Genomic DNA, 71028 nt, shown 5'->3' on the forward strand with positions numbered 1-71028 from the left:
AGACATACACAACAAAGAACATTAAGTTTCTAAAATAATACATAGAAAGTAGCAAAAGCAAATGAGAAACTCGGACTCCACTAAAAACTTAGAGCATGGATCAGATGCACCGGTAGGGTAAGCGTCCTTTGCTTTCCTAGAAACACCCGCCGAGTTGCTCAAAAAAGTCAAGACCGTTGTAAACGGAAGAGGAAAGGAAAACTGTGACACGATGAACAAATCAGTTTTCATGGCGCAGATGGATACACCATAACGATCCACGAGTTCATGATGATGACCATAAAACTTCTGTATTGATGACTTCAATCTTGTTGCATAACCCTGTTCCAAAAGCCTAACTGCTAGTCCTAGCGCGATGCAAAAAGGCTGCGTAGTTACGGCAAACTCTGGTATAACATATGAAATCTGCAGAGTAATAAGAGATGTTGCCACAGATGAAAGGAAAGTTGTCGTAAAGTTTGGTCAGTAGTTTCCCTTTATCATCGATCTGTAAGTGTAGGTCAAGATATGAGGCTGACTTCGTAGTGTCTGTAGTATCCTTTATCTCAAGTTCTTTGGGGTCGATGCGATGTATCAAATCCCCGAGTCTGGGGTTGTTTAAAGATAGTACGTCATATATATAGCGGAAAATAAGATTAAGGGATCTAGCCAAACGATGTTCTTTCTGTCGGATCGTAACAGTTATAAAGTCAGCCTCATAAGAGTGTAGGCATAGATCAGAAAGAAGAAGAGCACATTTTGTTCCCATTGGAATACCGACCATTTGTTGAAAATGCGTCCACCATAGTGAACAAATATGTTGTCGATCGAAAATTCCAGCATTTTGAAAACATCTTCTGTATATTTGGAAGATGATTTGGATTTTTTTTACAAAGTATGAGGAATCACAACTTTAAGAACTATATAATTATATTTAGGTCTACCATCCTTTTCAGACAAACAACGATATATTATGTTTTTAAGTCGGGATTTCAACTGAGTAAGAGGAAAAGAAGTATACTGTGATGAAAAATCATAGGTTTTAATGCTATTATATTCTGATAATAATCTGGAATGAAGGGTCTCCAAAAGATCTTTCGAATTTTTCAGGATCCACATTGAATTAATACCACTACGGGAGTAACAAGTGCTGTGGTAAGACTGCAGACCCTCTTTGACAGCTGTGAGTATAGAAGTTAAACGATTTGAAAGAGGTTTGGTGGTACATTTTACAGATCCAGCCATGTAACGTGGTTTGTATGGATTTTTGTGGAGTTCAGGAATCCAATACATAGACGGTCAATCACAATCATCATCTTTGGCAGAGAGATCAAAAGAGGATAGCACAGATTTATGTCATGTTTATCCACTATCTCCTCTTTATGACCTGCGTATGGAGTTTTCAAATCACAACTCCTAACTTAAGCCAGCGCTTACCGTTACTACGCAAACCTTTTTTACTTGCAAGACTTCTTACAATTAGGCCTCTGAAACAGGGTTATGTTCCTACAAGATTTAAATCAACACTTTAGAAGTTTTATGTTCGTCATCACAAACTCATTGATCGTTACGGTGTATTCATTTGCACCATGAAAACTGATTTTTTCATCGTGTCATAGTTTTCCTTTCCTCTTTCGTCTACCCCGGACTTCACCTTTCATGAGCAACTAAGTAAGGTGGTTTTTAACATCCTTGCCTACCTTATTGGGTCTCGCACGGACGGTATATGTGCAACTCGGCGGGTGTTTCTAGAAAAGCAGAGGATGCTTACCCTGCCGGTGCACCCGGTCCATCCTCCCAGTTTATAGTGGAGTCCGAGTTTCTCATTTACTTTTGTTACTTTGTATTTATTATTTTAGTTACTGTATGTTCTTTGTTGTGTATGTCTGTTTTCCATGAGGCTGACTTTTTTTTATTCATGTATTGTTTTAGTTTGCACTTTATTTGATTCAATTCGTTTCGCGGAATGCTTGAAACATTTTCCGTTTAGAGAGAAAGAGTTACCACGTTTTATATTTCTTAAACTCGTACAACTAAGAGTCGGGAATCAACAGGATGACTGATTTGACTAGATGTCCATCCTCCATGTCACTGAAACTTCGAAATCATAAATTTTTGCGTTAATTTATTTTCACCCATTATTCCGAAATCAAAATTAAATATTTGTTCTTGACTTTGTCAACGATTGTCTCCTATGTTAACCACGTCAAATGTAAAATAATATATTCAATATTCATTTCTATCTCTTAATTTATGCTGCCTAGGTACATGGAGTTTCTGGGCATTCTTTTGAATTAGAAACTTTTTACAGTCCCTTTAAATCAATTTAAATAAATTTATACATTAATACATTTTTTTTAAATCGAACACTTGTCTACACTGAAGGAATTTTAAAGTTCAAAACTGGTTCGGTTTAGAAAGGTTTCAAAGTTTGTGTTAAACTTAAAAATGTTCAATGAAAGGAATTATACGATGTCTTGAATATTATCTCTACCCAGACAAAATACTTATTTGTCGGAATGCCTACGGTATTTTTATGTACAAATGTATATTTTACCAATTTTCAAAAAAAAAAACATTTAAATTGAATGAAGAAAACACAAAAATGATATGCTATCTTAAGACTTTTTACATCCCTTGAAAATTTTTCAAATCACCCCCATTTTGAGACATTTCGTAGTTTTATGCATATATTGTACATGTATATGCGCTAACAATATATATGACGATGACTCAGACCCAGATGTTTTATCATGTTTCCATATCTACAAGGTCTGTAATACAGCATTGCGACCCATTGTATACTATATAAAAGAAAAATATGTCCACAAGTCAACAACAAATTGAGAAATAGCTTACCAGACCCAGCTCATTTTGACACTTTGCATTTTAACAATTAGAAAAAAAAACAACTCTTTGCATACCCCTGTTTACAACAAAAAACCATGTGGTCATCATATAAACATAATGAAACAGTAAGTTAATAAAGTTCAAGTATACACTCGAAGCCCGTTATATAGCAGACTTATAAATTGGAGCGTTCGTATAAACGCACGCTTCCATCGTGCAGTTATTATGCGTTTAAAGGTACGCAAAACGATGTGTAAATGCACGATAAACGATGCACGAACGTTAAAACGGAAACCGCGAACGTTTCAAAGGGTGAATACCGATCATTTATAATTGGATTAATCGTATTCGCAATCTACAAAATATGGAATCCCTTACCAAGTACATGATTAGGACATGAAATCATATCATATCATATCATATCATATCATATCATATCATATCATATAATAAAAGTATAAATAGCGTAAAACCTATCAAACCCTTTTTTTCATAATTTACAGAAAACACACAGTACGTATTATATACATTTTATTTTAACAACCACTATAATCATAGGCTGATCCTTGGACATTGGAACAGTGATTCTTGTGACCATACCTAAAATATTGAAACAGCCAATTTGGAAACAGTTCTTTCTTCAAATTTCATTTCATGTATTTGATCTTCAAATAAATGTTGAAAAATAAACTAAACTTTAGAACTGCGTGTGTCAGAGGTTTAATACCTCAAAAAAACGAATATGAAAAAATCTCTGAAAATGAGATTGTTGTAGGCAAAACATTGTAAAAATTGTTACTTGCACGCTTGTTTTAACAGCGCTGTAACTTTTTCCAAACAACATTATCAGTTTTGATTTCATATTTGACGAGGTCGTCATGTTTTTCATGGAACAAAGTTCGAGATAGTTAGCAAAGAAAATGTCGAACTCACCATCTGGAGAAACCGTCACAGTTTTTAATCCGGACAGCACAACTTGCATCATTGTCTATATATTGATCAATAAAGGCTGAAATGAACAATCAAAATTATGTATGTAAAATGGACAATATTTGTAATTTAATGATGTACATCATATGCAGAATGTTATCGCAAACGCTAACAACATTATCGTAAAGTTGAAACAAAACATACACTTAATAATTTAACAAAGTACATACAATTACATGAATCGGCACATCCGTAAGTTCTTATCCTCCAACAAGTCGTCGAAGAGGTCCCATCAGAATTTCCACATGAATATTTGTCGTTCAGTTGAAAAATTCCATAATCCTTAGAATCACTGTTTGTACCTATGACGTCATATTTAAACCCACTCTCGTGCTGAACCAAGCAAAGCCCTATTAAAAACAAAAGATACTATTAGTTCTTATTCACATAAAGGAACCTTTTGAGTTTCAAGCAAAAGTCAAATCAAGTTCCTTTATAAAAAAATGTAGCTTTTTAAACAAACGCATGTTCTGATTTTTAGTTTTCATAATATATTACTTACAATATCACTTGGAAAACATAAATAATTTTTTTTAAACAAAATCACGCTTATAGTTGTAATATTTTCTATACGGGAAATATTATTGAAACAACAGTAATATATTTGTTTTCAGGACAGCAAATGTTTACAACTTAATAATAAAAATGATTGTAAAATGTTTCTATAGTAATAATTCTATTATTATGGACCCTATACGAATATATACTTATCATTATGTGAATATGTAACAAGTAAAACTTTACAATGTCAAAATCATTTTGAACAATAATGATAATGTAACTCACAATCACGAAGATCACTGTCTGGTACACCCTGGTTCCTTAAAGCTTTTACGACTTCACATTTTGATTTCGTTGCTCCGTTCGTCGTTCCAAAATGTGCAACAACAGTTATCAAAAAAATGCAAAAAATGCTGTTCATACTTCTTGTTCGATCTATTAAAACAATGAAGATTACCTATTACCTTTTAAATAATAAACAAACGTAGTTTCTCGATTATATAAATAGTTCATGAACTCTAGTTTTATGCACTTTTATTGTCATTTAACTTGTTTTATTATACGCGTTTGCAAGATCGAGAAAACAAATATGACACCCTTAAAGCAGGTACCGTAAAGTTAATTACACGATTATATGCCGCGAAGTATGTTACCAGAAAGATTAATGCTTGACTTTAAATAGGCATTGTAGATACAGTTGAAGGTCAAGATTTATCTCTTAAATGCGTTCTTTCTTTTCCAAAGACCCCAAATTGAGGACATAAATAAACTCTGTGTGACCTACCTTCGTGACAAATTTAAACAAAATTAGATTTACACATGTTGTGCTTCAATGGGTTTCTTTGGCATAATCTGTGTTTAGTCCACGATTTTGCAGTGTGATAAAAATATGTCTACATTGCAAGGCATCTTGAAAAATTCAATTAATTAAGACATATTTTCATTTAAACACCGCCTGTTTCCTGTCAATTCTAAATACTTATGTGATATCAGATGTAACGAATTTACAAATCAATTGCAAATAATCATATGAACACCATAACTTGAAATTTAAGAAACTACTGACACACTTCCTCTGTGGCGTTACACCTCGAAACCAACGACAGTTGTCACCTCAGAACAAAAACATAAGAGACGATGTTGACCTAAACTAGCTTTTTAATGTGCAGTGATATACTGGTGTCCCCTGCATACAGTCTTTACTTTTATTTCACAGTCGGTAAAATATGCCTGAGCTTGTACCAACTATTCTTACTTCTTCACACACCATCATGAGTAACTTACCTGAGGGACATGCTTTTTTACCAAAGTTATAAAAATACGTTTCACATGCTATCCTTAAAACATTTATTTCCGATTTCCTGATCTTTTTGATAACTTTTCTGTTCCTGACAAAACGAGTGATTTTCATGATATCATAAATATATTTTCTTTACTGCTTTGACTACTATTTTTACCAACTTGGTTCAGTGGCAATTGTATGATGCCACGGTGTATTGGAAATTACCATAATCAATTCACTGTAATAGAAGATGGAGGTTATGTGCGCTATAAGACATAATTTAACCCATATCTTTACCTCGGAAATACATGTACTAAGAATTAGTACCATTGCAATTTATTGATATTTGATATTGTTATACTGATTTCCTATGGACTATTTTGTTTGTCAGTTTGGTTTGTTATTACCCTTCTGAACATAATACTTTTTTATATCGACATGCATCATGCACTCTTTCTGGTTTCTACTATTTATTCTTTTAAATTGCGAGTGTTTTTGCAAGAAACGCAACCTTAGTAACCTCCTTTGCGGTGAAACTGACTTTCAGTAAGTTACAAATATCGCATATTTTACAAATTCTTATGAAGAATTGTTCCATGGAAAAAAAGTTACAAATTAATATGCCAATCCTCAATACAAACCATATTAAGTATATATTTTGTACAATCAAGGAACATTTATAAATATTCATTATTAATAAGACATTGTTGCATAAATCAAGCGAGAACGATAGAACAATCAGAACAACATTTAAGTAACTCTAGCTACAGAGATTTCTAATGAAAGCTGTACAGTTCATATGGACCAATGAAGTGTAAATTTTATTAATACAAATGTTAGATTTGAATAGAACCTAACCTAAATTTTTAACATATTGATTAGTAAATATTATTAATTTTATCCTGTTATCGATGGTAAGTTCTATACCTAGACCTGTATCAAAAAAATTACTTCAATGATTCGAAGCAATACGTTCTGTAGTAAGTTCGAAACACTGAATATTTCAACTGATCAATTCACACAATACTGTACTATATATATAATCTGAAGTTGATGTATTACTATCCATCTCCATATAGATTGACATGGGACAGACAGGCTATCTGGACTGGTGATAGAAATGATAGCCGATATTGTTGCAGCAACTCCCACAATACCAATAACGACTATTTCATAACTGAATACTCTTTTCCAAAGTGGAACTTAACTGTAAAGAAATAAATTAAAGAAATTGATATCAATACATTTACACAAAATTTAAGAATATTTGCAAGACTGGTCTTTCTAAAAAGCATTACTCTGTCTCGTCAGTATGTATGTTGAATGATAATGGGACAGTATATTTTCTTTTCTGTTTTTATTTTATTTATATATACATGCACTTTACAACTGAAAGATTTATAACATGCAGATTGTCAATGGTAAGGTCAGTCATATTTTTAAATGTAACATGTAACAATGTACTGAGTTGACATTGATCTGTAATTCTCAACGATTCGAGTAGACCTCGTATTTGGAAATGTTAAAATACACTGTAATATTCTTAATAAGGCAAATAAAAAAACGTTTTAGGCCAAAAAACATTTTGTTTCCTTCACAGCAATGCCTTGTAACTAAAGTTTATTGCCTTAAAGATTAAAGCAATTCAGTCAGTAACTGTGGGTCACATGTACATTTCATTTTGACTGCTCAGATATAACAGTTTTTGTCTGAAAAAAAACTTACATTGGTTCAATTCTTGAACATGCTTCTGTCATTTTTGGAATTTCCTCAGAATATGGTTTGGTCTTGCATAGTTTATGATAAAAATGACAAGGTAAAATATAGGGTAATAAAGTCGAAGTCATCCTACCAACTAAGGACAAAATGGAGCCAAAGTGAGGTACTGATTGGGCTATAAACAGAACTGACACTATAATTGTTGGTCTCACCACGCACCGCTTCCATGTGAATGCTAAAAAATCATTTAAACAAATTTAATTAGGGTTAAGTATTAATTATACTTAAAAAATCTGGAAATGTTAAAATACACTGTAATATTCGGTTGAAAGAAAATATTCAATCGAGTTGCATTGATCAATTTTGTTATTTTCAGACCGAAATTGAACAAGTTTCGCATACTCGATAAATCTAGGCTTTATTCGGCCTTCGTAATCATAATTTATTCAGTCTTTTCAATTAAATATCCTTTTATTCCTTGTTGTTGTGCATCTATGTTTCCTGTTTAGTAGTTATTATTGTTATATCCGATTTATTTTACAGTTCGAATCCTGCTTCCCATATAATATTTATGGTTTATAGAAGCCTTATGCATATATACTGAAGTAGTGCATGTTATGCTGAGATGGAAATGATACACCGTGTTTAACTCTGTGAATATCTGAAGGCACCAAACGTATTTCGTAGAATTAAACCAAAAATCTTGTACTGAATTTAAACCATGCATGCAGAGAATTAACACCAGAAATCAGACTGATTAAAGATGGAAACACTTGGCGAAGAAAAAAAGGACATCAAAAAACAGCACAAACTCCTTGGACTCCAAGCCTTAATTTAAGCTGCTGACAAACTGGATTCATTAAAATGTTGAAGCCGAGTATTAGATGAAATGTGATGAGAACCTCCACTATGTATGAGGCTGGACCCGGTGGTATTGACTTCCCCACATTGTCCTTAATGTTTTACACGAAGTAACTAACAAAAGCAGTTGACAAGTACATCAGTAAGACAACTGAAAGCAATATTAGTTGAAATTATCTTCACCGAACATCGCCATACATGTGACATGCTTTATTAACTATGTTAAGGATATGCAATAAGGAACATCTAACTGATCCAAAACAACATTCTACATCCAAATGTGGTCCTGAAGAGTTTTTTTAGTGAATAGAAATTTGTGGATGTCTGATATTTTGTAAAGATATGGTATGTATATCTGAAATAGATATAATAGATGTAAATACTTCATTCATATGTTGAGTTAAAGATATATCAAACTTTCAATAATAAACACGAATAGACAAAAACTTACATATTGATAAATATTACATGACGAAATAATTTACAAAATATAATCCATATATAGAAAATTCTTGAGAGGAGACAATTTTTTGACACCAATATTTTTGGAAAATACCCCTTGCAGACATGATATATTTGTTTAATTCCACCGAATATCATTTATTCTTTATCGTTTTACAAACAATAATCTCGGAGCAGCTTCACACAAATTTAGTCGATTCCGTGGTGTTTTTAGAATGAATGCTCGTCGATTTTTCATTCATTTCTTCCTCAGTGGCATCAGCAAATCGATTTTAAAGATACAAGTATTATACTACCAAAATTACATTTACTTCCCTGGCCGTTAGAAAAACGGATATGCAGCAAAGAATGGTTACAACACTTGAATTGTATAAACTTCCCATTTACACAAAATATCATCCCTCACTTCCCCATTGTCACCATCTCCATTCCTCATAGAAAAATACTCATCTTCCCATAAAATTCCTTATCAAACATTCACATTATCAAATTGAATTTTATATTATATATATATATTTTTTTCAACATTTAATATGTTATTTTTATTACAAAACATACATTTTTAATATCTGTAAATACTTTAAAAACTACATTCCCCATCCTCCCCATTCAGAATCCCTATCCCACATACACTATCCCTATCTCCCATCCCTATTCCCAATCCCTCCATAGAACGAGGTTCTCCTATACAAATACTATAACCTGCTAAGAACTGCTATGGTAACATATATGAGTTACCAATACCAATTACATTTCCTCTTTAACGTTTACCCAAGGATTCCTGTCCACGATGATGCTGTTGTTGTCCTCTTTCTTCTTTGTTCTCTGGCGTTTTAAGTAGCTGGCTTATAGTGTGCTTGGATTGCTTTTGTTTGGTAACCCAGACAATAATTGGGCCAACGTTTGCTCAACGTAATGCCAATACTGACCCAATGAATCCCCAATGTTGGCCCAACATAAGCCCAACGTAAACCCAACCATAAGGCCAGACGATTGTATTCCTAAAGATATTAGACCATAATTTTATGATGTATTTTCTGGTCATGCTGCAGAGTGCTGATGCTGGGCACTCCTACAGAGTAAGGGCTCCCCTCAGTTTATCATATAAGTTCTTTATAATAAAAATATACCAATAACAAGCTGATTGTAGTTTACAAGATTTAAACAAGAAAATCTATTATAAAATTAGCAGATACTATGAACATTGGTATACTAATTATTGAAAATTTGCATTTTTTTTGCATTGAATAGACATATGATTATACCTGTCAATGTTTTGTGTTTAGGATGAATTTACATTAACTTTTTGTCTTGAAAAGGTGTATTGTGATCTCAGTTACAAAGCTGCATAAGGGGGAGATAATCATGTACACTGTTATCATAAATTAGATTTAGTTATTCATAATAATTATTTTGTGTTATTAAGTTGTAAATATTAAAGGCGAATACTTGTTGCATAAATATTAAACATGCAGTTAACAGAACTCGAGTCAACAATACTTTTTTGAAAGTAGTAAAATATTATATATATATATATATATATATATATATATATATAAAGGTCTGAAAAATTCCTAACGATGTCAGAACTGTCAAATTTGCGATGCAAATTTTTGGTCGTTCCCTCCGCGGGACTCGAACTCGTACCGCTGTGACATCTATGGCAACACCGCCTGCACAAAGTCCAGCGCCCTAGACCACTCGACCAGCTGGGCTATATAAAAATATAGCTTTCGCTGGCCGGGTCATTCCTCCTCGTAGGATTAATCTATGAAAGTATTTAAAATTTAATCATTTTGTTGTCAATTAAAAACTATTATGGTTAAAAATAAAATCAAGAAGAAACATTTCCATCACTACGGACTACTACATTGGGCCAACGTTGAGCCAACGTTGTCTTGCCAACACCAACTAAAAGCCAACGATCCAACCATCAGCCAACGTTGGCCCAACGGAGGCATGCTGTCTGGGATATGAATCTTCCTTGGTGATATAATATATTTCGTCATGAAAATGGTACATGTACGTCTACTTTCATAATGCGTCGAATGAAGACCTCTATGTTCGCCAATATGATACGAGTATTCTGTAGAAAATTAAAAGCTTTTGAATTGATAATTGGAATTTCTCCGTTTGTGGTATTATGCATTATTTACTTATGTGATGAACCTCTATAAATTAAGATTTTCACCAGGAAAGGCCAAAGAATACCTTAGTTTTAGTCAGGCGGTAGGCCAATTACTCATGACATTTTGTAAATTATTTATATAGTTCAATCCTTGGCTTGATATCTCATTGGTTTGTTGTTTCCATAAGAAAGATCTGTTACTGATTAACTTCAAATTTTACAGAGATATGGTACTTGTTTGCTTTTTTTTATTTTTTATTTATAAGTTTGGAATATCACTCTATCCAACTCATGTGTACCCTTACCCTTTCCTGATAACGTGTTGGAAGGCTAACCCGTTTCGGTCCGAGAAGGACTTTGGCCATGTGGTCCTTTCCAGAATCTTGCCCTGGACCTGATATGGACATTGAGAGGTTGTGGTTCTAGTTACACCTGCATATTGATATTGTTCATCACTTCCCCTCTGCATGCCAGGTGAAATAAGGAGAAAAAAATGTTACCAGAAAAATCATGTCATCATGGGGATAATGCTTAACTTTAGCTTTTCATTTCAGGAAGTACTCTTAATAATTGTAATGATATATGAATAAATGTCATCATATTCAACTATGCAACGTTTAGGTTAATTCATACATAAGACGCCTAAGGCCACTTGAAAAAAATATATTATGTCGTTATTGAGAAATCCTATACCGAAATTGCGACATAGTATGACGACATGGATATTAATATCGTAACTTAGGGTGGTCCTATTAGAGTTGCGATCACTTCTAACCTCTCTTCGGTCCTGTCAGGTTTCGCTGTCATAGAACAGTTTTAAACTGTCAGAACTGTTCTGACCCCCGACACACATTGTCAGTCTGTCAGGACTTTAGACAAGCTCTATCATAATCTGTCATGGGTCCTGACACCCTCCTGACAGGAACTGTTCTAGGTAGAACAGATATGTGGATTAGAAGAGTTCCTGACAGAATGAAGAATTATGAGTCAAATTAATTTTTCACAGCCACTATATGATAGTTAAATTGAAAAATTTAGCATTTTAGTCAACAATTTTATACCCTCAAACTAAATAAAAGTGCGCATATATCTTGCAAAAATATGACATTTTTAAAGAATTTTCACTCAAAATGTTGCAGCCACCACATGATAATTATATTGAAAAATTTAGCATTTCGGTCATTATTTTTATGGAAATTAAAAGTGCTCACACTCATACATTTTGCAAGAATATGACATTTTTGAAGAATTTGACTCAAAATAATTTATCACAGCCACTTTATAGTAATTTTATTGAAAAAAATTACCACTTCAATCATTAATTTTCGACCCTCATAGAAATAAAAAGTGTGGACACTCATACATTTTGCAAGAATGTGACATTTTTAAAGAATTTTGACTCAAACAAATGTGTCGCAGCCACACACATGATAGTTATATTGAATAATTTAGCATTTTAGTAATTTATTTTAGACCCTCATGGAAATAAAAAGTGCTGGCACTCATGCATTTTGCAAAAATATGACATTTTTAAAGAATTTTGACTCAAAAAGATGTGTCGCAGCTACCACGATATTTTTATTGAAAAATTTAGCATTTTAGTCATTAATTTTAGACCCACATGGAAATAAAGAGTGCTCGCACTCATACATTTTGCAGGAATATGACATTTTTAAAGAATTTTTACTGAAATAAAGGTGTCACAGTCACTTATATGAAACTCACATCTTTAATTTCTACATTTTCTACATATAAGATCTAGACCATGTCGGGAAACCGGAAGTCTTCTAACTCATAGACTTAAACTTGGTCAATCTTAAACTACGTGTGAATTACCAAACATCTGAAAGTTATCTGTTATGACTTTTTCACTTAGAACAGAAACACAGACCTTTAATTTTTTATAAAAAAAATTGATTTAATTAATATCACAGATGTATGGCAGAATGTAAAAAAAAATATAAATGTAAACAATGATGAACGATGAGCGATCGACTGGACCGTGATCGACGAAAATTGGAACATGAACAACAGTCGAGTTACTGTGGCATAATGATCACAACGAGCTCTATATATAAAATTGGAAATTCAATGTAAATTTTGAAATAAAGATTTTTTTTCCTCATCGGGTTGGCTATTGGCTAATTTACATTAGTCACACAGTTTCATTTATTAGTCGCGGACTTCCTGTTCTAAAATACGTCACGCAGAATAGTATACAGTTATTAAATGGGTTGAGTGCAATAGACCAGAATATTTGTCCTGAGGAACTGAGAATAGAACACTCGATCATTCTCAGTACCAAAGGATAAATGTTCTGGTCTATTGCAACCAACCCATTTTATAACTGTTTTATTACCTAATTTGTCTATGAGATATAATAAAGAATTGAAATGGGGAATATGTCAATGAGACAACCATTCGACCAGGAATAGGAAATTGACAGCCTTAGAAGACCTATAGCATTTTTTTGTAAATGCATTTTCTTTGTTGTTTTCCAAGCATTTTGATTATGTCTGCATTGAAAACCGTTCCATGTTTACGAATTGGCAGACGAGAGTCACATCTACGTTTTTACACACGAGTTTTTTTTTTTTTTTGTTAATACCAATTCAATGAAGCGCTTAAAAAAGTTCAACCAATCAAAAGGCTTAGATAAAGGTCATTATGGGGTCAGTGCAATAGACTCCTTAAGGAGACTATTGCACCGTGCAATAGTACATCGACAGTGCAATAGATCGCCCTGTCCTGAATAAATTTTGAAAATAGAGAAAAATATGTGTATATATAATAAACAAGATAAAACCTTATAATTAGGTAATAAGAAGATTTAGTGTCAGGAACTGTCCGGTGGTATGACAGTTTAGAACATCTTTTCGTATTTTCTTTGTCTCGACCCAGGACAGTTTCTATCAGGATCTGTCAGGCAATAGGGCAAAATGTGTCCTGTTGTAGTAGAACAGAAATCCTGACAGATTCTGACAGAATTTAAGAGAGGTTAGAAGTGATCGCAACTGTAGTAACCAGATTCTGTACAATGACCCCTGTGGTTCAGACCTAGCATGCGGTCGAATTTATCATCAGAGAAATACAAATGTAATGAAGGCCGTGTGCCATCCCCTTTTTACGAGATTGCAAATTTTAAAAAAAAAATGTCTTAATGATTGTGTTAAATCCTTGAGAAACACTCAGAAATCGATAAAGAACAATACTTTATCAAATAAGTTTTGATCATTTCATTATAAACACAAATGAATATGATGCATGCTTTTTCATATTTTTCATGAGGTAAAATTTGGGTCCCAATCCCACCTTTTATAAATATCTGTATTCCCCAATTATATTTATACTTATTAATAATGAAACGACACTTAAAAATCGTTTATCTAAAATTGCTATTACATGATCATATGATAAAATTTTATCTTGTGAAACATTTGTCTACATTGATTAAACTAGGCTAGGTCATTATTATACAAAGATCAAGTGACTATAGTTAATTTATTTGTACAGTGAATTTTTACGAAATATAGCAATTTCATTCTGATATTTTACTTATTTTACAGTTGGTGTTATTCAACTTTCATTTTATCGTAACATTGGAATACAGACGGAACGAAAACACGTGATACACCGGAAAAGGCACCGTGATGTCATCAAATCATGAAATGAATACGGTGGGTACTATAATCGTTAAGCAGATACATTAAAGGTAAGGTAGGAATATTTTTAACTTGTTAACAATGTGTTAGCTATAATTTGAAGTGATGTCATTTAATGGTTATTATTTCAAGAGATCCTTTTGTGCTACTTTTCTGGCCAGGCTCAGTTGGTACTTCCGGTAGGTAAATACTACACTTTTCCGTAAAAACTTGAACAGTCTTCAACCAAATTTTTACGGAAAATTTTACACCAACCTGGCGGAAGTACCGACAGAGCCTGCTCAGAAATTAAGCATGAAAACGTCTACTCTTATCAAGCTCAATAAGAGAACGTTGAACGGCGAACGTGTTTATATATTCATTTCGACAAGAGGAGCAATGCGTGAGTATTGAGATTTTTTTTATGCTGCATGATGTTCCAAAGTATCCGTTATTATTTCCCAAAAAAAATTATTATTTTAGGTTTCTTAAGTAATCATAATCTAAGATTTGAAAATATGCAAAAAATGCTCCATCAAGCATATTTTTATAAAATATATTTATATTTTAATGTTTTTTAAATACGTATACAAAAAGGAAATCAATTGTAATTGCCATTGTGTAGGTTTTTCCCGGCAATGGTGAAAGTATCAAGATATCAAGAAGGTAAATAGTGAACGTGGTATTCGTCCGTCTGTTCGTCCGCTTATAATTTTTTTCTGTTTTCTATGCAACTACTTTATACAACCACTCAATATTTCTCCGGTAATGATTCAATTTTAGACAGATACCACATCAATTTCCGATTGATGACTGTTCATATATTTTGACCACATGGTTACTGGAGTGGGGAGAACGGGAGGTAATTGTTAGAAAGCTTTGCTCAAAGTTTTCTAGGTTTAACCTTAACATGTCAGATACCATGGAGTGCAGTGCGACTTTGTTTAATTGTTTGCTTCCGTTATTACAAAATTTCAACGAGAAAATGGACCGTGATAAACCTTTAGAATTTGGGATTATGTTGAAAAAAGGGTTCCTTGAAAATTGTTATATGACGGGAGTGGGACGGACATATTAAGTAGCTGTCTCTGTAAGAATCATGCATAATATGAAAAATGTGATACACCCCAAAAAAGGCTACATATTTCTTTTTTTGTATTTAATTAGTTTTATGGGTCTATACCAAGAAACGTGTAATTATTCATTCTTAGGAGATAATCAACATTGAAAATTTAATAGATTCTTTTGTATGCGAGTGTCATTTACAGAATGAGTTATCTCCCTTAATTTTGAAATCTACAGTGCAATTTTTATCTTCTAAGAACATGGGTCATATGAAAAATTGAATGTTAATTTCTGTTTACTATGGCAATTCAAACAAAATATCAAAAATAAAAATATGTACATATAGGTTTTTTTACCCATGAATCACATTTTGCATGATTCTTAGCTGGAGAGCTGCTTAAACAGTTACCGTAGCCCTGTAAACTTTATAGGACGGGAGATGAACTTACGCTTACTGATCTGAAAATTGGGGGGATACTAAACCTCACTGAAGCTCTGAAAATTTGATATGATTGGAGAGTCGGGCATACACTGACGGACGCACTGAAATTTTGATATGATGGGAGGGGTGGGCATACTTACAATTACTGAAGCTCTCAAAATTTGATATGATGGGAGGGGTGGGCATACACTTACTGAAGCTCTGAAAACTTGCTATGATGGGAGGGTGGGCATACTTACAATTGCTGAAGCACTGAAAATTTGATATGACGGGAGGGGTGGGCATACACTTACTGAAGCTCTGAAAACTTGATATGACGGGAAGGGGAATGGGGAATAATTAATTCTCACAGATAGTCACTGAGGATCCGAACGTTGATATTCATGGCTTGTGCAACTATTCCAAACAACCAAGAGGTTACTATCCACTCGAAATATCAGTGCCTTTTATTTAAATTTCAATTACAATTTTTACTGAAATTAACAAGAGATGAACTTCGTGTAATTTTTATCAATTTTATCGATGAAGTAGACAAGTACACATGCACTTGACTTTAATAGACACATGTAGATCATTCTTAAAAGTGTAAAAAAAAATCATCTACATAATCTCACAACAATTATACTACATGTTTACCAAGACTTCAAATCAAGTGCATTTCATTGAGTGGTTAAAATCCTGTTTAAAAAAGATAGGGTTATCCCATATTTTGATAGAATATTTTCGCTTTAAATATAAATCAAGTAAGATTTATTTTGAACATTTAAAAACTCCCAGAAAAAGTTCACGTATATACCTTTTACTCGTCTCTAGAAGATAGGGGAGTATAACCGCATATTCCATTCTTTTATCGAAATTTATAACATCTTATACACGTGTAGCCTATTATTACAATATTTTAGTCGTAATTTTTTTAAAGAAAAAACATGTGAATATAAGATCGATGACAACCAAATTGAACATCAAAACAGCAGTTTTCCACACAATACAAATCAGTGAGTGAGTTATTTGGGGAGCTGTTTCGTAATCTGTAATCTAGATGCTAATCAAAATCCAAATTCTGAATTGAAGAAAGTCAATAAAAGGAGATCTATTTCTAACGACAAGACATTTTACGAATGCCATGTTAAAATCACGCATACAAAAATTATCAAAATGGTTCCGTCGTCCTTTTGAAATTCCCTAGTCCCTTAAAATGGCTCCGTCGTGCTTTTCAAATACTGTCGTCTCTTGAAATAGTTCCATCGTCTGTTTGATCCTATTTAAGCATTTTGAACTAGGCCTTGTAATACATGTGTAGTACATGTAGTGGTAAATTTAAATAACATAGGTACATGTATTGACATAATTTTAAACCTTCCGGTGTAAGGTTTCAGTAACTAAAATAGAAAAAAACGGACGCGAGTTTGAAATGCGATTAAGGTGGAAAATGAGGGGAGTAGTTCTGCGTATGAAATATGGGAAAATATAGTTTCACGAGTACAAAAGTTTGTTTGTATATGGAAGGAGACGGTTAGTACAAATTTTAATTCTATTTTTGTTAGGAATTGTATGCGCGTGTATGCATATCTAATGAATTAATAACAGTAGAGAACATATTAGGTTTCACGAATACATTTCCAGAACCCGTTTGGCCATTGGCGGATCCAAGGGGTTGTTCCGGTTTTTAATTTAACATTCCCTCCTATTCGTTGATTCTTTTTATTCTTCGGGCTAAAAACTACCAATAATTGCCTAGAACCCCATTTTATGGACAACATTGTCACATGGTAAAAATTTTGTTTACACTTTAGCAAACAGAGGGACTGACAATATGGAGTACAGCTGTATTTATCGTCGGAGAAATCGCTGGTTCTGGGGTTTTAGCATTACCAAAGGCCGTTGACAACACAGGTACTTCTTTATAATGATGTTTATCAGTATGTTAATTTCATTTATTTGCTGAATTTTAGTGTATTCAGTCGTGTTAGAATGAAACAACTCAGGTTTCTTACGTCGTTAAATATGACAAATGAATTTAAAAATATTTATTTACTTAGTCATTACTATAGTCGGCGTCACATAAATAACATACTGTTAAAATTTGAATAAAAATATTTTCTACGACTTTATTGACACCTACCGTCGTTTAAATTGTCTTAAATGACTTGCTCATTCGTTTAGCCAAACGGCTTCTCCCTAAACATTGAATCGTTAAATTCCGGTCAGATTTTAATTCTAGGTGGCAATATTTACATTGTAAAAAGTCGGCCATGTTTACAGTGATCGGGTTGCTAGGAGATGTTGTTTACGTTTAAATGGTTTGTCCAAAAACCGAAGAACCCAGAATGCAATTCGGCGTTATTTCGGATATCTCGGATTTATTTTACGCGAACAACGTATAATACCGAGAAGTTGATCAAGCAGACGATTGTCACCGGAGTTCGACGGGAACTTACGCACTTCGTTTGTAAACAAATCGTCCCGTAAAAACCAACATGGCGGATATTAGTATGGGATTTTCCCGTAAGGATTTGTTACGCATGATTTAAGCTAATAAGCGACTTGTTTTTGAGAAGCTGTTTGGCTAAACGAATGAGCAAGTCATTTAAGACAATTTAAACGACGGTTGGTGTCAATAAAGTCGTAGAAAATATTTTTATTCAAATTTTAACAGTATGTTATTTATGTGACGCCGAGTATACAGACGTTTTATGGTCGTCATCGTAAACTCGTGGATCGCTATGGTGTATCTATATGCACCATGAAATTTGATCACCGTGTCAGAGTTTTCCTTTCCTCTTTCGTCTACCCCGGACGACACATTTTATGGGCAACCAGGCGGGTTTTTCTAGAAATCAGGGGATGCTTACTCTTCCGGTCGTTTACCTGATCCATGCTCCTAGTTTAAGTGGAGTCCGAATTACTCTTTTAAGTTTGTTTGTATATGTTATTTTGGTAATTTCATATTTTTGTTGTGTGTGTTTGTTTTCCCTGTCTAGCCTTTATCCGTGAAATATATATTCTTTTCATTTTCCGCTCGAATCTTGGTTCCCTTGATTACTCTGAGATATTAGTATCATTAAAAAAAACAACATGGAGATCCTTTTTCCGGCGAGCCGCGCAGTATAGAATTAATTAAGAAATTAACTAGTTTTTTAAGTGTGAGTCTCTGTGTGAATCAGGCAGTGGCTAAAACATGGTATAAAACTCACCATTGAAAGCTCAATTAGACTATTTCTAGAATTTTCAGAATCAAGGAAAAAAGACAAAGATTTCCCATATCACGTTAGTAATTGTGTCAAAAACCTCATCTTTTTTCTAACATTGAAATGAAGTAATTATGAGCAAATCCAGTGATGCAGAGACGAAAAAATGGCCTTTTCAAATGGAGAGAGCATCCTTTGGGGAAATTATATTGTCATATCAGTTGGTTTTAAACATGCTTATTTCTGATTTTTCCTATTTTGCCTGATTCTTACAAAAACTTGCATTTTAAAGACTTTCACGTTCGTTCCGAGGCAAAATTTCGGTATGAAATAGGCCAAGTTACATTGAAATCGCTGTCAAGAACTTTCAGTTAGCTGGTCTTACATTTTACATATAAAGGACGTCGATGACGCTCCGTCCATAAAAACAACATCTAAATTTCTTATTTTTTTAAGTAGGTACATGTATGTCAATGAGACAAATTTTAGAAATAGTAGTACAAAAATATCGAACAAGTACCTGTTTACTTCTACGTATGTCCCTTTCGTCTTGTAGGATGGATTGGTCTCGTTCTGATCGTCATCTGCGCTGTCGCATCTGCTTACACTGGTGCCATCCTTGGAAGAGCTTGGCTCATTGTACAGAACAGGAATCCCCAGTACCAGTCACACGTTGTCGATCCTTATCCAATCATCGGCGAGGAAGCTTTTGGAAAGTTTGGCAGGTATATAAGACCTAGACAAAGTAGGGACAAAGTGGAATGCGTTTTCAAGTACATGTAGAAGTATCTCTTTTTCCATAACATGATAACTTTTGTAAATCATTTTTGTCCATTTTGTCTATTGTGCATTTTCAAGTATGTACGTACAACCAATTTTTAATTCCACGCATTTGCAAAATACCCCCTTCCTTTTCCATTCATTCTGAACTCGACTTAAAACATTACCAACTTCAATTAAGTTTGATTTCGACAGTTTTTCACTATATATACTATATAGTAAATAATTCAACTGGAAACAATGAGTAAGAAAAGCAGTCCTTTTCATTGTTCCACGTTAATTTGCTATGTATACATGTACATGCCTTCAATGTGGTACCTGGTGATGTGGAGAACAATTTATCGTGCAGTGCGTTTTGTACTTTGTCTATCCCGGACTTGACTTTTTATGAGCAACTCGGCGGGTGTTTCTAGAAAAGTAGAGGATGCTTACACTGCGAGTGCACCTGGTCCATGCTCCTAGTTTTTAGTGGAGTCCGAGTTGCTCATTTACTTTTGTTTCTTTGTATGTATTATTTAAGTTACTTGATGTTCTTTGTATTTGTCCATGGATTACATTCTTTTGATGTCCGCTAGAATTTTGGTTTCCTTTACTACTTTTTTGTAATGTAGCAAAAACATTGTCTACTATACATGACAAATATGTTGTCGTACCAGCAGACAAAGCCCAAAACAATATTGTTTTTGTCTGCAAAACGTTTTACATCCAATGTTTATTATCAGAGGTAGACGTAGAAAATAATAGCAGTGATAAGACCTATACTGCTACCACACTCTCCAAAGAAGAGATTGTGGAAAACCATAAATCTGTGTTATCCTCTTTTGGTCTCTCTACCAAGGAGATGTTTGTGATTTACCGTCTATGTACTGGATCCCTAAACTCCACAAGAATCCATACAAACAACGTTTCATAGCTGGATCTGCAAAATGTACCACCAAACCTCTTTCAAAACTTTTAACTTCTATAATGACAACTGTCAAAGAGGGTCTGCAGTCCTACCACAACGCTTGCTACTCCCTTAGTGGTATTAATTCAATGTGGATCCTGAAAAATTCGAAAGATCTTTTGGAGACAATCAGTTCAAGACTGTTATCTGAATATAATAGCATTAAAACCTATGATTTTTCAACACTGTATACTTCTATTCCCCATACTCAGTTTAAATCCCGACTTAAAACATTATACATCGTTGTTTTTCCAAAAAAGATGGTACACCTAGACACAAATATATAGTTCCAAATATACAGAGGAAGATGTTTACAAAATGCTGGAATTTTTAACCGACAACATATTTGTCCAGTGTGGTGAACGTGTTTTTCAACAAATGGTCGGCATTCCAATGGGAACAAATTGTGCTCCGTTACTTGCTGACCTATTCCAACACTCTAATGAGGCTGACTTTATAGCTGATCTGATCCGAAAGAAAGAATATCGTTTGGCTAGATCCTTTAATCTCAGTTTCCGTTATATAGATGACGTATTATCTTTAAACAATTCTAATTTCGGGGATTTGATACATCGCATCTACCCCAAAGATCTTGATATAAAGGATACTACAGACATTGTGACGTCAGTCTCATATCTTGACACGTACACTAAGAAATCGATGGTAAAGGAAACTTACTGACCAAACTTTACGACAAACGTGATGACTTTTCATTCAGAATTGTCAACCGTCCTTTCATCTGTGGCAACATCCCTTTGGCTCCTGCGTATGGAGTGTTCATACCACAACTCATACGTTATGCCAGAGCTTGCCGAAACTACGCAGACTTTTTGTATCGCGCTAGAATTCTAACAAATAGGCTTCTGGAACAGGGTTATACAAGATTGAAATCATCACTACAAAAGTTTTATGGTCGTAATCATAAACTCGTGGGTCGTTACGGTGTGTCCATCTGCTCCATTCAACGGGTCATAGTTTTCCTTTCCTCCTCTGTATACCCGGGACTTGACTTTTTATGAGCAACTCGGCGGATGTTTCTAGAAAAGCAGAGGACGCTTACCCTACCGGTGCACCTGGTCCATGCTCCCAGTTTTTAGTGGAGTCCGAGTTTCTCATTTTCTTTTGTTACTTTGTATGTATGATTTTAGTTACTTTATGTTCTTAGTTGTGTTCCCTTGATTACTCTTTAAAAAGATTAAACCTGTGGACGATTGTGTTGGTTGATTTTGATATGTTTCGAAATAAGCATTCTAAGAATTGTAAATAAAATGTTATATACTTTTTGTACTTCTGTATCTGAGTCTTAAAAACTGTTAATACAAGTACAAACTACGTACAGTTTTACATAATTATTGATATACAAGTGAATGGATATGGTGAGCATGCCAAAAAGACAACAACCCTACAGGGATGGAGACTATTCAAAAGGAAAACACACATGTGTCATTTTTTATATATTCGTTCCTGTACATTTTCTTTTGATTTGTAGGTATTTGGTATCATTCTCTATCAATTTCACACTCTTTGGTGTGTCAGTAGTGTTTCTGATCTTAGCCGCTGAGAACATTGAAGATATGGTCAAAAATGCAACAAAAGATATATCATTCTGTTACTGGATTATCATACTAGCTGCCGTCCTTGTTCCATTTGTATGTCTGGGGACACCAAAAGATTTCTGGTAATCATACTGTATATTATATTTATATTCATATGTTGTGATCACGAGTGCCGAAGAACGCCTAGATTTAACAAATGTGTGGAATTTGTTCCGCGCACGAGTTAAATCTACATGCGTTATTAGCACAAGTGATCATATTTCGGTTTTTCACGATAATAACCAATTGATGATCCTATATATTATATAGATTCAGATTTTCTCTATTATTCAGTCCTATTTTCAACATGATTTTTAAGTTTTGTGACCGGCGGATTGATATTCGTGTTGAGACGTTTTGGCGGGAAAAAGTCCGGAAGTGAAATTACCAAATTTATTTTACAGTGTGAATTAGATAAAAGGTTTACACCGGTAACATTTATATAATAATTATGTTTAGTTAATCGGAAGACAGTTACTAAGGGCGATATCAGAGATTGTACCAATCTCCTCTGCAGACCTATAACCACTGCCTGTTTTACTACGTACACCACTAGTTTATAGGCTTTGCTATAAGCTATAAAGGATGTGAAAAAAGTTTTCAAGACATGATACATAGCACTACTCATTATAAATCCGCAGAGTGCATTCCGTATACTTCTCTTATTTGCATAAAGGACGGGTTCAGAACTGAGTGCGACAGAGTTACAATGCTGGACATATGTACATGTATACCCTCTGTGCAGGAGATTGGTTGGTTTACCTTAAGTTTTACTAGTTCAACTTGCAGTTTGTTCGACAAGTCAGGTACTATGTATTAGTATAAACCATGCACTGATTGGATTTTGATGTACCATTTGACTGTACAAGCTCTTCCACTGTTCTGAATAAGCATTTCATGGTTTACGATATATTTCCCCGTTAGTGTCGATCTCATTTACATTTTACACTTCTGCAATAATCTGTATGCAAATAAGTAACACACAACGCACATGCTCAAACCTTATGAAAATCTTCACATCATGCATAGCATAGCTTTAAAGCTAGCGAAGAAGTAGGTAGTTGAAAAAACGATTTTCCGAGAAAATTGCTGTAGGTTTTAGGTTCTAGATACATTCCTGGAATAAATCTTCTCTGCAGAGGTACTTGTATATTCGATATGCCGGTATTTTTCTGGTATGATGTGTATGTAAAATGTCCATCGTTTTCCTATTGTTCTATTCGACACAGAGCATACATGTATATACTCGTCAATTTGGTGTATTGATATCAGATTTAAAACTATATATGCAATGCAGTGTAGAATGTAAACGTTGACACCTTCTCATGATAAAATATTTTTTTCAGGCCGATTGCTGTGGGAGCAACATGTGCTACTGGCGTAGCCTGCGTACTACTTCTAATCAGAATTGTATATGAGGAACACGAAGGAGAAAACCTAGAGCCGGTAGTCCACTCCAAACAAAAGTTCTTTTCATTTTTCACGGCATTTGGTACCATAGTCTTCGCCTTTGGTGGACATCCTGCTTTCCCTACTTTCCAAGCAGACATGAGAAATAAAGCGGACTTCAAATGGGCTGTAATGTTAGGTTACTTAAGTAGGTCTCTTTTGATTACTCTGAACTATTAAACATTTGTTTTTGTTTGTTTTTGTTTTTGTTTTTTTTTTCTTCTTCTATTCTCTATTTTTTTCTCCGTTAATTGTTAGATGTTCATGTAAGTACCAGTACAAATTAAATTCGGACACTGCACATGGTTAAGTGATTCATGGGAGGCACAAAACAATCGATGTTTATTCGGTTTACACGGGCTTTACTAACATACAAATGAAGCTATAGTCCTTCCTGTGTTAAAATCTGTTTTGCAAAAAACCATACATTCATCTCCCACTGAAATCAACCAAATCAAACAAATTCAAGAACGGCAACTCTTGCAAAATGTCAATTTCATATACAATTTCTATATTTTTTATCTCCTAAGTCAAAACAAAATGACAACCTAAGACTGGTTTTTGGGGTTCTGTTAAAATTAATTTGGTCGGTTTTTGACATGCATGAATCTCCCCCGTCATATTTTTTTTTATAAAGAATGGTACTTTTAAAAGCTTTTAGCTATTGAATCTATCAATTTGAGATTTTATCAAGAACTTTGCCTCTTCCTTTTAATTCAAACTTGAGCACAGTATAACCCGCTCTCATTTGGATCAAATGGTTGCTCTCAATTTGAACACTTAGTGTTTTGTTCCATAAACAACATCAGATCAATCTTAAATTTGAACCTTATGAATGTCCTTACAATTTCTTTCTCCTTCCATAAACACTGTCAGATTGCCATAATGAGTATAATGAATAACACGCATTTACTGTTTTCAGTTGTTATGGTGATGTACTTACCAACATCTGCAGCTGGTTACTTTGTATACGGCAAATCAGTCGATGACAATATTCTTAAAACGGTGAATACCAGTGCCATCAAGTATGTGGTACAGATTCTGATTACCCTTCATCTGTTGTTTGGATTCGTCATTGTCATAAACCCATTCTGTCAGGAAATAGAATCAAAATTCGGTGTTCCTCAACGTAAGATTAATATATTCTTGTAAAGTTCTTCTTAACAAAAAAATCGTCAAATTAAAATAGAAATACAGTATTTAATGCATTAATGCTTGACATATAATGGCACATGAACATGCGCACATCGGATGGAGGCTCCTTTTTATTTTGTCTTTTTTTCAATTGACCCTCGCGTGAAATTCAAATGCCAGTTTAATATTATTATCCTCTCATAATATATAAGAGCAAAATCTTGAGAAAAATAAAATAAACATGTAAGATTTATACAAAGATCGACAACTCCAGTTGCTTTGTTCCATACTTTTAACGATGAACATACGAGTGAAATAGACCCTTTGTGTTAACTGTGGGATAGTCGATGAGCATGCATGCGTAGAGCATGCTCAATATACACTTCCGCGAGGAAAATTGTTTTGTTCTACCCAAACCCTTACTTCGCGGAAGTGTATATTGAGCATGCTCATCAAATTACAACAATAGGGTCTATACCAGCCAGAAATAGGCGTCTGACAAGCCTTACCTTAAATCATAGAGCCCCACCATATAATTACAATTACTTTTCAAGACTATAAATGTACCGAAAAAATCGATAGAACACGTACTTTTGACAATTATTATTGAGATGTCGAGGTCGCGGCACAAAAAAAAACATCAATTTTCATACATATATATATATATATATATATATATATATATATATATATACACAAGCTATATTCTTAAGTTTTATTGTTATTCTTTTTAACTGCCAAGATCCCCTGATGTTACATGTAGTTCAGAATATTCCCACTCCATTTTTCCCGACAGACGGTTTTGAGGTGAAAGAGCAAAATATGGGGAAAATTCTCTTTTTTACGAATGATTGGGAAAACGGTACACTTATACCTTAGTCTGTAGACAAGCAACTGCTTGAAGGCTGGTCATTTTAGCGCCGAATGCTTATATTCCTTTTCTTCGACTTAACAAGGTTCGACTGTATTTCTATACTGATTAATAAATCTGTTATTCATATCAGAATTATTTACTTACGCTACCGACTTTTTTCTCTATTGATATGACACCGTAACACCGGCGTAAGGAAAAGCGTGAATCCGGCGTAACGAAACCGAAAGTTAGAGGTTAGACACGGTGAATTTTGTGTGTAACACAGACAGTTTGAAGATTTATATTATATTATATTTATAAGTGTACTGTTAACTACCTTATTTATTTCCAGATTTCACATGGAAACGATGTGTCGCCAGACCTCTTATGGTAGTCTGTGTCTTATTTGTAGCAGAAACAATACCTAGATTTGGCGCCATTTTGTCATTAGTGGGTGGTTCTACAACCACATTGCTAGCGTATATTTGTCCCTCAGTATTTTACCTAAAGCTTTGCAGAAAACCTCCTGATGACCTTGCTTCTTTCGTGAGGGATGATTTTGTAGAAGACGAAACTATAAGTGTTCAAAAATATACCGAGGCTATGTAAGTTTGAATAAGATTATTTTGTATCTCCCCTAGAGACTGAAATGGCATTTTCTAGCAAAAAATCTATAATCTCCTATTCTAAAGAAGTTTAAAAAGTATATACAAAAACACAATTAGTTTGGTTTGTAAGTCTCGTCACGTAGCCCTGTGAATTTACGAAAATGGGATACCAACACTAGAAATATTTCATAGAGAAAGATTGTATACTGTTAAAAAAATTATGCGTACATGCGATAGTAAAAGTATTACTTTTAATTATTTTTAAACAAAAATGAAGAAGGTTAATCTGAAAGAGAACGAATTTTTAAGTTAGAGTGTCCCCTGTCGATGACAACCAAATTCTAGTAGATTGGGATTGCATATGTTCACGTCTAAATTCGTTTATTTATTTTATTCGGAAGTAATCAATCATTTTGGCTGCATTTAATCCATAAATCCCGGAAAGTTCCACTTGGTGTAACTTCCTATCAAACTGATGTCAATCTCTCAGTGCATCTAAGGGTATATCTTAAATTCGTGATTATTACCGTTATTAGGACGTCTTCCTCTATTTTAAGTATCGGAACTATTAACAAGTTCATTTCGGTAGAACATTCTGATTTTTGTACCCAGAAGTAGCAAATACCAGTCGATGTTTGGTTTCGAAAACTATTGACCAAACTTTACGACAAACGTGATGACTTTTCATTCAGAATTGTCAACTTTCCTTTCATCATTGGCTACATCCCTTCAGCACCTGCGTATGGAGTATTCATATCAAAACTCATACGTTATGCCAGAACTTGCCGAAACTGCGCAGTTTTTTTTGTATCGCGCTAGAATTCAAACAAATAGGGTTCTAGAGCAGGTTTATGTTGCTACAATATTGAAGTCATCACAACAAAAGTTTTATGGTCGTCATCATGAACTCATGGGTCGTTACGGTGTATCCATCTGCGCCATGCAAAAATTATTTGTTCAACGGGTCATAGTTTTTCTTTCCTCTTTCGTCTACTCCGGACTGACTTTTTATGAGCAACTCGGCGGGTGTTTCTAGAAAAGCAGAGGACGCTTACCCTACCGGTGCACCTGGTCCATGCTCCCAGTTTTTGGTGTAGTGCGAGTTGCTCGTTTGCTTTTGTTACTTTGTATGTATGATTTTAGTTACTTTATGTTCTTTGTTGTGTGTGTCTGTTTTCCATGTCTGGTCTTTGTCCCAGGGTTACATTCTTTTGATTACCGCTATAATCTTGGTTCCCTTGATTACTCTTTTCAATAGTAGAAATTCCTAATAAAAATCAATCGCGAAAAAGGCTTACAATCCCTATTAAAATGTGTACAGTAGCTGCTTATGTCTGATGTATTTTTTACACTTTATCTTTGAGGTTTATACACGCTTTTTAACGTCAATTATATTTATTTCAACATAAAGCGTAGTTTTTGCTTGCACGATCAAATTAACCTATAATTCGCACACCAAGCGATATTTCTCTCATTTTTTTTCAGAGAGGTTCCGATGTGGGAGAGAATTTTGAATTATGAAATCATATTCATAGGACTTATAGCAGGAATAGCATCTACCGCTTCAGCAATAAAAGACATTGCCGATCCTCATAGTTTTACCGTCCCGTGTTACGTCGATCCTGGCAATCAATAGTTGTAGAGTAACAAAGGGGAAATTTCGGACTTAGTTGTGTCAAGTTTTCAGTAATTGAATTTAAAGCAGTCTTTCAGTTGTAATGTTCGGGTGTGTGTATTTAGCTCTCTGTGATAATATCTAATGGTGCAATATATTGTTTATACAATGAAGCTCAAGTATACTGTTTTAGATAAAATATCGAACTTTAAAGTTTTCAATTTCATGATATCAGAAGATTTCATTTTTGTACATAATCTGATCAAATATTTTTTTTAAATGTGAGTAATTCAGATTGTTAAAAAAAGACACAAGTTTATTTTGTATTATTTTGTTGGAAATTACTGGTAATATTAGTGAATGACGTTGGTTGACGAGAAAAAGACAAACGTTGAGTTGCGTGACTTCAAGGACATTTGATAAAAGCATTTAATCTAACACAGTTTGCGGCTGTCATTGGTTCGCATATTCCTGTCAAAAAAAAGTTGTGATTAAAAAATAACACGTTGAAAAAAGATGTTATAATTTCGTTTGTGATATTAAATGAACAGAACATACATTGTACAAGGTAAACTTATAAATGTAAAAAAATGATAAATAAGCTTTTATAATGAAGAAGGGGCAGTGACATATCTACCAATTGAAAACAAAACAAAATTGTCTTACAGTCAGTCAATATAAAATATGAAATTTTAATTCATGTTAAAAGAAGTTAATATATAACTTAGTCATGCATAATTCAAAAAAGCTGTCATAGTGTTATAAAAAGGTATAATGAGCTATCCGCCCGTGATTGTTGTTCAAAACTTTATCCATTGGATGTGGGTAACTTGTATGGATGGCTGTGGACTTATCCAGTGGATAACTTGTATGGATGGCTGTTGACTTGTCCAGTGGATAACTTCCGCCCAGCGGATAAATCTTATGAACAAAAGGGCCCTGGGTAGCAATCATTGGCGGTTAACTCATTTTACCCTGATCTTTGTATGCATTAGTGTCTGAGTCTACATGTATAAATTAAACATGACATATATTAGAATAAAAACCATGCTTCATACGAGTATATTGTATTTAGGCCCTTTATCAATATTATAAAAAAAACGAGAAAGCACCAGAGTATTATATTTCCGACCTTGAAGATTGCTACAACAGGTAATCGACCATCTAAGTATACAGGTAACACCTGTCAAAACCGTACCCTCTGTGAACTTTTTAGGTGAGTCCGAATTGCTTATTTGCTTTTGTTACTTTGTATACACGATTTTAGTTACTTTATGTTCTTTGTTGTGTATGACTGTTTTCCATGTCTGGTCTTTGTCCCTGGATTACATTCTTTTGATTGCCGCTATAACCTTGGTTTCCTTGATTACTCCTCAGCACTGGATCGGTTTAGAGAGGAATTCGGTTGTCCAAGATTCAAAGTACATTTGTATTGATTTAACGGGACTTTCAAAAGTGTCTGGTTTAGAAAGACTTCTAGAGTTTTCAAGGTTCTGTTTAACAGAGTTCACTGTATATTGTAAATGTTTGTATTTCAGATTCTTTCTGATATTGCGGCAAAACATTTTTAGTATAAATTTCATCTGAATTTCCTTTTAACAATGAAGAAATGGATAACAGTTATCTTACCAGGATGACCTGTAGGTGGTTGAGTGGCAATATGACCTATAGACCAAGCACACAACGGATCTCCAAGCTCTTCTCCGTTTGATCTCCCGTCTTGGTCAGAGTCTGTCAGACATAACTCCTTTGTCCACTTAAATCCAGCAAGATGTTCAAATGCCTATGGAGGATTCATTTCATGTTATGAAACTAACACAAATTGACTGTTTACTGACTTAATAATCTTACAAAAACTCGAAGTATATGTACAACGACCAAGGATTACCTAATTCAATTAAATGGAAAATTAACGATTCGAAACTTGTTCACGTTATGCTTAATGAACGTTATATCATAATGGAGTATAATTGACAACGGCGTAATGCGTTCGCTTACAAGTGGAACGGGTAGATCGGATGGCTATGGACCGCTACTCGCTCTTGTCGGGTTCTAAGTGTCAAAAGACGAAAACAACTGCAAATTAATACTTCTGCTCATTCATTTAATTGCTCATCAAAATATCATTGCGTATAATGTATGTGTTGTTTCATTTCTATATTATTGAATAGAAAACAACTAACTTCTATGTTGCCTTTTTACCACAGGCCCTTGGGACTAGGATTTTTTTATTACAAAAATATTATTAAATCATTTTGTTTCCATATTTGAGTTATTATATGTATTCTCAGGCATGTCCGCTTGCTATTTATTGCTGTTTATACTATGCCCATGTTAGAGAAGGAAATAGACGAAAAACTGGGCGTAGTATAAACCGCATGAAATAGCAAGCAGATATGTCTGAGAAAACATATAATAACTCAAATATGGAAACAAAATGATTTAATGATATTTTTGTAATAAAAAAAATCCTGGTCCCAAGGGCCTACGCCTCTTACAAAAACTGGTACAATGTATGAATATGATGTTCGTGCTAATTGCATAAGGTAGGTTGAAAATGGAGGAGCAAAAATATGACATAATCCCAATATTAAAAAGAAAGTATAAGCACAGAGTCTCAGCGACACAAAAACTAAAAAAAAAATACTTTTGCATAATATTGAATTCCTAACTTCTGGGGTAACACCCACAAGAGTCTTGCATGTAGTTAAGATTACATGACATATAAAAACATTTAGTTTGAATTCTCAGACATAAGTTTTTTTTTCAATCTGTAGTACTGGAGCCCGATAATATTTATTTTCTTTCATAGTTTTGCAAGTTTCACGAGAAAGGTGAATATCGAATTTTCCGTCTAAAGAGACAAGAAATTTCCTATTTTTAGACAGAGCACGTACCACTGGCCTGATACGTCTCAATTAGCTGTTAAATGTTTAAACATTTAATCGGAAAACTAACTCGAAGTGAGGATAAGAATCAAACACCCGCTTTAATCATGCAGGACTGGGAAATCTCAGGCACTCTTGGGTAAGATATACATTAAATAGTTCTCTAACTCGATGCAGCTTCGTTAGAGAACGATTAAATCTTACCTGCGGGTGTCTTTCCCTATCTTACACTGGTATCTTGTCAGTAACCAAATTCGTGAGTTGGTAAAATTGTCTAGAAAAGCAGAGGACGCTTACCCTATCGGTGCACCTGGTCCATGCTCCCAGTTTTAGTGGAGTCCGAGTTGCCCATTTACTTTTGTTATTTTGTATGTATCATGTTGGTTATTTTATGTTTTGTGTTGTGATTGTTTGTTTTCCTTGTCTGTTTTTGTCCCTGAATTACATTCTTTTGATTTCGGCTAGAATCTTGGTTCCCTTGGTTACTCTTGTAATACTCTTTCTATCGTATTAATAAGAACGACAGCTAGGTACCATGTAGGAAGCAGTTGATACAGATGTGTCGGGGCGCGTGTTTGACACGACTATGTGTACTTTATTGGCGTTCATCGCTGTATTGTTTTTATTTTATTTTATTATCTTTTTTTTTACTTTACCTTTCCAAATGGGTTTCGAGGACCTGAACCCTGTGGTTGGTTGTGTCCAACTCCGTTCCAAATTGTCCCTGTCTGTCCTGGGCAAGGATTGGGTATCCTGTTTCCGTTTGGAATTCTGTCACGGAAGTTAGGAAATCCGAAAACAACGCTAAATAATGCAACAAATGTCATTCCCTTCAACATTTTTCTTCGTACATCGCATATTTTATGTTCCACTTGTGTTTTCTAGAAATTCAATCAAAATGTTCTCAAAATGTTCAGTGATAAAGATTTGGTTAGATAGTGCAAAGAAATGACGAAAATCCTAGCGATATTTTTATCAAGGTTCGAGATTACACAACATGGTCCGTGCTTTAAAATTTGACCCACTCCACTTCAAGATCATTTACATGTAGCTCACATATTTTTGTTGGGATTTCCGTATTTATTTTCTTTAGTTTCGTTTCGCAAAAATGACATTATGTAGCAGTCCGCCTAAGAATCATGCAAAATTAGTATTACGTGATCAAGTACCAGTACGTAACATATAAAATTCAGACACTGCCTAAGGTTGAGGTGATTTGTGATGTAGAAAAACCCACCCACCGAACAAATGATTCTTTTTTTTTCTGGTCTACGTATGCTATAATTTTTAGGAATGATAGTTTTTCTCTTTCTGAATTCAGATCTGTACTTTTCAGAAAACCTTACAGTTATATACCACTAAAATCAAACAAATCAACCCGAATCAAGAAAGACAACTCCTTCAAAGAACTAATTTCATACACAATCTATATAGTTTTTCTTTCAAAAGTGCAACAACCAAGTGAAAAACCTTGACGGTTTATGTGTCTGTAACTTCCTGAATAAGAAATTAATGGGAAAGTAATTTCCGTAGGTTTTTGACCTGTATGAATCACCTTCTGTCTGATTTTTTAAAGACTTGTGCTTAATATATATAGGATATCTCGAGCAATAAATCACCTCTTCTTTTATTCTTAGGTATACTGATATTTAAATGCTAACTGAAAAAAGCAATCGCTAGAAACTCTGATTCAGAGCAATGACAGAGCGATGTGAAATAAAAACCTGTCAAGACAAAAGTTATACCATTTTATCCATGCTGTACTCATGAATAAGTTGAATATTTTGGGAGGGAAAATTTAAGTTTTATAATTTGTTTTGTTTTGTTTTGATTTGTTTGTTTTGTTTTGTTTTTGTTTTTTGGTTTTTTTTTTTTTTTTGTTTGGTTTTTTTTTTTTTTGTTTTTTGGTTTTTTTTTTTTTTTTGTTTGGTTTTTTTTTTTTTTTGTTTTGGTTTGTTGTTTGTTTGTTTGTTTGATTGGCTGTTTTATTGATTTTCATAGGGTTTTTTGGCTGGGATGTGGGGATAAAGAAATTGTATTATTTATGTTACGTTTTCTAACTTGATTTTATTATTGTTTGATCGTTCTCTTGTTTAAGTTTTGTCTTTACCTTTGTTGATGGTGTTGTTCGGTTTTTTTTATTATTTTGTCTTCATTTGGGCTGGAGTTTAATATGCCGAACCAGCACTCGACGAATACATCGTTTTGCCCATTTCATATGGGGCAATTATATAACTCTGCAGTCAAGCTTGAAATTGGTATAAATATACCCACTAAAATTAAATCTTGATGCTCATGAATAATTTTAATGAAACAAAATATAGATCCGCAGCATGGAATAAAGCGAGAGAAAACTAAAAAGTAATTATAGAATTGTAATAACAATCATAAAGAAAGTTTAACATATGTATAAAAATAAACTTTGAGAATTTTTTTTTAACAAACTTTACCATAAGTACATAGATACAATGTGCTTGATGTATTTTCAAGATCAAATATGAAAACCTGTTTAATATGCCAGTAAACTGTCAGAATGTAAAACTCTCTTAAACACTAGTAATATACATCATAATAAAAAAAAACATAGTACATGTACACACTACAGTGAATAAAGAAGGTCGTGATATTTTTTGTTCTTTGGCTTTGGGAAATACGTTGTACTTATTGCACTTTGGATTCTCTGACAAAGCAACGGAACAGATTTCCAAGCACACCACTGAATCCCTTCTTGTTTTCCACTTTCTCCTCAGTCAGTCTGTTTGCATCATCCGCATCCTCAATAAAGAGTTTTACTTTCTCATCTACAAATGAAACAAGAACATTTACATGTAATAATAAAACATCAATTGGGTAGTAAGACCGATTTGTTTGATTCATTGTTTTTTTATATGTTTGGGGTGGTACTATATTGTGTAGTGCCCATTTCGGTAAAGACTAGTCGAAGGCAGACTCCGTGCATTAAAGGTCCATATAGGTCTTTGGCTCATTGTTCACAGCTGTTTGAGGTCTTTGGCTCATTGTTCACAGCTGTTAGAGATCTTTGGCTCATTGTTCACAGCTGTTTGAGGTCTTTGGCTCATTGTTCACAGCTGTTAGAGGTCTTTGGCTCATTGTTCACAGCTGTTTGAGGTCTTTGGCTCATTGTTCACAGCTGGTTGGGTTGTTGTCACTTTGTCCATTTGTTTTCATGTATACATGTATAAATGTATATCGAACAAGACATGATTCGTTCTAAGAAGCAATGTTTCATAAAACTATCAAATGCACCATATAGATGTACATAGTTAAGCAATTAAATTTATTTTAATATGGATCCGTGACTTTCACATATTATGTATAAATTAACTTACTATTTTTCAACTGTGCTTTATTTGTTAACGCATTTTTTTTCTTCTTGTTTTCTTTCTTTGCTATCAATTTCTCTTCCTTCTTCGCTTTCTTTGCTCCCATCATCTCCTCCGTCTTTCCCTGCTTTACTCCCAGTTTCTCCTCTTTCTTTTCTTTCTTTGCTCTCATCTTCTCCTCTATCCTTTCCTCCTTTGCTCTCAACTTCTCCGTTTTCTTTTCTTGCTTTACTCTCGATTTCTCCTCCTTCTTTTCTTTCTTCGCTCTCAGCTTCTCCTCTTTCTTTATCTCCTTTGTTATCAGTTTCTTTTCTTTCTTTTCTCTCTTTGCTTTAAGTTTCTCCTCTTTTAACTGCTTCTCCCATGCCTTTCTGGTTCTCCTGTTCTGTACTTCATATCTTTTATCCACCATTTTAAAATAGTGTGTTACTATTTCTTCTTGTTGCTTTTGAAATATTGCATCTTTCTTAGCTTGTTTCTTTGCCATTCTCTTTTGTTGTTTTGTTTTCTTATTGTTCAATTTCTGGAAAAAGGGCATTTTTATTAGTAAATGTATGACAAAAAAATAGACATTGGTCTATTCAAATGAAATGATTCAAATATTTAAATAACAAATGCTTATAATAGGTAGTCTTATTTCCTACGAGATCCATTTTGAATATACCCCATTCTTGAGCATGCACAGTCAGTACTTCTGTGAGGCAAACGTGAACAGTTTTCAACCATGGAAAGTGTGGAATTTACGTCGCGGAAGTAGTAAATGAGCATGCCCAGAAAAATAGCACAAAAGATTTATGTGATGAGATGGTTCGTGTACATAAACTGCACGTTTGTTAACATTCAATTTGACAATGTTTGAAATTTTCAATGCGAGAATGCACCCAGTTTTTGAAACCGAACACTGTTGCGGTCCTCAAAACACGACTTACACAAAGTTGAGAATCCTTCCATATCTTTTTTGAACAAATAATAATTTAAATACAAACCATTTCCCTGTCAAATTGTAGTTCAGGCTCTGCGTCTGATAAAGGTGCGCTATGTGCGCCTTCGTCACTCATCACATGTACTTTTAGCTTTTGTAAGTGATTGATGTTTTCTTTGGAAACTTCATACATTGCAGCAGAGATTGCATCTCTAACAACATCTCTGGCTGTTTCTATTATCATCTGCTCTTTGTCCTCATGTGCAATATGGTCCAGGTTCTTGTCAGTGGAGGCGTGTACTTTGATGTCACCCTCTCCATTTTTCTGAAGCTCAAATTTGCCTGAAAAAAAAATATACGTATATATTTGTACTTGTATGTTCTCATTAAAGTACACGTAATTAAAGAAACTATTAGATTAGTAGATTGAACCATGAAAAAAACTAACATTTACTTCATATATACATAAAATGAAAATCACGAAAGCAATACGATAGTAGAATCACCTGAAATATTATTTACTGTTGGCGTATGTGACATCATACTCTCGGTTTTAGCTTTCTCCTCCTCGCCAACTTCGTAAACCGCCATTATAATTACATCATCAATAAATTTTCTGATTCCTTCAATTTTGAACGTTTCGTTATTGAAACTCTCCTGCAATTTACATTGTACAAATATGTTATAATGATGTACATTGTAGTACCTTATATTTTTATTTTAGACTAAACATTTGAAGCCTTATCTGTGCGTGTTATATTGAATAATAGTTGAGAAAAATCGTGAATAAAAACAAGTACTATCTTTAAATTTGGTGAATTGTGTAATCACTGTACTATGTTTCGTATTTCAATTATGTTATCGGTTCAACAAGTAAACTGTATTTCCAATTATTCGATATATACATTAAAGATTATTCAATATATAGAAGTGATCGAAAATATTCCGGACACCAATGCCCCCATTGGAGCCTCAAATTTCACGGTTGCTACCACAGATGTCCAATGAAATGCGAGGTTGTACGCTACATCGGTTAGGTTACATGATTCAGCATCATGGCTGTCACGTGATGTCAAAGCGAACCCGATACCGGAAAGAGTTCAATACGGAAAAAATGTCATTTCAACAATCAAGTTCTAAGTATTATCTGGGTATTAAATTTCTACATGTACAATAAAATGTGAAAAAAATGCAAATGTAGCTTTAAAATTAAATCCATTTTAAAATTTTTACCTCAGTAAGTTTCAAGTTTGTGTTCTGTGTAGCTGGTTTACTTTCTTTGTCTGGTCGAAATAAAACAATTTTTTTGTAAGTTTATAAATTGAAACGAATAAAGATGAAGAAAATAAAAGGTGTATATTAAGTTCTAATTTCCGTCATCTTCAACAACTTTATGGATGAAGTACATGCGCTTTTTCATATTATCTCTTAAAAATAATTGTGTATGCGCTTATATCTGATCATTAATAGCGATTTCAGAGGGCTTTAAGAAACTTAATGACTGTTTTGCACAATACATGAAGTTGCTTTGTAGTAAGTATGCTGAATTGTGATAATATTATGATTGAAGGAGCAAAGTACAAATTTACATATAGATATTTATAGTAAACATAAACTTAAATTTCACTCCATGGAAAACATTATCTTATTATAAAAGTATTTTTGGAGTTACAGTATTATCTAATATTATCATTTTAATCTATATGTAAAGTTGAAATTATTGGTTTCTATAAGGACCCAATATGCTTGATATAAAAAGTTATAATTTGATTGGTAATGGTGCGCGCCAAGGAGATCCAGTAAAGGGTTCAGTGTACACAGATTTACCTTTCTTTTTCATTTGGTTCCTGGTTGTATTGCTCAGAATAGTCGCCCTTGAAAGTCGCCAGTCTTCCAATGAACAGTGAAAGTCGCCAACTGATAATGGACCATCTCGAATTTCTTTTATATCCATCTCTCTTTTTGACATGAGGCCTGAAAATGTATAATAATACAATAGATTAATGTAATAAGGGCAATGAATTCAAATAAAACCATCGGGTTCTTCCAAAACCGAACAAAATTATATCTATAATTCAATTCAAACTTACTGCACTGATACTCCGGTATAAGATAGTAGCCTTTATGTCTGGTAGAAAAATATAATTCTACTTCAATGTAAAACACGTCCGTGTGCTTTAACCGAGATCGACCAAAGACGTTGTTGTCAGGGGTAACTCAGTGACGTTTGAAACAATTACGAGCGGCATAAACGAATTGACCCCTGTTGTGTATCTAGTGCAACATTTTGGAAATACGGATGAGATCAGTTCTAACCTTTCGAAAACTGTTCTATAACTGTCGAAAGGACAGTACAGACAGATTTAGAAAATTTCTCGGCCAGTTCTAGAGCCAGTTCCTATGACAATTCTAGCAAAGCCGACTCTACAAGTGGAACTTTTCTCGTAGAGCCGGTTCTGCTAGAACTGTCAGTAGAACTGGCTCAAGTAGCATAACTGTTCTCGTAGAATTGGTTCTGCTAGAACTGTCAGTAGAACCGGCTCAATTAGCAGAACTGTTCTCGTAGAGCCGGTTCTCCTAACAGAACTGTCAGAAAAGCTGGCTGTAGAACGATTCCGTGGCATTTTTAGAGCTGTCCTAGACCCGTTTCATCTGACAGTCCCTTGAGAGGTTATAACTGATGTAAGTGTATCTGACGGAACAATGGTACTCATTCATCAAGAACAACTTCCTTTAAGAATATGTGCCATACTAATATTCAAAAGAGCAATTGGATTTTGTATTTGTCGCCTTTTTCCTGTTTTAAGGGAAAAATAGGTTTAAGAGCAAAGGAAAGTTTATATCGGCTTAAACACCCGCCTTAACATTTAATTTTTCCTGAATTTGTATTCTGTTAATAATGTAGTTTAATTTTGGGATGTTTTTCTTTCGTTTTTTTTTCCTTTCATCGTTTTCTTCATTCGTGTTTGGCTTTTAAGTTTTGTTTATATCGGTCTAAACGTGTTCTACTATAACTTGTAAAATAGATAATAAGATAATAATATTTATCTCTAACTTACCAATTTTACAATGATACCCAGGTATGATTTTGTTTGCTGTTGTGCTACTGCAAGCAACTAAGAATTTTAGTCCACCAGGGAAACACGTCTGTGCATTTTGACGGATGCTCGATCAAAGACGTCGTCGTCAATGGTACTTCCCGACGTCATAATTATTGACGTTGCACCATTGACCTTCTTCCTAGTGCATCTATATGTATTTTCATTTTTTAATAAAAATGCACCGCGTGCATGCATGTTTATATGAAAATTCAGAACGTTAAGCGTTTGAAACTATACAATGTGGCTGACGGCACATCTTTTGGGACAGAGTTTAGTAGTTTCTAAACAATTCAATTCCCACAAGATAAACGCGTTGAATTTCTTGTCATGCATTGCAGCCAGCCAAGTGGTGTGAGGGTTTCCTCGTCGTTCATTGAATACCCATGGGTGGCCTTGAGCTGACCATTTTATCCGGTGGAGTTGTCGTCTCTTTGACATAATCACCCTATCCATGAACTAACCAAAATTTCCAACTGCCGAACACAACCCCTTGTAACTGCACGATGATGTATCTATACGTAGACGGTTACTATCTGCAAAAAAGACGCGTTCCGGCCGTGAGTGTGCACTATAGTTACATTTAGGCGCACTGTTTTTCACACTGTTTTGACCCGGTCTTAATTTTGTAAAACAAAATCAGAAATTGATATTCTGTGGATATACTAATTAAATGTAGTTAAGCATTTAAACATAATCAGATGTAATATATTTGATGGCAAACATGTGAAGTTGAAATGAAGAAAGGTGTCTTTTTTATATATATTTTATGTCCCCTTCAACTTAAAGCGATCTGATTGGGTGAAATTTAATTTGAGAAAGGATTTGAGGATTTTTTTATTTTATGAAAACTGCCCCTGTTGCTCAATTTAAGCGAAAACATTATCAGCTTCTAATGTATGTTTAGATCGTAACTGTAAGCACATTAAATTTTCTCAAGTTTGCCATTTGAATGCACTCCATTTGTGAATATGTCATGATACAGAATTTGTAGGAATTTTCTGGTTGGAATAATAAATATATGAAATCTTCTCCGAAACCTATACATGCAAAGTAGCGGTAGTTTCTACTTCATTTTTTTCCACTAAAAACTGTGAAAATTTCGTCTTGGTCAGAACCCTTTATTTGACAATTTTGACAATTTGTTGATTTTAAACATTTGTGGGTTAAAAAATGAAAAAAGATTGCCTTGACCCATTACCATTACCTTGGAAACGCTGCTCATCTGGGTTGAGGTTTAACATGTTTATACTTTACGCTTTCAAATGGTCGGGAAAGGGTAATGTCGTCATCTGTAATTTTTGCAGCATTTAGATCATTTGGTGGAGTGCGAGTAAGTTTTACTCCTTAATCTGTGTGTATTGTTTTGGTTACATGAACGTTATGCTTAGATTGACTGTTTCATGGTCTAGTTTTTGTTCCCGGATCATGAATATCCTTTTTTGGCAACATCCCTTCAGCACCTGCATATGGAGTGTTCAAATCATAACCCATACGTTATGCCAGAGCTTGCCAAAACTACGCAGACTTTTTGTATCGCGCTAGAATTCTAACAAATAGGCTTCTGGAACATGATTATGTTGCTACAAGATTGAAGTCATCACTACAGAAGTTTTATGGTCGTCATCATGAACCCGTGGATCGTTACGATATATCCATCTGCACCATGAAAACTGATTTGTTTAACGTGTCATATTTTTCCTTTCCTCTTTCGTCTACCACGGACTTGACTTTTTGATGAGCAACTCGGCGGTTGTTTTTAGAAAAGCAGAGGACGCTTACCCTATCGGTGCACCTGGTCCATGCTCCCAGTTTTTAGTGGAGTCAGAGTTGCTCATTTGCTTTTGTTACTTTGTACGTATGCTTTAGTTACTTTAATATGTTCTTTGTTGTGTATGTCTGTTTTCCATGTCTGGTCTTTGTCCCTGGATTACATTCTTTTGATTACTGCTATAACCTTGGTTCCCTTGATTACTTTCGTCTGTTTCATGGTCTAGTTTTTGTCCCCGGATCATCGACATCCTTTTTTGTCTATTTAAACGGTCTAGGTTTTGCCCCCAGATCATGAACATCCTGTTTGCCAGCACTGCACAGTATTGTAGAACTGCCTAATTTTGGTCTTGTAATCTGATGCTTTGTAATATTTATCACTTTAAAAAATTGTCAAGCATCTGTCATTCTATATATCTAGAAAAAGCTAAGGCCTTCAGAATACAGTAAAAATTTTCTGGAAAAAACATTACCACAACAAATAGGGTTACCATAGAAACCATACAAAAATATGCGAAAACTTGCACAATATCAAATTTCCCGCAAAATATATTCAATTTTTATTTCAAGCCCTGAAATTGTCAAATCTTTTTCCTTGGAAAACCTCTTCCTCATATGGGCATCGCTGGTTAGAGTTTTAGCTATTTCACTTTGTAATCCACTTATCAAATTTAGCATGGTAAAAAAATTGACTTACTTTCACTTTCACAATGAAGTCAAATTGTCATTGAAAAAAGTCCCTTCGACATTGAAAATATATGAAACATTGCAAAATACTTTTAAAAGTCCCCTTTTTTAGAAAATGTTTATCAACAATAGATTCTTCATTTTTAATCACTATAGCAACCATCTGTTTCCATCAATGTCATTTCTCATCCCTATCCAAAAGTGCAAAACTAAACTAAACTGTGGAGTGCTGGCTTTGGTTTGTATTCATGGTCAGTTTTTGTCCCCGGATCAGGGATATCCTGTTTGTTTTCTTGGTCTAGATTTTCTCGTCGGATCATGAATATCCTGTCTCGTCTGTATTCATGGTCAGTTTTTGTCCCCGGATCAGGGATATCCTGTTTGTTTTCTTGATCTAGATTTTCTCGTCGGATCATGAATATCCTGTTTTGTCTGTATTCATGGTCCAGATTTTGTCTCCGGATCATCGATATCCTTTTTTTTTTTGTCTGTTTTCATGGTCTAGTTTTTGTCCCCGGATCATGGATATCCTGATTTGTCTGTTTCTATGGGCTATTTTTGTCTCCGTATCATGAATATCTTGTTTGTCTGTTTTCATGGTTTAGTTTTGTCTTGAAATGCATTCATGTTAAAAATAGTTTTTCGTGCAAAATTAATTCTAAAAAAAAATGTACGACAAACGATCTATAAATAGAAATACAAATGTCATTGATACTGTTTTATATTGTCATGATTGAATGATATGGATGACGTGTGTTGACAAGTGACTCTCAGGCAACAGCAGTAAATAAATAACACTATTATAATAAAGTTGAAAAAGATAGCCCTTTCCGTCAGTTGGAACCATTCGGCCATTTCCGCTACACTAAAAAATAGCCGCGGATGCAATTCAAAATATGAATAAAATGTATGTAACCCGGAGTACCCTCACTCAGTGTTTTAAAGAAATATTTGGAAGAGAGCTTATGAAAGTAAAAGGGCTATATACATGTACATATAGCTACTTATAGTACATGCACTATGCATGGTTTTCAAGATAAGTTCCCACTGCACACAATTACTTGAAAACTCTTCCACCAATTTTAATAAAATTTGATTGTGTTTTTATTCGAAAAATTGCTGTCACATAATGATTTGACACTGTTCTCTGTTGTCAATGCATGTCCATAGACACTTAGTTTCCTGTGATAATTGCATGTTACATGTATATACGTAAGTATTAGTTGGTTGCACAAGTTTTCAAATTCAAAAGAGAGGTTGGAATTGATTTTGAGAGATATGACCTCAACCATTAGGACCAGCATTTCATAGAATTGAACTACATACATGTAACTCAAGTAAAAGCAATTGAATGTCTCTGATATTGCTCTACAATTTCTATACCACTAAGGTTAGACTGGTTTTGAACCTTTAAGGAATGATGGACCAAAAAGGGCCAGAAACCAGCATTGTCCTGAAATAGCAGGTACAAGTAAATTATCTTTCTGAGATGGTACTACAAGGTGCCATTCTGGGGTTGTAACTTGAGCTTATTAAGAACTAGGGGTCTTCTAGTGTCTGAATGATAACTTGAATAAAACATAATTAATCTATTTGAAATTGTACCAAAAAAGGCCATTGATTCTGGTGAATTTCTTTTTCGAAGAAAAGTTTTAGATTGATTTGAACCAAAAAAGGTCCAAAAAGGGCCACATTGACTGATTTTGTTGAAATTCCCATCCTGTGTCAATGCAATCAAAATTTTAAATTGTGTCAACCTTGAATAGTGTGTCCATACTTGCCCCAACTTTTTCGTCCCGTGCGGGTCCAGGTGTCAACAGAACGGTTACCATCGCAGCGCTAAGCTTGTCGTAGAAGACGACTAAATAGCACTCAGAGCCCTGTCCGGGGGCTCTGCCAACAGAGCAACTGGGTTGTGTTGCCTCATGTGGTTGAATGGGGTAACCCTGGCATGCTACATGCTAGGGTCATCAGGCCAGAATACAGAAAACCTGACCGTAAACCATAGTGGAGCATAGTGTTTGGAAAGATGCCACGTTCCTCACACGTTAAAGAGCCCTGCTGTGGTATTCATTAGGAGAATACTCCTAATGAATACCACAGCAGGGTTCTTTAGGAACCTTTGGGTTCCGCCAGAGTAGTCTAAGTTGCCTGACCCTACCCACCTATCCATATTTCCAGTTGCAATCAAAATTCGTCGACCCTATAATTCTTGAGTCCCATCTCATTTTTCATTGCATCATCATTTCATGTTCATTTTATCATCCAGTTCGTGTTCATTTTTTGTATATAGCTGAAATATTGCTGCCTGGGCGTTAAACACTAACCTTTCAATCATGCCTCAACTTTGGGGTTGTGGGATTGTTACATTGTTTTTATTTTTAGAGTACAAAACATTACTATATGACAAACACTGTGTAAATTTGTTATTTTTTGCAGGGATTGAGGGAATTACATTGTAGTTAATGTGTTACAATGTACCAGGTCATTTGAGAAGAAGATAGTTCTGAAATAGAATCCTACAGAGGTACGTTTCTTATTATACCAGAGCAGTTTCATATTTTGAATCAATTAAATTGAAGTTCATTTTGTACTAAATTTAACCATATAATCCAAATTATATTTTTAATTTTATAACAGACATTACTTTCAAAATATTTGTAGTAATATTACATGTTCTACTCCAATTGGCACCAATTGTATGGGGAATTTATAACACAAAATTGTCGTAAAATCTCAACCCAAAACTACAACATACAATGTACTGATATTGATTGTGTGGACCCATTGATGGTCCCAACGTGTACGCATTCATTTGTTATAGAACAATATTTCATCTTTCACTAATTGCAGTCTCTGAAGAGCCGATATTGACGAAACGCACAGGAAATTGTTGCTTGAAATAAATTATTGATGGCAAGAAGTTTCTTTACGTTCTTTCTCCTAAAGATACAAAATGTCAGGATTTTTTTTTTACACAAAGAATGTTATAAAAGTTCTAATACATATAACTTCATATCTATAATAACTATGCATTTCCTTTCAGAGTTGTGGGACTTAAAAACTTCAAACTTAAAAACTTCAGTACAGAAATATCCTTATTCAATGTAACTGACAGATACCACACTATTACTTTAAACTAAGCGATCTTAGAGTCCAGATTTAGAGCAACAAATCTACAACACGGGAAATGGTCAATACTTAACACGACATAGCAAAGTTCAACACATCCATACAAGTACACGCTCAGGAAAGAAGCATTGTAATGTATATGTATATAACTTGTCTAATAATATATAAATGTAAACCTTAGTTTCTGAGAAATAGGACTTCAACTCTGAAAAAAAGTACCCTATTTTTTTCTATGTATAGCAGAGGAAATATCCTGAATCATTTTACCACTTTAGTTTAGTGGGGGTTTATAGAGTTGTCCATCCTTCCTTCCGTCACTCAGAGGAGTTCCTATATCTTAATTATACTCCTCCTACACCACTAAATGGAATATAATGAAACTTTCATAGAATCTTTTAGTTTCGAAATATGGATATATTTGAATAGGGTGGGGTTACAAAATCACAGCGGCACTCCTATAAAAGAAGTTTTGGAGTGTACCAGGCATTACTTGCTGTTAAATACCACAGCATTGCATTTTGTTTTCTAGCCAATGCAAACACATTCAAGAAACAACGAATTTGCTCATCGGCCAATTTCATGCAGTCTGCGTCCATACTTGTTCCTCTGGCAATACCACTCTGTGTCCACACTTGTTATTTTTTAAATAGAATTGTTGAACTTGTGTATGTCGTTTCGTACAGTATTTTAAAAGACGTTTACATAGAGTTTTCAAAATAAATTGCTTTTTAAAACCGAGTTTTGTGAGCAATTTGCAGATATGAAAACATTAGCGTTAAATAAAGAAGGATTTCCTAACGACATATTGCACCAACTAAATATATGACACAGCGAAGCACTCCGTAGCTTTTTAGAAAGCTAGTATTAATTTGCGGTTTATTTGTTTTTACGTTTACTCGCTCGATGTCCAATCAGATCACGGATTATACATCACTCGACCTTTCCACATAAAAGCCTAGTAAGGTCCCGATTGATTACCTCTCGTTATGATGCTTTTTCATTATTTTTTAAAGCTATGATTAGTTTATCCTATGGCCGGCGCAACCTATTTCCGGTTCAGTCACAAATATGGATTTTTTGTAATAAAGAACAAGGCTTGCGCCTGTCATGTTAAGGGCTGTTTATTTACTACATGTAGATGAAACAAAAACGAACATGGTGGCCGATAATCCTTGTCATTCATCTATTCCTTAAGTAAGTCGGCATTTACAATCATAATATTTTTTCGATATTTAATATAAGAATATCCAGGCTACATATACAGAAGCAATTTGCTGTTTTAAATTTTTATCTGAGGCTAAATTAATGTTTTGACCACTGTAGTGTGGCTACCCCACATATATATATACATGTTCCATTCATCGTGAGATACGACGTCTGTTTCCATTCTGCCCAACTCAATGAAACGGTAATACACCGAATTAACTTTTAACAGGTTTGAACTTTAAGTATACATGACCTTGAACCATGAATTTAAAATTTAATTTTTTATTCTAGAAAATATACAAAAGATACAGCGTGGCCTAACTATAGTCTTAAAGTGTTCTATATTGGGACGTCATGAGCTTGGGCACTTAATGTCCGCATTAACAGATTTGCATTTGGCGTCAGACATTGGTTCACAAATACCTAAAAAAAAACATAAAAATGTGAGGATATCAAATAAATATTTTGTAAAACAAATTTATTTCGTGCTGTACTACATTAAGAGTGAGTATGCATATCACAAACGTCCGTGAATTGGGGAACAAAAGATTATAGTGACAAAATAAATAATACTTTATTTTGGTACATGTATGCTTATTACCATTTGCGTACAGTTCTTAAAATCAGGCTAAATTCCTTCAAAGAACAAATCATTTAAGTTAGCTTTGCAATGCTGCTTGATGACTTTGGAGCATGGTATTTAGCCTTACAGGAATGATTCACTTTTGTCCGCTTAATAATGAAATGAATCGGGTATTTGAGCGAAATCCAGAAAGAAGAAACGTAAAACAACATACAGAAACCAAATTAAAAACGCTCCGAAAATTGATGGAAATGGGAGACATAGATTAAAAAAAACAGTAAAAATGTTAGCAAGGCTCGCTTATGGATATCACTTTATCCAAGGAAGAAAACTGGGATCAAAAACCAGGTACACTTGTTCCAACTTTGCAAGATTTAGAGAGGACTGACTGCAGCGCGTAGACTGAATTTCGAACGATATTCGGAGATTGCCTGCATAGTAGAAGAGATTCGTAGAAGTACTACAGACATTATTTAGCTATCATTCAAACTGATATTAAACGAAGTACTATTGTAGTAACATTGTATACGGACCTGGGTGGCCGGTAGCTGGTCCGCTAGGGGTACCCCCTTCTGTCCATTTACAATCTGGATCACCAAGTTCTTGTCCGTTTGTTCTTCCGTCCTGGTCTGAATCTTTCTGACAAAGATCTGTGCTCCATTTAAACTTCGCTATTTCAAAGTCCTGTGTGAAGTGAAGAAAGGAATGCACTGTTGCCCGGTATAAAACTTTTTTCAATTCAGTTACCCATAATTCTTAGTTATTTGAAAACATTGTACATGGTCTCTATGATATGCGTACAAATAATAGGAAAGAGTCATTGAATACACTTAGGATACCTTCGGTAAGTTTACACTTAGGATACCTTCGGCAAGTTTCCACTTATGTTAGCTTCGGCAAGTTTCCACTTAGGTTAGCTTCGGTAAGTTTCCACTTAGGTTAGCTTCGGTAAGTTTACACTAAGGTACCTTCTTAAGTGTACACTTTGGATAGAAACCCTGAAGAAAGACATGTTCCGCCTAGATGAATTTAAAATATTTCGATGCTAAGTCTTTGTTCCCTTGAGAAAATGTGTAGCTCTAAAGAATTACACACTGTATTATAGAAATGACTTGGGATTTACTTATGAAAACAGAATTTAGACAATAGAGTTTCAAACCCCACTCATTTGTGAGTTGCTCCCTTTCGTTTACTTTCTATCCTTACAAGTGTACATAAAACAATAAAAATGTAATTTAATTAAATTAAAACACGTTTTTTTGTAACTTGGCTATATCAGTCGACCATATAATATAGACCTATAAGTAAATTATTCAGAGAATGTTTGTAATTTTTGAACAGTTTATACGAAATAACCTGGTTACGACAGCTTACACTTATAAACCGCGAAGCGTTCCATAAGAAAGTGCAAACTGATCAAAAACCAGTGAGTCTAACCTGTTCAAAAATCAGCAACATTCCTTACAACTAAATTTGACATTAATGACATCATAGTACCAAGCAAGGTTATACAAAATAACCGACCAAATCCTATTCAATTATATAAAAATAAACAAATCACCAGGCACTAGGTATTGGTACTAGGTTTTGGTACTAGGTTTTGGTACCAGGTATTGGTACTAGGTTTTGATACTAAGTATTGGTACTAGGTTTTGGTACTAGGTTTTGGTACCAGGTATTGGTACTAGGTTTTGATACTAAGTATTGGTACTAGGTATTGGTACTAGGTATTGGTACTAGGTTTTGGTACTAAGTATTGGTACTAGGTTTTGGTACTAGGTTTTGGTACTAAGTATTGGTACTAGGTTTTGGTACTAAGTATTGGTACTAGGTATTGGTACTAAGTATTGGTACTAGGTATTGGTACTAGGTTTTGGTACCAGGTATTGGTACTAAGTATTGGTACTAGGTTTTGGCACTAGGTATTGGTACTAGGTTTTGGCACCAGGTATTGGTACTAAGTATTGGTACTAGGTTTTGGCACCAGGTATTGGTACTAAGTATTGGTACTAGGTATTGGTACTAAGTATTGGTACTAGGTTTTGGCACCAGGTTTTGGTACCAGGTATTGGTACTAAGTATTGGCACTAGGTATTGGTACTAGGTTTTGGTACCAGGTATTGGTACTAGGTATTGGTACTAGGTTTTGGTACTAGGTATTGGTACTAGGTTTTGGTACTAGGTATTGGTACTAGGTTTTGACACCAGGTATTGGCACCAGGTTTTGGTACCAGGTATTGGTACTAAGTATTGGCACTAGGTATTGGTACTAGGTTTTGGAACTAAGTATTGGTACTAGGTATTGGTACTAGGTACTGGTACTAGGTTTTGGCACCAGGTTTTGGCACCAGGTATTGGTACTAGGTTTTCAAACGTATATCATATCAAAAGCTAGTTCAATTTAGCTTTTCAATGACACAATGAGCATCATGAATCAATATGAATTGTTTTATAACATTAAAAAAATCCATTTGCAGCCTAAAATATTCTCGGGGTTCATGCCATTCCTTGCGTAAAGCGTCAATATATTTCAACATCTGTCAATTTTTTTTTGATTTGCACAGATTTTTATGTAGAAGTCCTTATAAAAATCAGTCACGACCATGCGTGTCAAAAACCTACCACAATTACTTTGGGTTTTTTTTATTATTATTCAGAAAAATTATAGACCCCATAAGAAGTTTTAGGCCACTCCAATTCTTTCTGGATAGAGGATAGGAATTCTGTAACCCCGACCTATTCATATATTTTGCTTCCGAAAAAAATCTAGACCTTCCATATATTCTGTCAGAAAAAAGAGACCTAATCCCATGTATAAAAGGAGTGTTCCCTTGATTATGATACACTAGGACATACAATAACAATCACGGATTTATTATACAAATACGAAAATAATTATAACACATGATAGGACAAGGATGTTCTTGACTAACCATATAATTAGTACATGTACATGTAATGTAACCTTTAATGACTTATCATGTAATTGTGTTCGTTTTCCTAACATATTCACGTCTACAAGGTGAAAAACGGCATCTTTTACAGCGTCCTATTACCTCATTTATAGGAAGTACCCCCCCCCCTTTTTTTGTTGGCACTATCGTTCTTGAAATTATTAGTTAATGTGGGAGATGCATGTATGGTTTTGCCCAAATTACAAATCAGTATGCAGAAAGGGCATTAGTTACGTAAAAAATGGGAGATGCATATTAAGAAAACATCACTTCTTCTGTGGGTTTTCCTGCACCATGAATCATCTCTACCATTGGCAGTGTCTGAATGTTATATGTGTTGAACTATTGGTACTTAAAATCTTAGTTACCAAGTAGAAATGTATTTTGATTTTCCAAAACAAAATGCAGCTGTACAATATTTTGTCAAGCTAACATGATCACAATAGACCCTTTTGTGCTAACTGTGGGATTATCGATGAGCATGTGTATAGCATGCGCAATATGCACTTTCGCGAGGAAAATGTTTCTGTTCTACCTAAGCCCTGCCTCGCGGAAGTGTATACTGAGCATGCTCATCAACTTACCACATAAGGGTCTATTGTAGAATATAGCAAAAAGGCAAAAATGGGGAAATAACTGAATTATCTATACCTTTCCAAATACGTTCCTGGACCCGCCACCTGGTTCCTTGTTGTGCCCTACACCTCTCCATATGTTCCCAGACTGTCCGGTGCATGGATCAGGAACAGATTTTCCATTAGGAATATATTCCTGGAATTTAGGATATCCTAGTGCAACACTAATTAATATAACAGAAATCGCACACCTAAGCATTGTGAGAATAAGTGTGAATAAATGTTATGGTGACCTAATAGTATAGGTTGAGAACAAGTACGTGTATGCCTCAGTACTATTCCGACTGAAGTTTATATACAATGGAAACATGTTTCACGTGACCGAAGCGGGGATCGGAGGAATTACATGTACAATCTTTCTTTACTATTACATACATGTACATGTGACTTCCATATTTTGACCTAGCCTAGGGTTTGTAAAGTACAGATCTGTGAATTAAGTAGATTGAACATCTCAGTCAAAACAAAACAGTAACATGTGTATAAACATTTTTCATCCCGGTAGGGTAGTTGCCTCTTTGACATACTCAATATATCCATTCTCCTTATATATACATGTACACAAATGTAGGATAGGCACTCTAGCTGCTTTCGTGTTTTTTTAATGCCCTTCGAGCTTTGTACATAATCTTGTGAATTGTGAATTGTCGACTTTTTTTATCTTATAATAAATGTTCAAGCAAGCAGCTGCTACAGTTTTGATGCACTTTAGTTTTAAAAAGTAAACCGTTGGTATAATGATACACTGCAACTTTTTTGCAGCATTTTCATGTTTTATAGTACATGTACATGTATTATTTTTTAACTTAAAAACGGCTTATAAATTGGTGGCTGTTGCAAGGAGGGCAGATACAGAAAAAAGGATATTAATTCCGTTCCAGAAACTTGTAAAAGTGAGTGTTCCAGGCTGTCACTTGCTAATTTTGTCAAAGTTTTTAACAATCCAACAACGCATTTCCTTGATATAGGAGGTGCCACACAACATTCTTACAAATTTAGACGAATAAATACATTGTACATGTATATGGCACATGTATATTCTGTGAGACTGTATTGATGATAATGGTAAACAAGTCAAACTTTAAGCGCATCTTTTGCAGTATTGACAGATCCAGGGAACCCGGGGTGGTTGTTCTCAAACACCAGGATGAACTTTTAACAGATACAAATTGTATAATATTTAGTAGGTAATCTAGGGGTTTGGGATGGGGCCCCTAAACCATCCTTTTCCACTTTCGTTGGAAAATTTGTTAATTTCGCGCAGATTTCGGGCAGAAAAGAGCAAATAATAGCCATGTACCCCCTTTTTTCTGGAACCCGCCCTTTTTCAAAATCTCTGAATCCGCCCCTGCGCAGCATCCGGATCTATACAGATACGACTTATTTAACTAATTTCGCTTAATTAACCACAGTTTGTGGTATATAAAGGTTTAAGTTTGATAATTTGATTTACGACACGTGTGCTGAAGAGTACATGTATAATCTTTATATGTATACGTAAAGATAATATAAACGAAGAACTGACCTCGACTGTATTGAACTAAATGTGTTGTACTCTTCTGGGTTAAGTGTTCATTTTACGATATATTACAAATTATAAGCACATGGCGGATCCAGAGATTTTGAAAAGGGGGTTCCAGAGTTCTAGAAAAGAGAGGGTTCCATGCTATCATTTTCTCATTTTTTGTCAAAATTCTGCACGAAATAAATCAAATTATTTTCTAACAAAATTGGAGGGGGTCTGACCCCTGTATCCCTGGATTTGCAGTTGAAATACATATATATAATTTGTGTCTGTAAAAAGTTCCTCCTGTTGTTTGCCAATCTACTATAATTGCAATCAAACTACATGTTGATAGGAATATTGTCAATATACCATTGTCTTTGAAAAATAGCATTGTTTTTAGCGGTTAAACTTTCTTTTGCAAATTCGCGAGGTTGTGAATTACAAAAAAAAGAAATAACAGCCTTTTTTGCACGGCCTATTGTATAAAATCATGAAAACTTTGAATAGTTTTTTTTTATACCAAATGAAATTTTGCAATGTAAAACTTCATTGTTATAATTTTAATTAGCAAGTATCCGTAGAAAGTAAAATATTTAGACTGTGACAAAGGATATTAGAAATAAGATAAAAATTGGCACAAGAAGTTTGCACCATAAAAAAGAGCTGTGCCAAATATACAACAATGTAATTTACTAGAACGCCCACTGTAAGGAACAAATATCAGGATGTTGGAATTATAAAAAATCATGACCAACTGCAGATGATTTTTATTAGGTTGTCACTTTTTTTCAGGTTTTAAAAGTTTGATCTTGACCTTTTCCCACTTTTGGATGATAATGGAGACCCATTACAAGAAACTGGGTTTATTTAGATTAAACATAAAGCTAAAAGCAACATTTATAACAACTTAAAGATCAAATGTCATGTAAAATAAGCCAAATACTGCCCCGTTTCTCAGTGGGGGTTGTCAACTATAATTTGAAACTAAGATCCTTAATCCTGCAATATGTACATAAATTCCGTAACAACTTCATTGAAAGCCTAATATGTTGATCTTACTTGAGACCTGTCGCACCGAAGTCTATATTTAGAAAAAGACCTTCATATATTTGATAAACCTTACTAAAATATATGGTGAAAAAAAACATGTACACAAGGCCGGTTGACGTATTGTCATCATCATGAAATCGTAGTGTTGTTATAAGTGATACAGTAAAATCTGTCTAAACCGAACCCAGAACAATCCGGAAACCTGTGTAATCCGAACCCATAACAATCCAAAAACCTGTCTTAACCGAACCCAGCACAATCCGAAAACCTGCCTTAACTGAAATCTGAACAATCCAAAAACCCGTCAAACCGAACCCTGAACAATCTGGAAACCTGCATAAACCGAACCCTGAACATGCCGAAAACTTGTCTTAACTGGACTCTGAGCAATCCGAAAGCCTGTCTTAACTGAACCCAGAACAATCCGAAAACCTGTCTAAACAGAACCCAGAACAATCCGAAAATCTGTCTTAACCGAACTCTGAATAATTCGAAAACCTGTCTTAACTAAACCCTTAATAAGATGAAATTTGTTTGAACCAGGCACTTTTTAAAAACTTCGGTTATACGTACATGTACATGTATTAAGAACCGCGGTAAATCGAACCAACTTTAAAGTCCAAATGGATTCTGTTCAGACAGGTTTCACTGTATATAAGTAAATACCTATTTATTTAGGGGAAGCAAATTACAGACCTTGACAAAAAAGGCCCACTTACCCACCAACGTTATGAGCACATTAATATATTTTGAAATAGCATGCCATTAGAAGAAGCAAAACATTGTCAGCACTTTTATAGCTTTTAAAGTTTAGGACTATGTAATAATCAGGCAGTAGATGAAACATGGTATGAATAAAGAAAAAACATTTTGAAAATGTATTTTGACTATGTGCACCACCAGAATCAAGAAAAAAATTTGAAATGCACCGAAATGAGTATTTCAAGGGCGGATAACTCTGTCAAAAAACTCATTTCTCTAATATTCTACTGAAACAATTCTGAAGAAATCCAGTGATGCAGAGATTTCCTTCCTTTAGTGCAAAATTTAAAGTTTGGCAAAAATGACCAGATGGCCTTGACAATTCCCCCTTTGAAGAATTCACCCTGTGTACGGAGGGTAACTTAAGTTCAAGGGTGGACATTTTAGTTGCAGTACATGTGATCAGGGTTAACATTTACAAATGGGCTACATGTACATATTTACACATGGTTATTGATTTGACATCAATTAAATCATCCTTAAAATTATCGAAGTAAATAAAACACTTGACTGATAAGCAGGAACGGATCCTATTACCTCTGACATGATAATGATGTCTTTAGATACAATTTCATTTGTTCTGATCAGCATCCTGCTGTGATATGTAGATACTGATAAATGTCTTGCATATATATGAATGGGTTACATCAATGCATTACATACATATGAATGGGTGTCAGTTTTTCATTGTCAGAATATATGAATTGGGTGGGTAAAAATTTTCGGGGCCGCACACCCGTACCCTTTTACCTGTTAAGTTACCCCTCCCCCCCCCCGTGACCCTGTGTAATCTATATGATATCAAACAATGTAAAACCGACCGTAATACTTAATTCAAGACATAATTATAGATCTATTATGTCCTCAACATCTTGATAAATGACTAACTGGAGAAGCCATTTACATATCTATGTAAAACCTTGGGTGATTTGAAAAAATAGGCAACCCAGCATGATATTGTGGTGATTTAAAAACAGTTTGCATAGTGTTTTTTTTAACTGGGGATAGGTCACTGTTTCAAACCTCCTTTTCATGAATTTAAACAAATGCTTTGTTTATTGTACTTAGGGGAAATGCGAATCGTCACTTCCACAGGACCTATTGCTCTTTTATCTTAATCTCTCTCGTTGTGATATTTCGTCGAAAAACATAAACACACACATATTGGTGTATCCTCTCTAAGGTAAGAAGTTTTCTTGTAGATTAAGAAAAAAATGGATGGATGTAAACAGTAAACATGTTGAACAGATTTGCTTATGGCTTCCAACTTCAATGCTGCTCTACATACATGTCTTCGTGCATGTGACATGTATCACTTTTGAACGTTGTTTTGTTTTGTTTGTTAATAGGTTTGTTTTCTTTCCAACTCGGAGTTTGTAAATAAACAGCTTTGAAATTACAACATTTCTAGACGTACTACTTTAATTTTCTGGTTTTGACTTCTTCCTTGACACGTGACTCCTTAGCAATGCACAAGAACAAAAACGCATGGTATAGTTTGTCTTTTGTCACCCAAGGAATGGTGGTTTTAATAAGAGGGGTTCCCAGTTTTAAATTTGTTTGAATATAGTTTTGTATTACTTTTGTAGCCAATGTTGTGTGGATATGAAATAGAAGGACTTTGTTTTTTTATACCGTAACTTGTTTTTTTTTCAAATCCAATAATAAAAGGAAAGAAACACGGTTAAGATCTTCTCGATCTTAACTGGGATATGCATAAAGGCTTTAAAATGTACTAGCTTCAATCTGTCATAATTTTAGTCGGTATCTATATTTTAATTAATTATCACTTTTTTTTTTTTTTTTTTTTTTTTTTTTAGTCTTTACATCTAATATTTTACGCTTTATCATTTTTGCGTATTGTTAAAAACATAGAAAAACAATACATTCAAATTTATTTTTATTACAATAGAATTGTTCGTCAAAAGCTCAATACATTTGTATTTCGTAAATCTTTCAAGTACCAGACGAACATAAAACAAACAAGACAAGATCCACTCAGTTTCCCGCCAAAATTCAGACATTACAATACGGACCAGTTCAACTTTCTTGAGAAAGGGTTGTTGTGAAATTTAACAGTTTTTTTTTATTTTTTTCTAAAATAGCTGGTCCATGAACCAGTGCCATAGCAACAATTACTTTACATTGTTTCAATATAAGACAATAAATAGCTATCTTTGAAAACTGCGTTCACCTTTTCCCTTTGCAATTGAATGGTCCAGTGCAAACAAAGCAAGTCGGAATACGTTTTCAAAAGAACTAAATTGGCGTTATTTTGAAAGACTATCTTGGTTACGAATTTCTTAACATCAAAATGCCCACCAAATCCAAAAGATTGTGTCACAAGAAAAATTAAAATTATAGACATAAAAGTGACAGGTGATTCAAATGAAAATACTATCGCAAAGCTTAAGTACAACTTATTTTCACTCTATAAAAATGAAGCAGGACTGCTTTGGTTGGCGTTATTTTCTACATTAATCAACTTTACAAGTAAACAAAAAGTATTTAAAATTTCCATAAAAAGCGCAAAAGATGAAAGAATGGATAGTGTTAAACACCAAAATAACGCAAGAAAATATTGCATTTATAAAAAACAAACAAAATGAAGGACATCGACAATACAATATTTAACACTTTAAAATATTTAGTCAACAACCACTGTCACAAAATGTCAAACAAAAAATTGTTCTATTGCACCCATATTTGTGCGCCATCTCGCGCTTTCTTTTTTTTCTCACGACTGTTCAGTCTGTCGTCATTGTTGTGTTACTATTTTCCAAAGCCATCCTTCCCAAATGCATGATTGCAGTATATCCCGACATTCTGTGCAAGGCATTTTGGCGTATACATGGGTTCACAAATTCCTGTAATAAAAAAAATAATGAACTTTTAAGGAGGCAAATTAAACTTAAATAATCGATACGATAAACTTGAAGTTTCAGAGCGTATTTGTAAAATTTAAAGCCGCGTTCAGTTCGAAATCATATTAAATAAAAGGTTGTATTAAGCTAAGTTTTAAATTCAGATCACTGCAACATCATTCTGCTATAGAGTTATATTGTAAACATAATGTAAAAAATCAAAAGGCATGTCTTTTTGAGCACTGTTCATTGATGTTCCGCGAGCTGTTTCCGTTGTACTGTAATGCATTAAGAACACGTGTGGCTGAGGTGAAAAGGAGTCGCCATAGCGCATTTACCCTCTGCGTTGGAGATTGAAATGTTAATGAAAGTGTTCTAACGATTCGATTAAACTTAGTGCCTACCAGGGTGCCCTGATGCGTTGAATCTTGGAGTTTGACCTTCATACCAAAGGCAGTAAGGGTCACCAAGCTCCTCCCCATTTGTTTTGCCATCCCCGTCGGAATCCATCTCGCACAGATTCACTGTCCAAATTTTACCAGCCTGGAAAAAGTCCTGAAACAAAATTTGATATAAGAATTAAATTAAAATAAAACTGTTACCGCATTTACATATATGTATTTCGAACGGGACGAATTTATTAAGATTTTTTTATCATATTTCAAAATACCCGACATATTAACAGATATTGGGATTATTTAAGCGCAACAATACCATGTGAAATATTACCGCAAATCAGACGCCGTATACCTTTAACTTGTATGTGAAGTAATTTTATTCTTTTTACCCCAACAAAACAGTACAAAGAATTTTATTTTTTATCATTATAAAAATTGTACTTACCCTACCAAATGAGTTCCTGGCACCACCACCGGGTTCCTCTACGTGTCCGACACCGAGCCAGATCTTAGAGCCAGTCTCACACGGACTTGGAACTTTGTTGCCATTCGGAATACTGCGTTGATACCAAGGAAACCCTTGGACCAGTGCAAATAATGAAACTGTTATTAAGAGCTGATGCATAGCTTACTGTATTTTTTAAAGTTAAATTTTCTTTTCTGAGACGAACACTACAAGCTTGTTCTCTTCATTTGTTGAATATACCAAATATCGAAACGGGCGTCTGAATTTATACTAAATCACGTGGGAGGTGCTGTAATCCAATAAACTTCGGCGATATAGACACCGGGGAATTTGATTGTCAATCAAATGTAGGTTCCAATGATAACATTGATAATGGTAACAGATTATTTGTTTGTTTTGGAAAACCGCTACAATACTTGTTGCTGATACAGTAACATTGAAGAATTTGTTTATAATTTTCGTAATTGTTGGATAAATGTCCCTTAGGTAGTTTGCCCTGGATTTAAGTTTATGTAAACGCGTCCTTAAATAACAATGTAAGTCATTAAAGTGGGAAATTTATAGTTGGTAGTTATGAAAAAACAGGTCAACAGAGGGCTTTAAATCATCACGCGTTGGTCCAAAGCAACAGACTTTCGTGATCAGAACAATCCTTATGTTTTGAAAGGTATCTAAGTTCGATGTTAAAGGAATCACAGGGGGTAAAAATAATAAAACGTCATTGACATCAGTTCTTATTTGCAAAATGTTTGTCATTGACATCGGCTCAAGTTATGTGAGCTGTTGTTCTAAGCATAGCCTACTCGAAATAAGCGGTGGCGCGGTATAAACGACAGTCAGGGGAGACGAGATGCAAACCATCCTTCCACAGACTACTGTATACAAAAATATAAAACTATTTGGAACAGTCTGTTGAGTGAGAACGGTCGGACGGACGGACGGACAAGGGGGTTGTATAATATCCGAGTTGTGATATATAATATAGATTCAGCTATTTAAAATTTTACAAATTCATGAACTAATCTAAATAGTCATCAATGATGAGTGTTCAACATATGTCGTCTTAGTTTGTTTCTGTCGTGTATTGCCGACAGTAGACGAGGACTGTCGGAAAAGGATCCAAAAAAGATAGATGTAAACCATGGTCCAATCGGTTGGACACACAGGTACAGTTCTATATTTTATTCTTTCAGTCAAAACGTAATGATTATTAGAAAATATTTAATAAAGACTCATTTTCATTCTGCAAACAGGTCGGCAATTTACATAAAGAGGTGGATTTCTGAATTTTTTTTTATGTTTTCTGGTTTTGTTTTTGTTGTGTTTTTGTTTTTGATTTCGTTTTTGTTTTTGTTTAAATTTCATTTTATGTCCAATGTTTTAACAGGAGAACAAAATAGAAGGCCTGTTTAGATAGAGACTATCGATAATTGGAGTATTGCATATCACAGTCACATCGTATCGAAGTGTTTAGTTTTTCTAACACAGGACTCGTAATCGCCTCTTTCACTTTTTCACTAACCAAATACGCAGTAAGAGCTAGGCCCAAAAGTTAATTGTATTCTAGAAGTACTCAAACCAAAAATGTCAAAAAGGAAACCAAATCCAGCACCGAGAAGTTTAACCATGTGTAATTCATGAAATAAAGCCTCAGTCTTCTATAGATTCCGTATTTTTTATTAGAAAATGTGTCATTACCATGTATCAAATTGACAAAAAAATGACAAGTAAAGTCTTAGCAACCCCCTTTTTTCAGAGGAACCTCTGCTTGCACCTCTCCGTTTCAAAGTATCTGGATCCAGCTCTGAATTATACGAATATTGCAAATTCGGTTTGTTGTACACGTGATGTAAAAGCGACTGAAACAATGAATAAGGAAGAATTTGGACCTACAGTTCTGTACAGATAGTAAGGTCCTATTTTTATACACAGCCACACTTAATGGCGAGGTATTATGGGATACCCTTCCGAAAATGTGCGTGTCCGTCCCCTGACGGTTTCCAAATGTTAACTTGTGAACAGATCAATGCAAATTAAAATTAATTAAAATTTGCACTGTTGTTTAGTACCATAAAATACAGGTTAAGTATATTTTTTTTACTATCGAGTTAGGCTACTTTAAAAGATTTTGTCATCCCCCTTTTTTCACTATAATGTAGCAGTGTATCACTTATAATGTTCATTAATGCCCTATTATTTAATTTATTTTATTATTTTTGCGCACGTTAAATGGACAGTCAGATGAAAAAAAACATTAAAAAATTTAAACTAAACACAGTATGACAATCTACTTACTTAATCGAAAATTAATTAGACTTCGTAGTTACTTATGTAATTAGAACATTTTGGTCGGTTGTGAAATACCGTTAACTTTACTCCATAAAATTTTTCCAGTATACTTTTTTATAGACTATATTAATTAGGAAATACTAAAAATGGACCTACTTATTGAACATCGAACCGTGATAACTCTAACAGATGAATATCTAGTAGTCGTTTTTAATATTTACGAAATGCAAGCAATTTTAGCAGGTTTTTCAAAGGGACGTAACCCATTAACACCCGACAACCTGGTTGGCGGTCTCATTGGGGAAAGGGAAAACAGCAAACATTTTCCTTGAAAACTGAAACCATTTGCACTTCGTTAAGTACTTGAATGGTTTGAAATAAGTAATTCAAATGTATTCAACTACTTACCGCGGCTCTAATAATTTGAATACTTGAATTTGAAGTCTACGACTGTCTATTGCTCCAATTTGACAGTAAACCAGTCTGTCAGATGACGACTTTGTAGAAAGTTATTCCCGTTTGCTTTAAAATCTTAAAATACGAAGCCAAAGTCGGAAATATGTAAAAGGACTATTTAGAAATATTCCATACAAGAGTCTGTTTGTTTGTTTGTTGGAGTTTAACGTCCGAGCAGCAATATTTCAGCTATATTCAGACAATGAACATGAAATGGATGATAAAATGAACATGAAATGAAAAAAAAAGGATGGATCACAAGGATAATAGGGTCGACAAATTTTGATTGCCACTGGAAAAAGGGGGGTGGGTAAGGTCGGGCAATTTAGCCTCCTGTGGCGGAGCGCAACGGTTCCTACTCCTATCGAATACCCCAGCAGGGTTCTTTAACGTGCGAGGAACGTGGAATCTTTCCCAACACGGTGCACCACTATGGTTTGTGGTCAGGTTTTCCGTATTATAGCCTGACAACCCCAGCATGTAACACGCCAGGGGTACCCCATTCCACCACCTGGGGCACAAATCCCAGTTGCTCTGTGGGCGGAGCGCCTAGCCCCCGGCTAGGTTTCTGAGCACTATTTAGTCGCCTTTTACGACAAGCTTAGCGCTGCTGCAGGCCTATTCTTTTAACACCCGGACCTGCACGGGGCCATACAAGAGTCAATGACAATTTAAATGTTACAAAATTGCACGCTAAAAACAATAAGTTCTTTTAGATCGGTTTTGAAATAGTAAACGTATAGGTATATTATTGTATTACCATCTCTGAAAGCTGAATGGTTTTAACGAAGATCTGCATACCCGCGAAAAGTGCCAATGTCAAAGTAAGTAGTAAGTTCTCGCCTTGCTTATAAAAACTAAAAAAATCATCAAAATAATAACAGCTAAAGCATAACATAAAATCAAAATTATTTATAAGTAAATGCAGTTCAAGAAGAGTTATGGATGGATCTGAGTCAATTAATGACAATTAGAAGACAGGCGCAGAGGCAATTGCCAAATCTGTCAACGGCAATTCCTGATGAACTACGGGTTAGGTATGAGATTTCACCAAAATAAAACCCGGGTTTTAGGTCGTAAATTCAGAGGTTCAATAGAGATGTTGATACAATAAATACTAGCAGACAGGTTTATGGACGCTCGGTCATCATGGTCACTTAATACCATATGAAAATCACTTTACCATTGGCAGTGCCTGAATTTCATATGAATTGGTACTTAAATTTAAAAAAACACAACGGAAAGACAGTGTTATGTGATTTATTTGTATAACAAAATTTAAATCAGTCTAAAACGTTAATGTGTTAAGTAGGAATTAAAAAAGGTAAGTGAACTTACAAGTTTTGATGATTTGACCGGATTTTTCCGGGTTTTATATGTTGATGTTTTGTCCAGTTGAACAATTGCATGACAGTATGCAGGCTTCTACAGTGTATAAATTCAGTATCCACATTTAAACAAAAATAAATTAATAATGCTTATCGTTTTGGTTATTTTAATTTATTTTATTGTTGAAGTAGAAAGGGAGTCATCTGGATTTCCGGTCTGTTCGTTTCGTTTTGTTTGTTTATTGCTATTGTTGTTGCTGTTATTGTATTTTTTCATATTAAGTGAACGAAAATTATGTTTACAACTAGCAATGATTTTGATAAATATCAGGAGAAAATTTATATTGACATTTTTTTTATTAACTACAATGTTAGTAATTTAACACACACACCACCCCACTATAGTAAATACATTGTTCTGACATTTTTATTAAATGACCATGCCCTACAACGCTGCAACAACAAAGACATTTGAAGCAACTCAAAATTGTTAAGATTATGCGCACAATATGAAAAGTTCGTTGACAATTGAAAAAGATGGGTTGGTCCCTAAATGTACTCGTAGCGTGGATATCTTAGAAGGACTACGGAATCTGTTTGCTTCATGTACCTGTCACCGTGTAGGTTATTAGTATAAGTTTCTAAAAAGGGAAAATAAAGGTCGAAAATAGAATTTTGACGGAACCCCAACTCACTCTTGACACCTACGAACTTTTATCCATACTATGATGTTATTTTTACAATGAACCATGTAATTAATCGAGAACAGGATAGTATATAGAGAAAAAAAAACAGGTGTGTTACGCGTACTATTAAGATCAAAGTACTTAGAGCTGTTTCTTGTTGGTTGATCTGCTTGAAATTTGTATTCTTTAATCATCTTTGCGTTAATCTTTAAGGAGTGTTACAGACAATTAATTACATAAACTCCATATGCTCATTATGTTGTTTAATATAATGTAAATTATTCTGGAAAGTACTGATATGAAAATATGTCTAGTAACCATACCGTTATTTTTTTTACAAATTTGCGTGACCATGTGAACAAAACTTTTTTTTTGGCGTACTCGTCTGCAAATTCTTTTCTATCAAAAGTGGACATTTTAAAATGATAAGAGATGCAATTTTAGTAGTTGTAACCATATTTCAACCAGACTTTTCAATACTGTATGCAATTTATCTTTAAAAGAATACACATACATTATACATGTACTTGTATCTGATCAGCAGACCATTTACATATTTGTAAAACAAATGTTAATAGTCCTACTGCCGCTTTGGTGTCAGGATAGTGTGTTCGCCTTGAGTGCAGGAGGTTGTAGGTTCGATCCTTTTAAATCGAACGCTTTTTAAATACCTTCAAAATGATACAAAATTCAGCCGCGTGGTATTTCGGTCAATTAAACTGTTAAAATATGCGTCTTTTTGGGAATATTTCGTCCACTAGTTAGAGTCACACCAAAGACTTCAAAACAAATTAATTGGTATTCCCTGCTTCTCCGCAAAGCACATGAGGATAGATCGACGACTGGTTGGATCGGATGTCAGAAAAATGTGACCAATGTGGGGTGGCATGCCTTACTTTCGGTTGGTTGCTTCCATGAGCTAACACAATAAAAATCTGGCTCAGCGTATCGAACTAATTATTACAAAGCAGGGTCTGTTCGATTTATCTATCGTTCCCGTCTTGAAATATAGAACGTTAACAATAATTAATCCAATTAATTAAATAATCGAGACATGAATTCCTCTTTACTATGTATCGTGTGCCAAACAGTTTCAATCTTGAACTTGCCGAAAAGTCAAGAAACGTCAGGAAAAACACATTATTTATGATATGCAGACCTATAAAAGCAAAGCAAACATCTGCACAACTTAACTTCGTTTAACTGACATTACTTTTGCCTTGAACATATTTTTTTACATTTAGCTAACTTAACAACAATGTATTTCAGAAACGCAAAAACAGCAAGTTCTATGCAATGTGTTCTATTTTATAATGGAACTAATAAAAATTTGGAATAAAAAAGGAAGGACTATTATTGGTAAAAAAACAAGAGCAATTTGGTCAGCATTTTAAAAAGGGCAAAGTAAAAAACAGCGATGAAATATTCGATTAAAAAGTGTATATATATACATGTATTCAATTTGCATTTAAAAGCGATTGACACTATTCAGGCAATTTTGGCGATTTTATGCAGCTCGAGTGGTCGAGTATCCTTAACCTTCTGACGACACTATCTTAATGCATACCAACCTGAAAAGTCGCCTTTAAGTTACTTTACTGTATATTACATGTATCTCTAAGACGTAAGAAAAACAGCGACAATATTGAAACAAGTGAAAGTATTGGACAATTTAAACAAGTAATTAAGGAATATTTTTATAGAGTTTTGGTTGTGCATCCACTCAACTTCCCACCTTGCCTCTGCTATAGATTTGCGTGGAAGCTTTTCTTCCTTGAATTGGGGTCATAACATCTCGATCTTTGTCAACATGAACTATGGTACTAATATAAAACCAGAAAAACTGTGAGCAATGCTCACTATGTAGTTTACCACAAACACACACACACACAAACGACAAACACACATACACTCGATTAAATTCATCTTTTGGCCTCCAAATTGATTTGGATTAAAACCTGAAATAGGTGGTGATTATGCACTATATGTAATAAAGATTCTGTGAAAGTTTTATAAACTTCAGTGATGTAGAAGGAGTTACAGATTGGCGCTCGGTACTTCCATATGGTATCGGAAAGAGAAACTAATAAGAGTTTGGAACCCTCATTCTTATATAATAAATTCCATATTTTGAACATTTAAATTTTCCAAACTGATTTGGATCATGATCTCCAAAAAGAAGTGCAAAATGGGAATATGTAATAAAGATTCCGTGAATGTTTAAGGAATTTCGTCCGTGGTGTTAGTGGAGTGACGCATAAGAAATGGGTACCCTTCTGTGTAACCGAAGAAAGGAAAGAAGGACTGACACATGTGTGCCTATTACTACAAAACCCCACTTACAAATTAAAGGATTATTTTTTGTAGATCTACTTGGAAGACGGATGCTATATTAGATGGGAAATCACGAATTTTCTCCTTTTGAATTACATTCGGAACATGTCCGTTCTCTTAAAAAGATTTCGACCCTCAATGGGTTCCTTATAAATGCAATATTCCATGTAACCTTCAATAAATAAACAGCTTTTCATCACAGCGTGTTTTTAAATACACGTTTTATAAAGAAAGGCCGCGTTTGTCAAAGTCAGCATTTAAATTGCTTGTATTTTTTACTGGTTTTGAATCGCGTACGTGCATATGTAACACGGTGTGAACGCCCTACTTTTCCACCCTTTTGGAAATTGGATTAAGGACTTCCAAATTTGGCATTATTTATAGATCGTTAATCTTCATTTCTACGGATAATCTATCTTGATCTTTGACCTAAAATCTGACATTCCCCTTGCACCCTGTCAACGAATTCTAACTAAAATACTCAAATTCTTTAACAAATTATAAACCAATGAATGAAATCGTTATCTTCGAATTTTGTAAGTCAATTATGGTATCCGAAATGAAACGTAAATTTCTATATAATCTTTCATGATATGGGGCTCTGGTATTTCTTATCAGTTTATACGATTTGCCTTGACATATTAACCAAATATTTTGCTGTAGTCGAGTGATAAATGTATTGCGCAACCTTGACGATATAATTAATCAATCTTTGGTTTAGGAAGTGTGTCCTTCGCTTCGTTTTTGGCCTGGGCTTGGGTAGAACTACATACATCATGTACAGCTGACAGGTAGCATTTAGACATGCGCAGTGAATGATTGCAAGGTCGTTACTACAATTTGTTTGAAACAATACCAAAAAAGATGGTAGGAGGGATACATGTCAAAATACATATAAATTGGGAAAAATTGCAAACAGTTCAGTTTGTAGAAATGGTTCATCCTTTAATAAAAAAAAATGCACCAAATGTCAATATTTTTTTAAATATCTTGACATGTCTGAATGGAATAAAATAAATAAATTTTCGCCATTTTGCAATTTTTTTTGTTCAAACTTTTATATGCTGTACATAGCGTGTTATATTGTGGAATCTTTTATAATTAGAAATTAAAGAATTGTGTCTCTGGCATTTTGAAGTTTTATGTAACAATATGTCAGCAATTGATTATTTCCTGACTAAAATCTTATTTTCGAGGCAAATTTTACTTAAAAAGACTTTAAAAAAAATAAAAGTTGTGGATAATGACACAAGTGTCTTCCGGGTCATAAACGTCAGGTTTCCTTCAGGAAAATTGTGTTAATATCAAACATTACTTGGGCAACACTATATTTATTGATTAAAGGAAATTGTAAAGTCAAGTGTAATATCTTATTATTTTTTTTTTATTTTATTTTATTTTATTTCATTTTATTTTATTATTTTGTTGGGTTTTTTTTTGTATTTAGGAGAGTAATCAAGGGAACCAAAGTTATAGCGGTAATCAAAAGAATGCAATCCAGGGACAAAGACCAGACATGGAAAACAGACATACACAACAAAGAACATAAAGTAAATAAAATCATACATACAAAGTAACAAAAATAAATGAGCAAATCGGACTCCACTAAAAACTGGGAGCATGGACCAGGTGCACCGGTCCTCCGCTTTTCTAGAAGCACCCGCCGGGTTGCTCATAAAAAGTCAAGTCCGGGGTAGACAAACGAGGCAAGGAAACTATGAACCGTCGAATAAATCAGTTTTCATGGTGCAGATGGATACACCATAACGATCCACGAGTTCATGATGACGATCATAAAACTTCTGTAGTGATGACTTCAATCTTGTAGCAACATAACCCTGTTCCAGAAGCCTATTTGTTAGAGTTCTAACGCGATACAAAAAGTCTGCGTAGTTTCGGCAAGCTCTGGCATAACGTATGAGTAGTGATATGAACACTACATACGCAGATGATGAAGGGATGTTGCCACAGATGAAAGGAAAGTTAACAATTCTGAATGAAAAGTCATCACGTTTGTCGTAAAGTTTGGTCAATAGTTTTCCTTTACCATGGATTTCTAAGTGTAGGTCAAGATATGAGACTGACTTCACAGAGTCTGTAGTATCCTTTATCTCAAGTTCTTTGGGGTAGATGCGATGTATCAAATCCCCAACATTTGGATTGTTTGAAGATAATACGTCATCTATATAGCGGAAACTGAGATTAAAGGATCTAGCCAAAGGATATCCTTTTTTCGGATCAAATCAGCTATAATGTCAGCCTCATAAGAGTGAAGGAATAGGTCAGCAAGTAAAGGAGCACAATTAGTTCCCATTGGAATGCCGATCGTTTGTTGAATAACACGTCCACCACACTGGACAAATATGTTGTCGATTAAAAATTCCAGCATTTTGTAAACATCTTCCTCTATATATTTGGAAGATAATTTGGAATTATTTCTTACAAAGTATGAGGAATCTCTACCAAGAACTATATATTTGTATCTAGGTGTACCATCTGATTTTTTTGTGGAAATAAAATTCATTAGAATTTATCAAAATGCAATCAAAACCATTGGATTTTACACAATCATTATGGTTTGCCTCAGTAGGAGTTTTATCTTTTAAAATGTATATCGACACATCAGGATTACAAAAAAAACAATAACTTGAACTTGTCTTGAGTTGTTGTTGAATTGTGTTAATTTGCCATTGGAGATTACATGTACCGTCTCTGTCTAGAAAACTGTTTCATTGAATTAAGTGATCGCTATCATCAGGTTTTCGGTGTAACCGGATGATCGGTATTATCAGGTTTTTCAGCATAATCAGGTGATCGGTATTATCAGGTTTTCAATTTCATAAGATTGTCGGTATTGTCAGGTTTTCGGTTTAATCAGGTGGTCGAAATTGTCAGGTTGTCGGTTTAATCAGGTGGTCGGTATTATCAGGTTGTCGGTTTAATCAGGTGGTCGGTATTATCAGGTTGTCGGTTTAATGAGGTGATCGGTAGGTGCTTTTGTTTGACAAGTGTTACGTTTAATCAAAAGTTTAGTTTAATTATATGTAATGATTAATTCAGATCAGGTGTTTGATTAAACTAGTAGTTATTTCGTTTAATCAGTTATAGAGATTCTCCAGATGGTCGATTCAGTGAGGCGTTTGGTTTAACCATATAGTCGGTTGTATAGATGTATTAGGCGTTCGTTACATGCAGGCGATGTGTTTAATCGGTTGTCAAAGTTTTTTTTCATGATAAGTATAATCAAATGACCGATTTTTATAAACAAGTGCTCGGTATTTAGGAGAAAGATTGAAGAAGGCTCGGAGTTAAACAGTAAAACCTCTCTAAACAGAATCCCTTTCGGATTTAAAAATGTGTTCGGTTTAGCATGCACTATACAGGTACATTAAGGCGCACTGTTTCGTATACCAAATTACCCCCGTCAAATTTTGTAAACCTTAAAATTAAAAGTTGAAATTTGGTGGATATATTGTTTAAATTTAGTTAAGCATTTATACATTGACAGATGTAATATATGTAATGGTAAACCGGTATAATTTAAATGAAGAATGGTATCCGGAACGTTTCAGTCCTCTGCCGTTATTAGGTTCTCTCCTCAGCATCAGATGGCTGATTTTCAAAATACCTTATTTCGCACGAACTTTTGGAATTAAAATTTCGAGAGAATGAATCGAAAAGGGTCATATTATTTATACCGTTTTTCCACCCACTTCATGCACGTTTTCATCCTGTGGTCGTGTCTAAGTGCCTGATATTTTATAAAACATGGTATTTGGCTGTTAGTTTTGGAAAGGCACCCCTGATTTGTACTAAAACTCAGTAATACTTTTTTCAGTATGTTACCGTAAGTTTTGGATTTTATGACAATAATCACTAAGGATTTCAAAAATGTGCACTTTTTCTATGACAAAACACTTGAAATTTCTGTGTGGACTGCCCCAAAACAGCTTTATTTCAGAAAATGAGACCAAATTTTCAGAAATGACCTAACCGTATTGTACAACCTTAAGCTGGTATTCGGTTTAGCAACGTTAAAAATACGTTTCAACCGACACAAAGGGATTTAAAGAAAAAGGTCTGGTTTAGACATGCTTTTTATTCGAGTTCGGTTTTAATAGATTTCACCTGAGTGCAGTGACACGCTTTTCTGTGGACTGTTGCTTCTGTGTGCTAGCACATAAAAAAATCAGGCTTAGTGTGTTGTTCTGGGGCAACGGCGAGTTGTTTTATAGTCTAATGGTCAGACGTTCTAGTCCTGAATTGCAGGGAATCATTGCCGGAAGTTGTTGAACTACAGACAATCAAACAAACTTTATACTCTTGTCCTTAGGTTATGACGTTCGGTTTAAATCTGATATTGATGACTTTAGACTTTCCATATATAATTTTTAATTCTGGCATTTTGAGTGTAGTATATAAGAATTCGGATTAATGAGACGAGCATAGAAATTATCAGGCTTTAATTACAAATTGCAAAAAAAGAAGAAAAAAAGAAGAGACACATTATTAAACAAAATCAACATGAACAAGTGGTGGGTCAAATGATGTTCAGGGGCCCCGCTCCATTTTCCGTGAAAAATATGTACAACAATTAAATAATAATAGCCTGGAATCCCCCTTTTTTGCGATCCTGTCAATATCCCTTGGTTTGCCCTGAAACTTCTGCGAAAATATTATTACGAGAGAGAGAGAGACTATCTATAGATGGATTAAGGATGTTCTTTTGATTTTATAAGCCTTGTAAATGATCGAGGATTAAACGTCAGGTTAAAAGGCATGGCCGTAGTATCATAAAACTTAAAAAAATAAATAAAAAATAAAACAAAAAACAAACAAAAAAATACTTAAGTCATGAGAAATTCTCAACAGTTTCAAAGATTTTCGTAAGGGTACCATAGAATTTAAGAATATTCTCAGACCAAAGTTTAATTTTGCCTTTTGTGGCGCAGTGGCCAGGTTTTAGTATGATTGTAGTACAAGACATTTTTTTTTCAAAAAATTAGGCGGACAATGTCTTTACTATAAAGGTATTTGTGGCAATTCTTCCGAATAACTTTTGTATAGTTTCCCTATATAATAAAAATGCATGTAGTGTTATTGGCGATGTGATATGGTCTGTTTATTGTACTTACATTAAACTGACTTATTATCTCTATATATATATAATACCAGAGTAATCAAGGGAACCAAGATTCTAGCGGGATTTAAAAAAATGTAATTCAGGGACAAAGAGACAGACATGGAAAACAGACATACACAACGAAGAACATAAAGTAATTAAAATCATGCATACAAAGCAACAAAAGTAGATGGAGTCCACTAAAAACTGGGCGCATGTACCAAGTGCACCGGCAGGGTAAGCGTCGTCTGCGTTTCTAGAAACACCCGCCGAGCTGCTCATAAAATGTCAAGTCCGGGGTAGACGAAATAGGAAAAAATCTATAACACGTTGAACAAATTGGTTCTAATGGTGCAGATGAATACACCGTAATGATCCACGAGTTCAGGATGACGACCAACAAATATAAAACAATTTACAAAAATATAAATATTGTTTCAAGGAGAAAGCTCTGAACAACAGCATCGCGATTTGCAGCAAACCAGGTTATTTCGTATAACTTAAATTCAAAAATTAGAAATATTCCTTAAGGAAGCTAAAAGAAGAAAGAGGTTAAACAATCACAGCTTACAAAATGTGGTTTGATTCAAGTCTATACATGGAACCAACTGTATCCTACACTATTCGGGAAAGTGTGAAGAGGGATGTAAATACGATTGCAAAAAAAGATGACGTCATTCCAGGCGATGCCGTGTTACACAGGTCTGAGTCGCAATCGTACTTGGTGTACTCGCCATCTGGTTTCGAACCATCATTGCAGCCTCTTTTGACACCTAAAAGTATAAAAAAAATATTTTTTTCCTATCTTAACCGATAAAATGGGCAAATAATGTACTCATAAGCCTGTCTGAAAATCCCTTTCTCCTTTCTCTTGCCCCTTTCTCCTTTCTCCCAACCCATCTCCTATCTCTCCCTGTCTCTCTTTAACCTGTCCGCCCGCCCATTCATTTACTAGTTTTTACAAGCTATATCTCATGTGTAATGACCAATGTTTTTCCCTATACATGTTTGTATTCTTTTTTTTTTTCTTCTTGTTTTCAGTTTGTTTTGAGATTTGAATCAAAGGAAATATTTCAATAATAAATAATTCCATTGCATGTACCTGCAGGAGTGATTGCATTCATCGCATTCTCGAAAACGTTACCCGAATTGTCTTTCTTCTCGATTATCCATTTAAAGCAGCTAGTTCCACAACGTACTGTCGGTAGTAAAGATGTGGACGGTTCTATTTCTGAACAAAGGTCTAATATAGTATTAGTGCATTCGTAACATTCTAACGCTGAAATTGAAATAAAAAAATAACAGTTAAATACTAAGTTCCACAAAATCGATTCATAAAATCAAAAAGATTCATGCATTACTGAGCAGTTTTCTCGGGAGTTGAAATTCAATGACCTCGTAAGTTTGATACATTGCCTCCTATCCCGGGGAGGGTGGTTATCCCATTATTTTATGACCGGGCTGTGCATTTTTCAAAATAAGAATTCCGTACCCAAGATCTATGCAAGCCCAAGCCCGGATAACCATAGCCAACTCTATTTAATGAAGCCAAATTACATTAATTTATGTGACCAGTGTATAAACTACAATCTGAAGTCTGAAATGTTTCCTTCTAAACAATTTTTGACAAACATGCAGTTAAATAATGTTGAAGTCAATCGGAGTAAAAACATTTGTACCAAATATATGTCCCTAAAGGGAAAAAACCCAAATCAATGAAAAAAGTATCAATGAAAATATAGCCTTACACTTACACTTATCAAAAATGGCTACTAACTGAGTGGTAATGTATTATTTTAAAGTGCTTTTCTTAATTGACACAAGCGGAAAGAATTTAAAATACCATATCACATGTTCCTAGTAATACTAACTTGTTTAGTCTTTAACAATTATCGATGGTTAAAACCTATCGAATTAAATTGTATGTTAACGATTTTTTTTCCTTTTTTTTTTGTTTTGTTTTTGTTTTTGTTTTTTGTTTTTTTTTGTTTTTTGTTTTTATTTTTTATTTTAATAACCTAGCACTGAAAGTCTTCAAATTAAGTCGCTAATGAAAAAAAAGATGAATTATTATACGATTGTCAATGGTGTGTTTATTCCGCCGAAACGTGAACAGTGTTAAGGCCAAATATTACATTGATGATCTCACTGAATAAACTTGTAAACTATTTCGATTTTGATACCAACAATATTATGTGGAATATATGGAGGAGAACGCGGTTTGATTAAACAACTTGAATTATTTTGTACATTACTAGACATTTTGATGATATTTTAAAAAATAACTGCATGAACTACATTTTTGAAGTTTGAAAAATTGTTTTAATCTTTTATCGGGTCAATTTTATAAGTAAGGAAATATACAAATTTAGAATACTTCGTAAGAGGTTTTCAACCTAACGAAGATTTTTTTTAAATATACTAATAACAGATCAGTTGAACAAACCACGTTGCATCAA

At 34.3% G+C, this 71028-nt stretch overlaps 8 protein-coding genes across 10 annotated transcripts in view; 1 reads left to right on the top strand and 7 right to left on the bottom strand.

The window, feature by feature from the left end:
- Window positions 1-3343: 3343 nt before the first annotated feature.
- On the bottom strand, window positions 3344-4987 carry LOC148613311 (lysozyme-like). 3 transcript variants are annotated; one of them, XM_088586644.1, is made up of 5 exons: window positions 4947-4987; window positions 4606-4755; window positions 3990-4169; window positions 3763-3838; window positions 3344-3429 (listed from the first exon to the last, which is right to left on the bottom strand). In XM_088586644.1, the coding sequence occupies exons 2-5, from the start codon at window positions 4739-4741 to the stop codon at window positions 3366-3368; spliced, it is 456 nt and encodes a 151-aa protein (XP_088442770.1). In that variant the 5' UTR covers window positions 4742-4755; window positions 4947-4987; the 3' UTR covers window positions 3344-3365. The 3 variants fall into 3 exon arrangements, with proteins under 3 accessions (XP_088442770.1, XP_088442771.1, XP_088442769.1); XM_088586645.1 differs by having other exon boundaries at window positions 4932-4969; XM_088586643.1 differs by having other exon boundaries at window positions 4606-4965.
- Window positions 4988-6510: 1523 nt separating this feature from the next.
- Window positions 6511-8181, bottom strand: LOC148613312 (uncharacterized). The gene is made up of 3 exons (XM_088586275.1): window positions 8130-8181; window positions 7347-7556; window positions 6511-6804 (listed from the first exon to the last, which is right to left on the bottom strand). Exons 1-3 carry the CDS (start codon window positions 8179-8181, stop codon window positions 6614-6616), a joined length of 453 nt encoding a protein of 150 aa, XP_088442401.1. The 3' UTR covers window positions 6511-6613.
- A 6030-nt stretch (window positions 8182-14211) lies between these two features.
- On the top strand, window positions 14212-29145 carry LOC148613313 (uncharacterized). Its single transcript, XM_088586646.1, has 9 exons — window positions 14212-14236; window positions 14339-14449; window positions 17714-17813; window positions 19665-19833; window positions 22324-22512; window positions 23776-24026; window positions 24801-25007; window positions 26218-26470; window positions 27959-29145. Exons 2-9 carry the CDS (start codon window positions 14423-14425, stop codon window positions 28107-28109), a joined length of 1347 nt encoding a protein of 448 aa, XP_088442772.1. The 5' UTR covers window positions 14212-14236; window positions 14339-14422; the 3' UTR covers window positions 28110-29145.
- Window positions 28404-32019, bottom strand: LOC148613314 (temptin-like). Its single transcript, XM_088586648.1, has 3 exons — window positions 31633-32019; window positions 29718-29871; window positions 28404-28559 (listed from the first exon to the last, which is right to left on the bottom strand). The coding sequence occupies exons 1-3, from the start codon at window positions 31813-31815 to the stop codon at window positions 28495-28497; spliced, it is 402 nt and encodes a 133-aa protein (XP_088442774.1). The 5' UTR covers window positions 31816-32019; the 3' UTR covers window positions 28404-28494.
- A 1250-nt stretch (window positions 32020-33269) lies between these two features.
- On the bottom strand, window positions 33270-37428 carry LOC148613315 (uncharacterized). Its single transcript, XM_088586107.1, has 7 exons — window positions 37333-37428; window positions 37070-37216; window positions 36476-36525; window positions 35749-35899; window positions 35307-35584; window positions 34327-34843; window positions 33270-33777 (listed from the first exon to the last, which is right to left on the bottom strand). Exons 2-7 carry the CDS (start codon window positions 37209-37211, stop codon window positions 33638-33640), a joined length of 1278 nt encoding a protein of 425 aa, XP_088442233.1. The 5' UTR covers window positions 37212-37216; window positions 37333-37428; the 3' UTR covers window positions 33270-33637.
- Window positions 37429-45401: 7973 nt separating this feature from the next.
- LOC148613316 (temptin-like) lies at window positions 45402-49627 on the bottom strand. The gene is made up of 3 exons (XM_088586649.1): window positions 49324-49627; window positions 46252-46402; window positions 45402-45558 (listed from the first exon to the last, which is right to left on the bottom strand). The coding sequence occupies exons 1-3, from the start codon at window positions 49504-49506 to the stop codon at window positions 45488-45490; spliced, it is 405 nt and encodes a 134-aa protein (XP_088442775.1). The 5' UTR covers window positions 49507-49627; the 3' UTR covers window positions 45402-45487.
- A 4929-nt stretch (window positions 49628-54556) lies between these two features.
- On the bottom strand, window positions 54557-57206 carry LOC148613317 (temptin-like). The gene is made up of 3 exons (XM_088586108.1): window positions 56334-57206; window positions 55895-56045; window positions 54557-55493 (listed from the first exon to the last, which is right to left on the bottom strand). Exons 1-3 carry the CDS (start codon window positions 56511-56513, stop codon window positions 55399-55401), a joined length of 426 nt encoding a protein of 141 aa, XP_088442234.1. The 5' UTR covers window positions 56514-57206; the 3' UTR covers window positions 54557-55398.
- Window positions 57207-67893: 10687 nt separating this feature from the next.
- Window positions 67894-71028, bottom strand: part of LOC148613318 (uncharacterized) — a 3727-nt gene continuing 592 nt past the window's right edge. Inside the window, exons 2-3 of the mRNA XM_088586650.1 lie at window positions 69672-69848; window positions 67894-69342 (exon numbers count right to left, since the gene is read on the bottom strand). Of these exons, the coding sequence (XP_088442776.1) occupies window positions 69185-69342; window positions 69672-69848 (335 nt within the window). The 3' untranslated portion in view covers window positions 67894-69184. The remainder of the gene's footprint in view (window positions 69343-69671; window positions 69849-71028) is intronic.

The sequence above is a fragment of the Perna viridis genome, chromosome 6 (genome assembly GCF_037379345.1).
Source record: "Perna viridis isolate PV_CMFRI_1.1 ecotype Kerala chromosome 6, ASM3737934v1, whole genome shotgun sequence".
NCBI lineage: Eukaryota > Metazoa > Mollusca > Bivalvia > Mytilida > Mytilidae > Perna > Perna viridis.

Coding starts and splice junctions, on each gene's coding strand:
- LOC148613316 (XM_088586649.1), bottom strand. CDS start 49,506: ATGCTTAGGTGTGCGATTTCTGTTATATTAATTAGTGTTGCACTAGGA. Junction 46,403..49,323: donor CCAGGAACGTATTTGGAAAG/GTATAGATAATT, acceptor CACTTCACACAG/GACTTTGAAATAGCGAAGTT. Junction 45,559..46,251: donor ACCAGCTACCGGCCACCCAG/GTCCGTATACAA, acceptor GTTTTTTTTTAG/GTATTTGTGAACCAATGTCT.
- LOC148613315 (XM_088586107.1), bottom strand. CDS start 37,211: ATGTCAAAAAGAGAGATGGATATAAAAGAAATTCGAGATGGTCCATTA. Junction 35,900..36,475: donor CAAACTTGAAACTTACTGAG/GTAAAAATTTTA, acceptor TGTAAATTGCAG/GAGAGTTTCAATAACGAAAC. Junction 33,778..34,326: donor TAAAGCACAGTTGAAAAATA/GTAAGTTAATTT, acceptor TTTCATTTGTAG/ATGAGAAAGTAAAACTCTTT.
- LOC148613312 (XM_088586275.1), bottom strand. CDS start 8,181: ATGAATCCAGTTTGTCAGCAGCTTAAATTAAGGCTTGGAGTCCAAGGA. Junction 7,557..8,129: donor GCTTGGAGTCCAAGGAGTTT/GTGCTGTTTTTT, acceptor ATGATTTTTTAG/CATTCACATGGAAGCGGTGC. Junction 6,805..7,346: donor TCCAAAAATGACAGAAGCAT/GTTCAAGAATTG, acceptor TTTACAGTTAAG/TTCCACTTTGGAAAAGAGTA.
- LOC148613317 (XM_088586108.1), bottom strand. CDS start 56,513: ATGCATCAGCTCTTAATAACAGTTTCATTATTTGCACTGGTCCAAGGG. Junction 56,046..56,333: donor CCAGGAACTCATTTGGTAGG/GTAAGTACAATT, acceptor ATTTTGTTTCAG/GACTTTTTCCAGGCTGGTAA. Junction 55,494..55,894: donor CAACGCATCAGGGCACCCTG/GTAGGCACTAAG, acceptor TTTTTATTACAG/GAATTTGTGAACCCATGTAT.
- LOC148613313 (XM_088586646.1), top strand. CDS start 14,423: ATGTCATCAAATCATGAAATGAATACG. Junction 24,027..24,800: donor TGTAATGTTAGGTTACTTAA/GTAGGTCTCTTT, acceptor TACTGTTTTCAG/TTGTTATGGTGATGTACTTA. Junction 26,471..27,958: donor CAAAAATATACCGAGGCTAT/GTAAGTTTGAAT, acceptor ATTTTTTTTCAG/AGAGGTTCCGATGTGGGAGA.
- LOC148613314 (XM_088586648.1), bottom strand. CDS start 31,815: ATGTTGAAGGGAATGACATTTGTTGCATTATTTAGCGTTGTTTTCGGA. Junction 29,872..31,632: donor CTCGAAACCCATTTGGAAAG/GTAAAGTAAAAA, acceptor AATCCTCCATAG/GCATTTGAACATCTTGCTGG. Junction 28,560..29,717: donor ACCACCTACAGGTCATCCTG/GTAAGATAACTG, acceptor TTTTTTTGACAG/GAATATGCGAACCAATGACA.
- LOC148613311 (XM_088586644.1), bottom strand. CDS start 4,741: ATGAACAGCATTTTTTGCATTTTTTTGATAACTGTTGTTGCACATTTT. Junction 4,170..4,605: donor AGACAGTGATCTTCGTGATT/GTGAGTTACATT, acceptor TGTTTTTAATAG/GGCTTTGCTTGGTTCAGCAC. Junction 3,430..3,762: donor TGTGACGGTTTCTCCAGATG/GTGAGTTCGACA, acceptor TCAATATTTTAG/GTATGGTCACAAGAATCACT.